This window comes from Neolamprologus brichardi, chromosome 3 (genome assembly GCF_056152115.1).
Source record: "Neolamprologus brichardi isolate AB-2024 chromosome 3, ASM5615211v1, whole genome shotgun sequence".
Classification (NCBI taxonomy): domain Eukaryota; kingdom Metazoa; phylum Chordata; class Actinopteri; order Cichliformes; family Cichlidae; genus Neolamprologus; species Neolamprologus brichardi.
In genome coordinates, this window is record NC_142106.1 from 7,963,327 (window position 1) to 8,035,415 (window position 72,089).

Below are 72,089 nucleotides of genomic sequence, written 5' to 3' on the forward strand. Positions count from 1 at the left end.
AGAAATCAGAGCTACCTCATCAGATCCAAGTGGGACATCAGCTGACACTCTTTACAGGAGATTCCATCTGAACTCTGTGGAGCCTGATCTCAAGGTTTTTAAGTCTGACCCTGAAACCAGAAGAGGATCTTTCTCTCTCTTCAGATTCATTGTGATCCAGTGATTTCAGTCCTGTATGATCAGGCTGATGTTTGCACAGAGCAGATAATGAAGTGAATGTTTTTGCACATTGGTAACAGTGAAACAGTTTATTTACAGTGTGGGATCGTTTGTGTTCAGAGTATGAACTGAGATTCCTGAAGCTCTTGTCACACTGGTCACAGATGAAGTTCACTTCCATGTGCGTACATTCATGTTTGTTACCATGACCTGATTGTGAGCAGCTTTTGTCACAGTGTCTGCACTTGTATGGTGTCTCTCCTGCAGTGGTGAAGGATGACCCACACTAGTCACAGATGTGCTTTTTCACCCCACTGTGGAAGAGTTCGTGTATTTTTAATGTACTTGGTGTGTGGAAGCCTCTCCCACATTCCTTACAGTAGTTCATCAAAAAATAAGTCTGTTTAGATTAGAATAGATAGATTGTATATATATATATATATATATACATATATATATATATATATATATATATATATATACATATATATATATATATACATATATATACATATATATATATATATACATATATATATATACACATATATATATATATATATACACATATATATATATATATATATATATATACATATATATATATATATATACATATATACATATATATATATACATATATATATATATATATATATATGTGTGTGTGTGTGTGTGTGTGTGTGTGCACCTAGCCACACTTTTTGTGTGGCTAGGTGCACACACACACACACACACTCTAAACTTCTTAGACTCAGAACAAAAGCTGTCCAGCTCTTTTTACAAATCTTGCTGGAATACGTCAGGTTACAGCTGCAGTCAAAGCAAGATGGAAATAATTGAACAAACAAGCAAACGCTCAAGCAAACAGTCTCTCACTCTTGCAACATGTTCACAATAAACTGTGAAGACACTTTGCCGATTTCACGGATTTTTGATGGTAGCGACCTTTTGGAGACTTTTACTTCCAGGTGAAGAATCAGACGTCTTTATTTGCGCTGGAAGAAAATAAAATACAGATGAATCTGCAGACGGTCCCATTAAGTCCTATTCTAAAGGCTGATTGCCCTCCCCCACGCTTGTACCCGTGGCGTCATGTCCTGGGGGTGGGGGTTGGCTGTTCTCCTTCCCTGCACCCTTTGTTCATATTCAAAGACTATTTTTCTGTATGTATTCTTACCCCATAGCAACCGCCAGATTATAATGTTGCAGACAATCACAAACTCTACAGTCTGTCTAACTCCAGTGTATATCAAGCAGTCTATTATTCTCAACAGAGATAAACTCAACATAAACTGAACCCACATTAAAGTTAGCTCGGTGCTTACCTTTAGACGAGCCCACAAACCGAGAGAAACTCCGTGATGAAGCTGGAACTCTTTCCAAACACAGGAAACAGATCAGGGAGCAGAGACCCACGTGGTTCACGCTGATCTCAGCTACGATCCAGGAGACAAGGGTGTGCAGATCGATGCAGACATCGATCCAAACGTTGGTAGTGGTATATGTTCCTGTAAGTTCACTACTTTACTCCCGTTTCATGAAAAAGCAGCTCTCTCTGCTCGACTCCACTCCTGCACACCCACTTTCTCCGCCCCCTTTTCCTGGCTTTGTGGCGATTTGTTACTGTGCGGTCACGTGACTCAGCTGCACGACGTAACCACGTGGGGTTTAATTTCTAAATTCGCGCCTATCTCCTTTTCCTAAACTCTTTTCCTTGGCCTCCATGAAAACGTCGTCGTGGGAAGGAGATTTGCTAAGGACTCAGGGAAAGAGAGGAGCGGTGCTGAGAATTGGAACAGCCTTAGGTTCTGCAGCCTTAAATTACGCAGCCTTAACGGTCCACAAGGGCCCCGTACTTTCAGACCGCTAAGGCCGGAAGTGCGAGGCTTGTGAAATGGGACGGTCTAGCCTCCGTCGCGCTGCCCAGGTTGCCTAGCAACCATGATACCAACGTTTCATACAGCTTTGTTTGACAGAAATGAAGAAAAACATATTTCGTTCATTTGTTTGTTTGTTTTTACACGAGCTTTGTGTGATTGATAAGTATCTGAGGCTGAGACCACAGGACTGTAAAACATGATTGTTGGGCTTCATTTCTGTACCGAACAGTCATTTAAGATTAGCTAGTGAATAACAATTAGCTAATGTTGTTCATGAGACTAAAGTCAGTGTAAATATAATATGGCCAATATTATAGTTATTATATTAATCATTATTAGTTATTACAGCAGTGAACTTGAACTCTAAAATCAAATCACTTTTATTTTAATACTGAACTTCAGTAAAGATTCAAGTTTCAGTTATTTATATTTCCCATCACCTTAAATCTTCACTCAAAGACAAGAATATTTTACAGTGTATAAATGCGTATAGATGTATCATATATAAGAGACAAATATTGTTCATTTAATTTGTTGACATTACTAAATTTGGCTCAATGCTTACATATATGTGTGAAAACAAAATGTACGAGATGTGATAACTGTTTCTGATAAAATGAAGAGTAGACTGATATATTAAATATTCCTTTATTGGGTGAGAAAATCAGACCATGTCATAACTGTTTTAAGTCATACAGAATAGATAGATTGTTCATTTGTTTTTTTGTTTCTACATGAGCTTTATGTGATTTGATAAGTATCTGAGGCTGAGACCACAGGACTGTAAAACATGATTGTTGGGCTTCATTTCTATACTGAACAGTCATTTTAAGATTAGCTAGTAAATAACAATTAGCTAATGTTGTTCATGAGACTAAAGTCAGTGTAAATATGAGATGGCCAATATTATAGTTATTATATTAATCATTATTAGTTATTACAGCAGTGAACTTGAACTCTCAAAGCAATTCACTTTTATTGTCACATCACATGTGCAGGTACACTGGTACAGCACATGTGATGTGAACTCTGTGTCAAATACTGAGCTTCAGTAAAGATTCAAGTTGCAGTTGGCATTACTAAATTTGGCTCAATGCTTACATATATGTGGAAAAAGGAAAATATACGAGCTGTGAAAACAGTTTCTGATAGAATGAAGAGTACACTGATATATTAAATATTCCTTTATTGGGTGAAAAAATCAGACCATGTCATAACTGCTTTAAGTCACACAGAATAGATATCAGAGCCTTAAACAGGCTGACTTCTGCTAAATGGGTCAAACTGGGCAGAAAGTCTACAAACACATAACATCCTTATAGAATATGATGTAACACTATAGATCAACTTAGCTCAGAATATATAAAGCATATAAACAATTACAGCAATATGATGCAACAAACACAGCAGTGCTACTAATCCAAAATACTCAAAGCTTCATAGAACTGAAACAAACATTTATTTTTAGCTCCATTCTGCTGCTGATACATACTTTAGGTTTCTGAATATTAAACTTGTTGCTGCCTTTCACAGTGTGTAACTTGAAGGCCCTGAGTACTTTCTCCCACACTGAAAACACTGGGAGGATAACATTATTTGAAAATTACCTAATAAGACTGATTCAGGACAGACAATTAGTTATGTTAAACTTTCCTAGCAGTCCTTCACAAACAGGGAACAGTCTGTCTATTCTCTCCATCTGTCAGCTGCTGCTGGCTCTTCCTCCTCCTCCTCTTCCTCACACACTGCTGAGTTTGTCCTGGTGGATCATCAGGGGTGCAAAGCCTCACAGATGATGTGCAGCAGTGGGTCCCTCAGTCTGTCCTCACTATGGACACTTGCAGTTGTCACACATGGAAATCAAATGTGTGATAAGCTGCAGGATTCAAACACAAGTGTAACTTATAAATACATGTTCATACTTTTATTCCACAATCAGAGAGAAAGAAAAAGAGAGAGAGTGCAGGACAGACAGACAGGTGACAGTCTCAGGTGTATACACTGCTACAAAACAGCACAAGAGAAGGAGGATTTAGTGTTTGTGTTATTACGAGTGCTAAACAAGAAGAGTTCCCAGATGGTACAGTGGACACATGTGTGACTCCTGTGATTAAAGCATCTTTCTTTCAGCTTAACGAGTGAACCGTCAGCTCGTTCAAACACATGTTAATGTCCGTTTGGCTCGTGCCAATAGAAAATTGTACTTAGTAGTAGGGATGGGTATCGTTTAGGTTTTATCCGATACCGGTGCCAAACCGGTACTTTTGAAACGGTGCCGGTGCTTAAAAGGTGCTCAAACCGGTGCTTAAAGAATGGAGAACAAAAAATTGGTCCAAAAACCTCTCATGTTCAGCTGTTTTTTTTTTGTAAAAAGATAACAATGTTAGCCTTTTCTGCAGCTATGGGGCATATATGGTATCATTTTTGGCTGGAAGCAGTGCTTAAACAATGGAAAAAACACAAACTTTGTCCAAAAACCTCTCATGTTTAACTGTTTTCCACTTTTTCTTTGGTCATTTTAGCCTTTTTGGCCAGGGTGAAGGGAGTATCTGCCATCAAACAAGAAGACAGCCGCGTGTAGCTATGATGATGTTTGCTAGTTCACCTTACCTGCATTAATGTAATAACGTGGTTAGCCTACTCAACGTAAATTACACACGAACAACATTAAGCTACTCACGCAGAGAAGAACGGCTGCTGCTGCCATCATCATCCGTCATCATTTCTGCTACACTGGCAGGGCTAGGGGCCAGGACTGTACTCTTTGGGTTTTTCGGGGATGTTGCAAATTCCAGGTCTGATAACAGGCACCAAACCTGCAGTAGATGTGCTCGCAGCAAGCTATCAAATACGGCGCATTTCTCGGCTTTTAAATAAAACGCTATGCGTCATCGGATTTGAGGTGTTACCTCCTTTGACAGTATCACAGTATCAGCTTAAAGCACTTGTTGCAGGCTGCTGAGTTTGCATATTTTGCTGTGAAGTACAGCCAGCCTTTTGACCGCTTCGCCTCGGGCACTTTTAATCTGTAGCTCTGCTCTAAAAGAACGTACGTACCTGGACCCGCCTACTATCCTCGGAAATGTAAAATGATTGGCTAGAATCTAAAGTGTATCACAGCTCAGGAATGCCATCATGGCACCGGATACCGGTACCCATCCCTACTTAGTAGTCAGTATAATATTTTAATGATATAAGTTTGCATGTGGTAGAACACTGCATGTTGACCTTTTGATGACTTACTTATTCTGAGAACCCCTGGTGCAATAAATGAGGTAACACTGTATATACTTTCTCTATGATTATTGTATTCAACCTGTTAACATTTAATATTGTCTTGATAGAACCAACTGATTCTGCAGCAGAGCATCCCCTGTTGCTTCTCCTTGCTCCCCAGTCCCTGAGCTCCTGCTGCTGCACCCACAGGTATGCAATTGTAGCATCAGATGTACAGCACGCACTGATAGCTTTTTACTCGGTGGGATTCCCTTGTGATCACCTTTACTAAATATCTACAACTAATCTGATTATATTCTGTTTTTTTTTGGTTTTTTTTGGTGGGGGGGGGGGGGGGGGGGGGGGGGTTCAATGTTGAAATTAAAATCTAGTAGCAGCCTTCTCATTTCTTTGTGTTTTGTGCTGTGTTTTACAGGCCCACAGAGGAGGACAGCTCCGAGGCAGATGAGGGACGGGTCCCAGGACGGTGGTGGAGCTGGCCATCCTGGTGTCCCTGAAGAGGCCACGCCAGTCTCCAAATGAGCATTTCCTCCTCAGCCTTGTTCCTGCTCTGGAGAGCATCTGGGTCCTTTTTATTCCTGTCTCTCTGTAAATACTTATATTTTATATATTTATGTTTATGTTTAATGTTTTTCTGTTGGAGAATTTTAATATTATTTCAAATAAATTTTTATAATGACTAATGTCTCAGTTCTACTACACAGCAAATGTTGGCACACGACTTGACAAATGTAGAATTTATTTCATATTATACTAATGACAAAATATACTAATACAGTGGGATGCAAAAGTTTGGGCAACATTGTTAATAGCCATTAATTTCCTGTATAAATCGTTGGTTGTTACAATAAAAAATGTCAGTTAAATATATCATGCAGGAGACACACACACAGTGATACTTGAGAGAGTATCAGCATCTGAAGGACAGACAGATCACTGATGGAGACGTGTCTTTGATTCGGAAGGATGTGACCACTGCTGATAGTGGAACATATAGGTGTCATGTCATCCAGAGAGGCAGACAACATATGAAGCTCATCAGCATCATCTACCTCAGAGTTGGTCCTCCAAGTGAGTGAGGAGTTCATTGTGTTTAGGATCTTTGGTGCTTTTCAAAAAGTCGTGTTCAAATTTATGGGGGACTCCACCATCTTTATGTTAGTTGCTTGCTACTGTAGCATTATTTATTATATATTATACATTCAGAGGAACAAATGTCAGAAAGCCACTGGTTGTGATCTTAGCCAGCTCCTTATTAACACTTTTCTGTTCTACAGGGGTCATTTGTTTTAGAATAATTTTTTGTCTTTTGGTTTTACTTGCAGAAGGCCATGGTATAGCTCCTTTTTTATTCAAGACAGCGGATGCTGCAGCAGAGGTACCTGACTCACCACAGGACACTCTTCCAGACACAGGTACATCTAAACAGCTCTTTCATTCGTTCAACTATTTGAACATTACTCTGTTAGCTTCCCCAGTGTATCACTTAGGCTACGTTTACACGGCAGGCGAGAGCGCATCAAACCCGACTTTTTTGACCTTATGCGACCCATATCCGATCATGGTATGACAGTGTAAAAACAGCACAAATCCAATATTTTCAAATCCGATCTGGGTCACTTTCATATGTGGTACTGAATCCGATACATATCTGATGTTTTAGAAAGCGACTGCTGTTTGAATGGTCATGTGGCATTAAATCCATCTTTTACGTCACTGACACAAGACAGACGCCAATTATCAGCGCCGGAGAAGCGCCCGAGAAGACATCGTGAATGCTTCCTGGCCATCCAGCGAAACTTTTGGGAAGACAACGTGAACATTTTAATTTTACTGTATAATCTGCAGATTCTGACAGAAATCTGCAACTATCGTTTGAAGCACCGCTCCTCTAAAACAGCAATAAGAATAATTATTAGGTTATCTACATTATTATGTAAATAACAAAATAACTTAAAGCAAAAATTGGGAAACGTAAAGTCTTTCTATTAAGTGCCATCAGTCAAACAATACTGTTTGCTCTGGGTCTAAACAGAGCGCGTTGTGTGTGACGTCTTCTTTTGTGCATGCGGGCCGCTTTGAGGGTTCACACTAGATCACCTGGATCACCTGTTGAGAAAGAAAAAAGAAAACAAGCAGAAGAAAACGAGAGTAATAGAATAAACAGCATCACAATGATATATGGGAATATAACAGTAAATACTAAATATTAAACATTTTTGTGCAGCACGTAAGATCGACAGCACACAGTGTGCTTTGAGGTAGGAGCCAAAAAGGGTGTAGTTTGTGTGTGTGATCACCTGTGTGTACACCTGTGAGCATGGACGTGCTTGTTTTTTAAAAGGTTCCTTCATGTAATGATCTGCTAGAGGGTGTGGGGGGGCCACTGCCCGGTCCTCCAGGGCATGAAGCAGGTATGGAGGAGATCAAAACTCCAGACATCCAGAGGCCCCCAGAACACAAGAGACCAAGGAAGACCAACAGAGGGGCAGTCGCACCACTGTCCCAGAAAGAGCTGAGGAGAGTCCCAGATGAGGGGTCACTCAGTAGCCGTGGAGCAGAAGCCAGGGGGGGTTGCAGTGACGTGCCCGTGAGCTCCGCCGACAGCCAGCTGTGCCTGAGTGACCGAGCCCCAGGCCGAGAGGCCGCGGGCACCCCACCTCCGAAGTGGCCCGAGCGAGCCCCAGGCTCCAGGCCCCGATAAGCAGCAGCCAAGGAGTGAGCCGGTGTGTACCTGGACGCCCATCCCCGGACACAAAGAACCACCAACGCACCGATGTCTGAGGAAGTCCGCCCCTGGCAGGGGAAGTGGTGGGGGGAGATAGGCCTCCAAACCTTGGAGGGCCTGAGATGTCCCCAGAGAGGTGGCGTCTGATACCCAACCTGACATATAGACACAGACATACAGGCACACACAGATAAAAACATCCATTCCCACCCTCATGATCTCATATGCACTTACTCCACACTCAACCAACGTGGAGACAGACATAAAGAGACGCTGTACACACAATCACACTCCCCAAGCGTACTCTACGAACCGGCTTTAGGTACCCTTGCCCCTGGAGGGGGGAACTGCACCCAGACCCAGGTGGTGTTACCCTTTTCCCTGCGGTAGGAAGAAGCAGACCGCCCCGACTCCGCAGCAGCAGGGAGGCCCCACATTTCAGACCCCAGTCGGACGGCCAACTCCTCCTCCTAGCCCCCTCGCTCCAGCAGACCGCAGAGAACGGGGGTGAGAGAAGAGTCGAAACCTCCCTCCACCCGCTCATTGTAGTGTTGATGTATGTGTGTTCTAAGGTGCATTTAAAACCCAGGAGGGCATGGAGCTACCTGCCAGAGAGCAGCAGGTAAGCACATAGCCCCTCCTGCTAGCCCTCAATGTCTACGTGTATTTAAAATTGAGAGGTGGGCAACGACGCAAGGGGTGAGGTGTACACCCTGATGGTAATTTGGAGGCAGAGGCAGCCAGAAGGGGACCGGGGGGGGGGGGGGGGGGGGGGGGGGTTACCTCCTCTGCACCCTGGTGACACACCCCTACTCCAAGGCCCTGCATGTGTGGGTGGTTGTGGTGGAGCGGGAAGAGGGAGGCAGCTGGAGATGGGGAGGGAAGGAAGGGAGGGGCAAGTGGCCCCTCCCTGGGGCCAGCTCCCCCACTGACCCCAGTAGGCACCCCCATACTCCGCGACCCGTCAAGGAAAGGGGGCCCAGGCCCATCCGAACCGGGGCCCAGTGCAGCAGCGCCACCCGGCCCCACAGAGCCCGGGAAAGTCCACCCAACCCCACCACAGAGAAAACTGCACCCACCCCATCATCCACTCATCTTCCAGACTACATAAGACAATAGACGCCCAGGCTGAGATCTTCCTCCACCTCTCCTGTATTTCCCCCTCCTGCAGAGAGAGTTCTTGAAGAGAGGAAAGCTCCTGCAAGATGTGACAACCTCCCCCACCAGTTGAAGAGCCCCCCAGGTGGCTCGACGCACCGGTGGCACCCTGCGCCAGGGCCGGGCCCCCATACACCCACCCGCCCACAACCCCGGCAACACACCAACCAGGACCCAAGCCCCCGAGGCCCGGCCAGGGCCCCACGCCAGAGTCGGAGTGCCCTCAGAACCTCACGCCCGTCCCGGACCCACCAAGGGGCTGCCAGGCTACCAGGTCAGTAACCCACGTCCATCAGCACAGACCCTCCCCTAGCCCCGCTGCACGCAGCCACGAGGAAACCGTCACCTAAGAGCCAACAGAGCCCCCCCTAATTGGCCATGACCGCTACCCCGGGTTGAGCCCCCCAAGGAAGATGCTCCTGGGGACCCCCCCGACGCCCTAAGCCTATCCCTACCCCCACACCAATCACAACAGTGAAGGCGAGACCAAACTATGACCCCCCACCCCCACTAGGTGATGGAGCTGATCAAAGGAGCCCAGAGCAATTGATCTGATGTGGTGGCAGAGGCTGTTCAAGACTAATGTAATCTAATAGATAATTTCTATATTTGTTAGAATTAAGATTATTTTTATTTTTCCAGTTCATGAGGACTGTTTTCTTGGCTATGCGTAGGGCAGTGAAAACCATATGGGCTATATTCTTTTCTGAAGTGACATTATCTAAGCTGCCCAACAAACACACTAAGGGGGAAGTTGGAATGTTACATTTCAGACACTTTGATAAGTCTTCACATATCTCGCGCCAAAACTTCTGAACTGGTGGACAGAACCAAACAGCGTGGATATAATTGTCCGGTGAATTGGTTTGGCAGTGTGAGCAGTTTTTGGTAGACGTAAAGCCCATCTTGAACATTCGATAACCTATATAGTGCACTCTATGTAGTATTTTGTATTGAATTAATTGAAGACTGGGATTTCTGATTAGATTAAAGGTTTTTAAGCAAATATGAGACCAGAAGTTTTGGTCTAAGTTAACTGATAAATCTGCTTCCCATTTTGCAGATATTGATTCATCTGTTTTAGAAAGCATTCTGTATATTTTGGATAGTAATTTGGGGGTTTTAAGAGTAAGAAATGTAACCACACTTGGTGGTGTTTGTAGTTCAACTTGACCCGGTTTAAATTTCTTTTTTATTATGGATTTAATTTGTTGATATTCTAAAAATCTTTTCTTGTTGATCCCATATTGTGTAACTAGTCTGTCAAATGAAATAAATTCTGTTCCTTCTAGTATATGTTCTACATATTTGATTCCTTTACCACTCCAATCTGAAAAGTTTATCATATTATTGTTTTGTAATATGTCAGGGTTGTTCCATATAGGTGTGCGTTTGCATGGGATTAATGAAGACTCTGTCAACTTCAGAAACTCCCACCATGCTGCCAGAGAAGAGCTGATGTTGACGCTTTTGAAGCATTCATGTTGTTGGATGAAATAACCTGACTCTCAACATCAGCAAAACTAGAGAAATGATAGTGGACTACCGGAAACAACCAGTCAGAGAACACCAGCCCATCCACATCAACGGTGTCAAGGTCGAAAGGGTCAGCAGCTTCAAGTTCCTTGGAGTCAACATCACAGAGGACTTCTCCTGGTCCCTTCACACAGACACTGCTATCAGGAAAGCTCGCCAGTGGCTTTATTTCCTGAGGAGGCTGAGGAAGTTTGGCATGAACGCCAACATCACCTCAAATTTTTACAGGTGTGCAATTGAGAGCTTGCTGATGAGCTGCATCACAGTTTGGTACGGAAACTGCTCTGCCAGCAGCCGTAAATCACTACAGAGGGTCGTGAAGGCAGCAGAGCACATCACTGGCACGAGGCTTCCTGCCATTCAGGACATTTATCTGCAACGGTGCCTCCGTAAAGCACACAGCATCATCAAGGACCACAGCCACCCAGCACATCAGCTGTTCTCCTTGTTACCATCTGGCAGACGTTACAGGAGTCTGTCTGCTCGAACTACAAGACTTAAAAACAGTTATTACCACCAAGCCATACGACACCTCAACCACAACACTTAAACACACACAACACAGTCCACAGGACGCACTCAGAAGCTACCCTGCAGCTTCACAAGTACTCTGTTTAATCTGCACTGGTCACTCCACTTTATTGTTATTGATATTTATATTTAAAAGTGCAATACTGTGATTTTTCGCTGCTCATTCCTGTGCAATATCCCATCTGCCCTCCCGTCATATTTCTTTTCAAGATTTTCTTATTTAATCACTAGTGTACATATATTTATATTTATAGATACATATATATTTAGTCCTCTTTTCTCTTTTACCATGTCTCTCTAATATTTTGCTCCTTACTATTTTTCTATTTTTTTTATTATTTTGTTTATTTTATTATATTTTATTATATTTTCTTCTACTGCATCATGCTGCTGAGTGACTGCTGCTCGTCAAACAAATTTCATTGCAATGTTGACCCTGTGCTAACTTGCATATGACAAATAAAACTGAAACTGAAACTGAACTGAAACTCTGCTCAGCTTTGTTGTTATTCAGCCTCTGCATGTTTACCTCTGCAGGTGAGTTTTAGCTGTCAGGAGATAAATGACATTTCAATGACAGATAAAGAGAAAGAAATAGAGTAGAATTATTTCATATTCATTCCGTTTGTCTGTGTGTGTGCAGGCAACATGAGGCTGCACACATTAATTTTGTAATAAGTGATATTATTGAAAATTCTTTGTGTGTAAGTACAGTTTAGTGCTGTCTGATCATCACTCTGATTGGCTGCTGTAGAAGTTAACAGTGTTACTTTGATCTTTAACCTCTCTGCGCTGTGTTGTTTCCTCTTTCAGATCACAAAAGCATCACAGCTGAGTCTGGACAGGACGTCACTCTGACATGTCAAGCTCAAGCCCACATCGTCATAGTTATAGAGTGGAGCAGAGCTGACCTGGAAGATGAAGAACTTGTCCTTTTATATCAGCATGGACGACTTGTTCCAGATTACCAGCATCCATCTTTTGAGAACCGGGTAGATCTGAAGGACAGACAGATAGCTGATGAAGATGTGTCTTTGATTCTGAAGAATGTGAGACAAGATGATGCTGGAACATATGAGTGCCGTGTCATCAAGAGAGCTGGAAAACCTTTGAATGTGTGCATACAGTGATTATGGCTGCACCTGTAATAAAAATGTTAATCTGATGCCAGTAGCTGTAATAAACAGTTTAATGCAATGTTAATGATAAAGTTATATTATTAATGCAGTAAAATAATTCCTTTATTCCCACAGTTAGTAGTGTTTGATTTAATGTTTTCATAAAAGCCTATTTCTTATGCGTATACTAGTGCACAGACATGTGGTTTAAAGCCTAGACAAAAAAATCCTCCTCATCAACACTTTTTTGTTTGTCAGGGGACATTTGTTTTGGAATAAATGTTGTTCTTTTGATTTGACTTGCAGCAGGCCGTAGCTTATTCAACACAGTGGATGGTGCAGCAGAGATACCTGACTCAAAACAGGACACTCTTCCAGGGCCAGTGAATGTCACCTCTCCTCCAGCTACAGGTAGATATGAGCAGCACTTAGATGTATTTTTTGATTTTGCTCTGACAAATATTAACATTTTAGAAATTCATTCTGCTGTTCCATTTTTGATCATTTCTATCACCTTTTCCTAATGTGCCTGCATTTAATTCCAGATCCTTGTCTCTGTGTCGCTCTGTGTACCTGGCCTGTACCACCACAGTCGCTGTCTTCACAGTTTCTGCCCTCCACCTTTCTTTCACACAATGTTGTGATCATAGTCCTAGATCTTTGCATGTGATTAGCTACATTAAAATGAAGGCCAAATGAAGATGACATCAAGTCATTGTGAGCTGAGATTCTAGGTTTATCCAATTGTCACAAGAAGTCACCAGCAGGGACAGTACCCTTACTTGTTGAGAGTCCAAATCAGAAGAAGATGTTTCTGACTCTGGAGGTGTGAAACATGACTGACCTTAGGTACCGACCAGAGTGCACGGGTCACATGGGTGGTGGGCGGGTTGCAAGGGGTCACCCACGATGACAGTGGTTTTCCTGAGAATGGAGGACATGGCAATGGCCTCCATGGGTGGCAGAGGGCAGCCAATGTTTTTTTAGTGGGGTTATTTACCCTCTGTGCCGCCTTTCTGTTCTCAGTTGTGGCCCCTGCGTACCTAATAGCCAGGCAGTAGGAGAGTACGCTCTCCACTGAAGCACAGTAAAAGACCAGCAGCAGCTTCTGGTCTGGGTTATTCTTTCTTAGGACAAGGAGGAAATGCAATTGCTGCTGGGCCTTCTTTACCAGCATGTTGGTGTTGTGGGCCCAGGTGAGATTGACAGAGATGTGGCTGCTGGACTCATGGACTGTTTGGGGCCAGTTGATGAGGTAATATTTAAATCAGGATCAGGATTAAGGTGGTCCAGTTTGGTGGTAAAAATGTCTGGGATTATGGTGTTGAACGCTGAGCTGTAGTCCACGAAGACCATCCTCACGTAGCTTTTCCTGTGAGGGCTATAGGTCGGTAGCCATGACCAGGGTGCTTGGAGGGGATTGTTTATTCCTGAGAGGGATGTAGGCAGGGATGAGGAGCAGAGAGATTCTGTCAGATTGTCCTAGGTCATGGAGGGGTGTCAGTCTGTAGGCCTGCTTGATATCTTCACATGGTCCAGTGTCCTTACCCCTCTGGTAGGACATGTAACATATTGGTGGAATTTGGGGAGTACAATTTTCACACATGCCTTATTAAAGTCACCAACAATGATATGGACGCCCTGGTTGCTCTCTGCTGTGGTCGCACCTTTCCTTACAGGAATATTTGGTGTGATCCTGGTAGTGTAATGTCCAGCTTGGTAACTCCACCTAGGCATTGGGTATGTTTGGATGGAGCCAAGATTCAGTTACAATTCAGTTTCAGTAGATAACACTCCCAGACAAAACAGTTACAGTAAATTTCTGATCAACTATAAAAATATTTTTTATGATGTTGTTGTGTATTATGTTGTTTCTTGTCTAAAAAAGTGCTATATTAATAAGTTTTAGTTACTTACTTACTTCACTCATCACCTACTTGACAGCTGACACCCTACATATGTTTCTAACCTTCAGGTCAGCCAGGAGATTTTATTTGTATCCCACTGTAACTTTACTGTATAAAGAGCTAACGTCTACAAAATGTCATGAGTAGTTAGTCATTACAAGAAGTGTTTGTGAACTAAAAATCAAGAATGTGGGATACTGTTTGTCCGTGATTTGGAGAGCCCAGTGTGTGCTCCCGATGAAGGGAAAACCAATTCTGCAGGGGAGACCTACCTTGGAACTTGTGCAGGTGAAGCCAAAGGGAAGATATGCTTCACCATATTTTCTAGTCTTTGGCTTGGAATGAAGTTGGTTTGGAAACATATTCAGCTATACTTCATTTCCTGCTTTGCGTTTGTGTAGGCGCCCCGTGCTAGCAGTGTCCAAGCGTTGTTGTTTTTTTCCCCCTTTGGGACGGTCTGCTCTAATAATAGATTTTTTATCCCGAATTACATTTTTAAATCATTGATTAGAATGTAAAAAGTAACGTAAAGCTAAATTCTCCACAAACATCATCTTAATTTCACCCTCAATTCATACATTAATCGTGCAAACTAAAATACATAAATACACAGAATAAGTTTTAGGTTGTTAAAATATTTAAATTTATCTTTTTTTTTGTAATGATGATTCTCATGGCAAATGTCACACTTGATATTTCCATGTGAGTCTTTGGATGTGGCTTTACTGTATTCTTGATGCCCGGAGCACTTTACACCCACTCAAGGAAGCAGTTGCAATTCCACCGGGCGTGCCACAGCGTGTTTCAGACGTAGGGCACAGGAATGCTTTAAAGAGTCCTGTCAGCTTTCAACTAAAACAGCACATGCTCTGCCTTTGAATCACTCCTGGGTTTATTGTTTGCCACTGAAAACTTCATCAAAGATGCACAGGGTATTTTTCCAGCAGTTCAGTCAATCACTGGGGATCAATTTCTATGAACGCTGGAAGCAAACTGAAATACATTCATTTCTTTGTCAAAACTCCACACATCTGTTGCAAAATCAAACTCAATGAAAAAAAAAATACGACGTTGAGTTTTCCAAAACTCGTTTTTAAATCTGACAGGGGGGACTAAATTCTTGTTTTTACAATATTGAAAAACTAAATGTTGTCCAGTGTTCTTGAGTGGGCTCTTCTGGCATGAAAACATAACAAGCATCAGTTCTTCCCAAGAAATATTTACACGTACAATAATGAGAGCAGATACAAATTCATTCCTCAGGGAGATTCAGTTCCCAGTAGCAGAACATTGACAGTGTTAAGTCAAATTGTTGAATGTGTCATTGTGTTTCTTAAATTTGTGAAGTCTTAGTTCAAACTATAGTGATATACTGACCACCTCTCTAGCCACTCTGTGCTGGGGGAGGTTTTATTGCAGATACATCCTATCTGAAAGATCTGTTTCTTGTGTTGTAAGCTTCCTGCTTTTATGATCCTTTTGGTGAGCAGGAGGTCAAACAAACGCACCCCCACCACACACACACACACACACACACACACATAGTGCCTTGTCTTTGTAACCAAGGGGGGTTTTACGGTGGGAGGTGCTTGTGCTGTGATGTGTACTGTAACTGTCATGTCAATAAAATGCTACTAGGACAGCTGCTCTTTGAAGGATTTGGGATGGAGACAGGTAATGAGCATTATGCTCCTCGTTAGCGAGTTAAAGACCGGTTGAAGATATTCTGTTATGTCTAGTGTTCTTCATGAGGAATAAGTCTCTAAACTAGCGGGGCATGTGGAAACACAGACCCAACAGACAGAAATGTGCATAGTAAAGAAATTAGAATATAAAAACGGGAAAAAGAGAAAATTGCTGTAAATTCACAGTAACTGCCATCTCCTTACAAATGTTTATTGGATTAACCACTCTTATACAGACTGTATATAACAACCAACTCTAAAATATTTGTTTGCAGAGTAAAGACACAGACAGAATATGCTTACAGGATGTGATGTGACAACACTAATGAAATATTGATGTGTCATTTTTGTTCAAGACGTTTTTCTTATGTGCAAAAATATTAAAATCATGATGAACAGGGGTGGTGATTCCTATGACTTTGTGTATATAATTTGGATTTTTTTTTTACAAATGTGGTCCAAAATAGATACATGATATCATTTCATTCATTTTAAAGTTTTATTTGCATGATGCACAAACAGACACAACTGAAAGGTACAAATGTGTTGTGCATGAAACGAATTCAAATGTGGTGCAAATGTGTGTCACAAGTTGATCTGGCTGTAGGCTGTGGCACTTGGCCAGAGGTGCTGCTGGTTGATTCGAGTCCATGTTAGTGCACACAAAGTAAACTGCACACTTTGGTTGTGAAGCAAAAACGCTGGAATTGGAGTAATAAAACGTGTGAGGGGAGCGATAACGGCGACAAGATTCTCCCGATTGTTTACTCTTGCGGTCCTGTGAACAACACCAGTGTGGGGTTAATTGTTGGCTGTTTTCGCGATCGCGTCGCGCATGAGAATATCACCAGGTAAACCCGCGACATTTTTAAACATTTTGTTGTTCAACAGCAGCAAGACTGACAGAGTGTGTTTGACATAACCTCACAAGTGTCACAGATGACACATTTGGCGTTTGTTTTTGCTGGTTTGTCGGTAGCAGGTCCTGTAACGCAAGTCTGCCACACATCTGTTCAACCAATGCCAGTTAATCTAAACACCAGTTAATCTGGAACACCGGTCCAAGTCTGACCGCTGCAATCCAAGCCTGACGTCTTCGTTTAGTAATATCAGATACGTGAGATCCCTCCCGTTGCCTCCAGAAGGGGGAAATGATGAAAAGTGAAGATATGCGTAGCCTATTTTAGAGTTTAGAAATGTATTAGGATGTAGAATTATTGTAGAGACACTGACACTGCCCTCGATGTAATAAAGGCCTGAGTGTGTCATAAACCTAGGAGTAGATTTATACGAGACCCTCCCCCAGTTTGAACTGTGAAAGTGAGACAAAGAGAGGTTAATGTTGAGTGGAAATTCCTCAGGGCATGCCTGGGTGGGAGTCTCAAAGTTTGTAACTAAATATCTTTGGTTTGGAAGGGAGATGGACTTTTATGACCCTCAGGAAGGCACGTACATAGAGATATACGCACATAGTGCTTTAACTGTTACGCACACACATTTACATGCACACTCACTCACGTGCACTCACATAGACATACGGGTACGCGCATACACAGGCACTCACGTGCTTGTGCACATAGACACGGACACAGAGTTTGCAGCACACCGTGGGGGTTTTATGATGGGGTCACTTCTATAAAGCTGGCAGTAACTAACAAAGGAATGAAGATTTTGCAGAAGGACACCGGCCTGGCAAGTCTTCCCTTCTAGAAGAATGCATGCTTAAATGAGGATAAATAAAGATTAATAAAGATGAATGAAGATGGATAAAAATGAATAAAGTTTTTGTGAAAATGACTACTGAGTCCGGTGCATCTCTGGAGGCCCAAGAAATAAAGAAGAACCGGGGTAAAACTGATTTCCCAACAAAAGAGAGCCCATTTTCCAGCTTCTTGCCATCCCTATCGTGTGATCTAATGTTGCAACAGACACAGCACGTACGAACCATAGCTGACACTTCCGTGTGCTTTGTTTGGCCTACTGTCATGGTGGGAGGGGGCGTGGCCAATCACACACTTTGTTCCAAAAAGTCAGATTGGCTGCTTTGGTCTCCAATCAGCTCGAAATGACGAAATGCAATATCCCAGAATCCATTTCGTCCAAAACTCAAACGAGGAAGTGGCGGAGGAACACAGAGTGGTGGGGTTTGAAATATTACTCTTTCTGGGTCACAAATAACCGATCATCAATCACTTGGTCATAAGAAAATCAAACCTGTTTGAAATCCTGTCTGCCGTAACATCGTAAGAGTGTCACCGCAGCCTCTCACACTGCGCAAACACAAAAATGAATGTGAAAAGACGGAGTAGCAGTGCAGCGTGTGATCTGGACACAAGCAATGGAGGCACAACTTGTAGAACTTAAGCAAGCTCCTCCGAGCCTTTTTGATGTGGCCTCACAAAATTATCATGACCACAACAACCATGAAAATAGTTGGATTTACATTGCTGCTCAATCACAGCTGCCTGATCAATGTTTTCCATTAGCAATTTAGCAAAGTTGATGGTGGTGGTGTGCCCATCTGTGTGATTGAAAGACAGAGAGGGAGAGAAAGGGAGAGCGAGCGACAGATTTTCTGTTATAACCTTCATTTTAAGGACACACAAGCTGTGTCCCAAAACGTCGGCTGCATCCTTCAAAGACCAAGAAGGCCGGAAGTGCGAGGCTGTGAAATGGGACGGTCTAGCCTTCAGATTTGTGTCACCGCTGTGTTGGTGGAGTTTAATAAACTCAGCCGTCTGCTCCTTGCTATCTAAAATACAACAGGACACTGGCGTAAATTCTCGACCGTCTCGCACTTCTGTTTAATCAGTTTTCTGTTTAACATTTATTCAGCTGTGTGAATCCTGTCCTGCAGGAACCCACCCAATGGATTAATGAAGTTTTATTTAATCTAATAATCTAATAACTTTGATCTCAGCCAAACCGATTTACTCTGGAACAAATAAAACACCAAAAAAGGCAAACAATTATGTCTATGAAGGTTGTCAGTCATGCAGGTCATCGTAGACTAAGGAGCTTGGAAAGAAAAGCGTCTGGACTTCTTTGAGCTGCTCGAAGATGTTTCACCTCTCATCCGAGAAGCTTCTTCCGTTCTAAGGGTCAATTGGTGGGGAGTCCCAGATATAAACCTAGTGGGAGTTTCCCCCCAAAGAGGGACAAAAGGACCCCCTGATGATCCTCTACCTAATCACATGGAAGTATATGCTCTCTGCACTGGTATGTCATCTTTTAGGTTTATCACCATTTTCTGATCCGGATTACAACCAATATCGTTCCCATCCCACGCAACGACCCTGCACTCATCAAACAACATTCTCTGGACAATCTCTTTTTGTTCCTCCTCCAAATGATCAAGATTCACTGGCGGATACCACGACATTGGGAGAGGTCCAGCTGACTCCACCGTTATCTCGCGAACTGTTATTCCAGGTGGGCACTCGTTTGGGGCCTCGACCTCCACAATACGTTCAACCGGCTGTAAGGTGCCCAGGGCCGTCTTCCTTGTCAAGGTGATATCATGTTTGGTGTCATTACTCAGAGCAATGGTGATGTACGGCTTAGCTGGATTCTGTATTTCAACTAACCCTGTCAAGACATCGAACCGCTTTAGGGCCTGGTTACCCTCATCAGCCTCAAACAGCACTAAACAATCAAGCGGATTCATGGTTGATGGAACCCGGCACTTTAACCAGGTGACCTGTTCAGCAGGGATAATCACATCCCTTTCAACTGTCCTCAAGCAGCCTTGTGTAATGGTTGGCTCTACTGTCTGGATTAAGCTTACGACCACCTCACCTTTCTCAGGGGGAAGACAGATGGCATTACACAGCAAGGTAACAAGAGTAGGTATCAACTGCTCTAGTTGCTCCTCAGTGATCTGTTCCAAGACATTGAAACCGATCAATGGTTTGTCCATAGGCAAGGTACTGACGAGGAACGGAGTACTGACGGAGAGGCTGGGGTCTTCACCCCACGGTAAGTTGATCATGATGGGTACCCAGCCATCAAATGATGTGGTTTCCCTGTTGACTCATATGATTGTTGGGTTTTTCTCTGTATCTATGAAGCGCCTTGAGGCAACTTTTGTTGTGATTTGGCGCTATATAAATAAAATTGAATTGAATTGAAATTGACTGCGCAAACTTTCAACTCATCAATTTCCTCGAAGATTTCAGGCAGAGGTCGCATGACTAAGTCAGGCAAGTATCAGTCTTTCCAATGTTTACTTATGATGCAAACTTGAGCACATGTGTCAAGTAGTGCTTTCACTGCTAAGCCATTCAAATTGCAATGTATGAGAGCTTTCTTACCGATTAGCTTAGCAACTGCCCCACGTTTAGTGTGGGGTGCCATAACACCAGACGTAGCGAGTGCCTCACCCTGCTGCTGGTTAACTACTTCTGATGTGACTGGCGAGGGGAGACTTGGTTTGCTACTGTTAAGGTTAGATTGGGTCCCATATGAAGAGGACCCACTGCTTCAACCCTGTCATGCGGTAGAGAAACTGCTGTGGTGTCTCACTCTCATCTTTTCTGGCACACATTATTTCTTGAAAGAGTTCTGTACTATTTTTCTCTCTCAGGTGGGCCTGGAGGAACCCCTTCAGTTCAAGTACAGTCAAATCGTCTTTATTGATTAACATATCTTTAAAAGTTCCAGGATTTAATATCCTGAGTGCTCCACGAACTATCTCTGCATCAGGGAAGCCTTCTCTAATCCCCTCATCCATCTGTTTGTAAATGTTGTTGCAGCTAATTGTAACCGAGGACAAGGTATGACTAAACGGGGCAAAGAAATAAATTGATCATTTATTTATTACATCAATTAGACATACAAAATCCCAGTTATTTCCAGACAGGACTTACAACACATCCTGCTGATATCCCAGCTGCACATGAGACTTACCACACAAACAGTGCAAAAATAACACACCACCGCAACCCGTCACACCCCGCTTAGCGACACTGCAATCGTGGCACGCACTGCAAACAATTTGGGTCTCAGCGCAGCTGGGAATCAGCGCTATGCATGACCTGCGATCTGGGAGATAAAGGGAAGTGGCACAGACAATTAAACATAAAACAAAAAGGGAGGTTAGTCCGCCCTTACACAACTCACTCTCAATCAATAACCGCCTTTATGGCTGGACGGACTAACCTAAAACAAAATTACAAATCAATCAAAAGAACAAAAAAAAGGACAGCACAGCTGAAAAACAAACAACATTATCAATTAAAATATTACCCAATAAAATATAAATTTTATGAAACCATTCAAAATCATGAAGCTAAAACAATCACTCAATATACCTACAATATTGATCAGTTTCCCTGCGCGCAGTCGATCTAGGGCTTGATAAATTCTTCTATTAAGATTCGTGGTCACCCACTCGCACCCGAGTGAATTCATTGCTTCTGGTTTTTTCCACAGAAGAGCGCTGACTTCACCCTACACACCCACTACCTTTTCACAGCTCTTTAGCTAATCACCTGGCAGAGAGCAACAAACTGCCAGGTGACACTTGTTACATAATGTAGGGTGTACTCTAAATTCTATTCTCTGGAGATAAGAGAGATCTCTCAGAGAGATTATCCCCTAAAGAGTGGGCTGGGCCCTTGGCTGCCCGGGTGGGTTGGGTTGAAGTGGGTCGCTCTGTGTTAGGTTAGCTTGAACTGGCAAACCTGTTGGCTGTCAAGGTGACTGTTCAGTGGGGACCATTACATTTTGTCTAAGTCTTTTACCAAGCTACTCATAGCTATTTAACATCTCCTGCAGCTCAGCGTTAGTGATATCAGGGATGGAGCTGGCTAGGCCAGTCTGACTACTTGTACCTGCAGCCCCAACTGCAAGGTGGCCACGATCCTGGACGAGCCCCCAAGATTTGTTACTGGTCCCAAGGATGAAGACCATGATGACAAATATGTTTCCTGTAAAAGCAGGTGAAGAGCGGAGTAAGGAAACACAATGAGTCTCTGTTTTCCTCCAGAACGTGTCTGAGTCTGATTTATTTCACACAAACAAATGCTATATAAACACTACCATAAGCTTTCAATATACTATTCAGCTGGTTCCTCATTCACATCAATTACATTTACTTATTTCACATCCTCAGTGAAATGTACTCTCTTTACTGGTTCATTTTCTCTAATTAACATCTTCTTTCATAACAGTTACATTCCTTACTCATATCAATGAACACATCACATTGTCTTCTACAGTGTCTTACTGGCTAAACAGTTATATTCAATACCAGCATCGGTAAATATATCACATTTGTTCCCTTCAGTAATTTACTGGCAAAATCACTATTTAGTGCATATTGAAACCCAGCTTGTTTAATTAACCTGCCATGCATCTGTTAGCTACACAGAGTTGCTCAGAGTGCTTGTGTTACACTAGCTAATCTACTCAGTCACTATTAACATTCACATCTCACAGAACTGATTTGAGTGGAGCATTACAAAAAGTTTGCAAAGAGTATAGAAGCGCACTGACTCTGCTTCACGAGCGCTCCACCTAACGGGCGGGGCTCACGATGTGGCCGCGTGGGACATTCATCTGGTTTCTCCCCTGTTTATGGTAAATGGTAATGTTTACATATAAATAACTCTGGTGGACCTCCTTAAACTCTCCCATTCACATTAACGTGGTTAACCATTGTAACAATAAACAACATTTTCGGTACGAGCACCATTTACCGACCTGTAAAAGCAGGTGAAGAGCAGAGTAAGGAAGGCACGCTGCGTCTCTGTTTTCCTTCAGAACGTGTCTGAGGAGGCAGTGAAAGGTGGGCTGCACCCCAAAACCCTGGAGCAACCACCAGTGTTCCGCCCTCACGGCTTTCTAACATAATATGACTCCCTTTTACAAGGATTTCGATTCTTTTAAAGAAACTGAATATAAATACATATAGTAATAAAAAATGTCCATTAAATACAAATGTTTTACACAAAATGATATTAATGTGGCCATTCCCTCACAGGGGTACCACAACAACATCATTCAGGTAGGAAACAGCATATGCAATTTGAGGAAGCAGCTACCGCTCCATGAGGTGCTTCAAATAAGCCAAAGGTAAGTGTGACGAATTGGTACGAACCATACAGAGTGGAGAAGGCCGTTTTTGTCTTTGGACTCTGCAGACAAGGGGATCTGCCAGTAAGCGTTGGTTAAATCCAGCATCATAAAAAAAGACAAGCAGTGATTAACCAGTCCAGGTCAACCCAGGCATTGGACAAGCATCAAACCATGAGACCATGTTCACTTTGTGATAATCATTACCAATGTTCCCTCTAAGCTGCGCGTGTGCACAATTGTGCACTGCTGGCACGGTCTCTGTGCAGAAAAAATCTGTGTTGCACACAAAATAAAATTCTAACCTGAAGTGAAATTAAAGTAAATACGTTAACAATTCTGTTTTGCAGTGTTAGTCAGTGACTGGCTGCTCCAGTATGGGATTAGAACAAAGCCACCTTATCCCATAGTCCAGCTAATCACGCGATTCACATTCGTATATGCGCAGCTAATCAACATCGTTGACAGGCTATGACAGTGCCCTTATGTGCCAAGACCTGTGTTTTAGCTAGCAAAGTGGCGTGGCTGATGTGGAGGGAAGCCACGTTAATGACAACATGTACAACCATTGGAGATGTGAGCAGGACAGACGGAACAAGTGACGGAAAAAGTGTGGACTTTATACCAGTTTTTAAATTGTGTTGATAGACCACAAAAAAAACAGAGTTGTGATAAAAAAAAATGCAATGTTTGGTTTTCTTACAGAATACTATTGTTGTTTATATTTACTGGGGGAAGAAATGGTAAAAACTGCATTTTATAAAGAAAACGCTCTAAAGCACTCTCCACCTGTGAGCAAAGACAAAACCAAAACACCCCCACCCTTTCCCATTGGTCAAAAAATGTACCATGTTGTTAAGAAACGGAAGTTGTTAAGAAGAGGAAATTTTAGGAGTGACGGCAGTGTTTTGAGATGTGAGAGATTTGTGACGTTTAGCGCCAATCTTGTGTAGTTAGTGTGTAGTCAATAGTTTTGTTGTGTGTGTCAGACCAATGAGGCGACTGCTAAATGTTACAGGAGTGATACATCTCCTGTTGTCAGGCCTGCAGGTATCAGGCTTTTGATGTTCTCCTTTATCTCATAGTGGTTAGAAATTATTTTTTGGAGATTTGATGCAGAACACCTGATTGTTCTGTAAATAGTTTGAAACATTTGTTTAAAAAAATGCCTTACCAGCGTTAACAAGTACAACTACTAAACACTGCTGTGTCCTAAGGGAACAAAGATTAAAATGTAACAGGGATAACATTTTAGAGAATTAAAATCCCTCAAAGCAAAAACATAAACTTGATATACATATCTATACATGCAGCTTCCTAAATGTAACATTAAGGATTATTCACTGCAGCTCCAGAAATCAGAGTTACCTCATCAGATCCAAGTGTGGCATCAGCTGACACTCTTTACAGGAGATTCCATCTGAACTCTGTGGAGCCTGATCTCGAGGTTTTTAAGTCCAACCCTGAAACCAGAAGAGGATCTTTCTCTCTCTTCTGATTCATTGTGATCCAGTGATTTCAGTCCTGCATGATCAGGCTGATGTTTGCACAGAGCAGATAATGAAGTGAAGGTTTTTGCACATTGGTAACAGTGAAACAGTTTATTTACAGCGTGGGATCGTTTGTGTTCGGAGTATAAACTGAGATTCCTGAAGCTCTTGTCACACTGGTCACAACTGAAGTTCACTTCCATGTGTGTACGTTCATGTTTGTTACGATGACCTGATTGTGAGAAGCTTTTGTCACAGTGTCTGCACTTGTATGGTGTCTCTCCTCCAGTGGTGAAGGATAACCCATACTGGTCACAGATGTGCTTTTTGACCCCACTGTGGAAGAGTTCATGTATTTTTAATGTACTTGGTGTGTGGAAGGCTCTCCCACATTCTTTGCAGTAGTTCATTTTGGCTCCAGTGTGTCTACGTTGATGTGGTTTTAGGTCTTGTTGATTATTGGAAGTTTTTCCACAAAGGTCACAGAGAAACTTTCCCACCACCACAGTGACGACAGGGCTGAAAACTGGATCCATGTGCGTCGCTCCACTTCTAAACAAAGACATTGTAAGTCAGGGAATTCCTTCAACATTTTTATCCTGAACGTCACCTGAAATAAAGAGCATCTCTGCCAATGTCCAATTACATTTTACTGTTGACATTATAACACTCGAGTTACTGAGCGAAAATGAGTCTTCATTTTTCCAAACAGTTCATTCAGTATAACTCCATAGGTTTACTGATCAGACTTGTTCCAAACACTCAGGTTACAATTACAAGATAAAACATAAACACATCCTCACAGTAACTGCACTTGTAGAGTTACTTTCTGGAGTGGATCTGTTGGTGTTTTTTCAGGTGATGTGGAGATTTAAAAGTCTTCTCACACAGGTCACATTTGTAAGGTCTCTGCTCAGAGTGGATAAACATGTGTTCTTGTAACTTTCCATCTGTTGTAAACAGTTTCCCACACTGATCACAGCAGTAAACATCATTTCCAGTGTGAATCCGTAGGTGAATATTTCGGTAGTGTTTGTCACTGAACCTTTTTCCACAAAAGTCGCAGCTGTACGCCTTAATTCCAGAGTGGGTAACTAGATGTTTCTGTAAGTTGCTATTTTGAGCAAACGTCTTACCACACAACTAACAGCTGTGTGCATTAACTCCACTGTGGATGAGTTGGTGTCTTTTTAAGGATCCAGCCTGGGTAAAAGACTTTCCACACAACTCACAGCTGTAAGGTTTAACTCCACTGTGGATGAGTTGGTGTTTTTTTAAGTATCCAGCTTCAGTAAAAGACTTTCCACACAAGTCACACCTGTAAGGTTTAACTCCACTGTGGATGAGTTGGTGTTTTTTTAAGCTTCCAGCCTCGGTAAAAGATTTTCCACACAATTTACAGCTATATGATTTAACTCCACTGTGGATGAGTTGGTGTTTTTTTAAGTGTCCAGCCTGGGTAAAATACTTTCCACACAAGTCACAGCTGTAAGGTTTAACTCCACTGTGGATGATTTGGTGTGTTTTTAAGTGTCCAGACTGGCTAAAATCCTTCCCACACTCATCACAGCTGTAAGGTTTAACTCCACTGTGGTTGATTTGGTGTGTTTTTAAGCTTCCAGCATGGGTAAAAGACTTTCCACACAAGTCACAGCTATATGATTTAACTCCACTGTGGATGAGTTGGTGTGTTTTTAAGTGTCCAGACTGGGTAAAATACTTTCCACACAAGTCACAGCTGTATGCTTTAACTCCACTGTGGATGATTTGGTGTGTGTTTAAGTGTCCAGACTGGGTAAAATACTTCCCACACTCATCACAGCTGTAAGGTTTAACTCCACTGTGGATGAGTTGGTGTGTTTTTAAGCTTATGGCCTGGGTAAAAGACTTTCCACACTCATCACAGCTGTAAGGTTTAACTCCACTGTGGATGAGTTGGTGAGTTTTTAAGTGTCCAGTCCGGGTAAAATCCTTCCCACACTCATCACAGCTGTATGTTCTCTCTCCCTTTCTTCTGTGAGGTTTGTCGGCCTCCTGAGAGTGCTGACTTCTCGCTCCATGTTGGTCCTGCAGTGACAGAGATACAAACAGAGGCAGTGAGTGAAATGTAGTCGTGGAACAAACTGAAACTCCCTCCATTAGTGGAATCAAACATGTCAAAAAAACACATTGTCAGAGATCACGTGACCCGTCGGCAGGAATGCCAGCATAGTTTTTAGCTCTGCACACATTCCCACTGTTTATCACTATCCTGTCATATAAATTAGTTATCTCGACGCCGATCCCACTATGGACACCTCTCCAACCAGAGAATCACGGAAAAGAGAGGTTGCTCAGTCTCCGTTAAAGAAGAAGTTTAAAGATTTCTCCTTCACTAAGGAAGACCTCGACGAGGCTATTGCTAACGGTGTAAAGCTAGCACTTCAGGAACAACAAAAGTCCCTCGATTCAGTGGTTGCCTCGGCAGTCAGGGAAGCTATGGACTCTATCTTGATTCCTGCTCTGCACAACCTACGCACAGACCTTCAAAAGACCAATGAAGTGGTAAATACTGTTAGCGGGGAAATCGAGGGGGTAGCTGTAATGGCTAAATGCACTCAAGACCGAGTGGACTCAGTGCAAGCCGCCGCACGTGAGGACAGACAATCGGTTATCTATCTAAAGAAACAACTCGACCTACTCACAACAAAGCTTACAGATCTGGAGGACAGGGGTTGCAGGAATAACATCAGGCTTGTTGGCTTACCTGAAATGCTGGAGGGCTCGGATACAGTTGGCTACATTAAGGCTAATCTCCCCAAGTGGATTCCGTCGTTGGAGGGGCGCGACATCGACATCGAACGAGTGCATCGGGTGTACGGCGGCCGCAATACTAATACCAAGAAGCCTCGTACCCTAATCTTCAGATTATTACGGTGGCAGTACAGATCAGCAATTCTCAAAGGGGCACGCAAAGCATATCCAGTGAAGCATGCCACCAACACCACTCTTCTTTTCTTTCCTGACTTCAGTCCGACTACAACAGCAAAGAGGAAGAGTTTCTCTCCTGTCATGAAGAAGGCTACGGCTATGGGCCTGGAACCATTCCTCATTTACCCCGCTGTGATGAAGATAGAGCAGGGTGGTAAGAAGATGGCATTCGAATCCCCTCAACTGACAGAAGATTTCATTAACTCCCTGCCGCGAAAGCTGAATCCTGCAACGCCGCAGTTTGTTGATATAGCCCCCGCTTTTCCTCCCGATCTAAACAGCGTGGCCAACAACGCTGATAATCAGCATGCAGGAGAAGGCAACTTAGTGGACATGAATGACTGAACGCCAGTTAGTTGACCTGTTTTAGTTGCAGCAGGCCTCAACTAGGTTGACGGCAGGATCACTTTCATGGGTTAAGGTTGGTTACATTTACTTTAGCGACTTGCTTCGCCCCTACCGGGGTACTTTTTATTTATTTATTTATTTTTGTATTTTATCTATTTTATTTTTTATTTATTATTTATTTTACCTTTCTTTGAGCTTATCATGGTCAAACATTTGCTGGCTGTTGTTACTGTACATATGTAAGATACGTTTGTATTATTTTATTTAATTATTTATTCAAATTTTTGTATTTATATTTTATATTCATATTTTTTATTTTTATTTTTTTTCGCTTTATAAGATAATTTCACTCAGTCGGGAAGGTGTAGGATATACTTACCCACTTAATTTTCATTGACTATGTGTGCACGTCTGACCCTCAAGTTTTTTGTGTTGAAGTGGAAGGACCGGTCACGAATCAATCAGAAGTTTGTGTTTTAGCAGACCTATGGAGAGAGCTCTGTGCGGTCTGCACCAGTTTTTGTATATAGTTTTTTCCTCCCCTGTCCCCTCCCTTGTAGACATATCTCTATGCAAAGTTAAAATTCCAGTAGCACTGGTGAAACATTGCAGTACTTGGCAGGGGTATGGTGGCATTATATTTTACTACACATTAACGTTCCTCTCTTGCTATCTTCACATTGGGACCATTCTTGGACACTTCCCGTACCGATGGCACCATTGATTATTCTGTCACTTAACGTTAATGGTCTTAACTCCGCTATTAAGCGGACACGTGTCCTTGAGTACCTATACCGTAAAAAGGCTGACATTGCTTTAATCCAAGAAACACATCTGAAACAAGGTGATGTGGCACGTTTTCAAAACAAACACTACAAACTAATAGCTTCGTCCTCTGCCCCAAACAAAATCAAGGGTGTCTGTATCTTGCTGAAGAGAAAATTCGACCTTACTACCAGGTATAGCTCGAGTGATGAAAACGGCCGGCTGGCACTTGTAACTGGCAGTATCTTAAACCATAAACTGGTATTCGTATCTGTATACTTTCCAAATGAGCCAGACAGGGACTTTTTTACTTATATTGCCAATACACTATTAGAATACAATGATTATTCCATAGTGTTGGGTGGAGACTTCAATGCCGTCGTCAACCCCGTTTTAGATAAATCTTATCCAGATGCAGTAGTTAATCTCTCATCTTCTCTGTTGAATACACTTATAAAAGATCTTAATCTCATCGACCTTTGGCGGATGCAGAATTTCAACATTAGGGATTATACATTCTTTTCTAATAGACATAAGACATTCTCTAGGATAGATTACGTTTTTGTTAGTCCTTCCTTACTTTCAGGTGATACATCTATTTCTATTCAGCCAATCTTGATAATGGATCATTCAGCTTTGTTATGCTCTGTCGATCTGCCCAATTCAAAGAATAGGGCCCCCAGGTGGCGCTTTAATACGTCCCTATTAACTAACTCTACCTTTCTCAGCCTGCTTAAGCTCCAGCTGAAGGATTTTTTAGATATCAACGCTAATGAGGATATCGACCCACAAGTCTTATGGGAGACTACAAAATGTTTCATTCGTGGCTTTTCCATCTCATTCTCCTCCATGCTGGCAAAAACAAAACTTGCTCAGGTGTCCAAGTTAGAAAATCAGATGGAATCTTTACAGAATCTGCAAAAACTTAGCCGGTCGGACGATCAGTCCACACTCCTAGCTTCACTAAAAGAAGAATATGATGCAATGACCTTGTCCAAAGCAGAGTTCATCTTGCATAGAACTAGACAGAAGTACTATTTTGAATCAGAGCGTCCTAGTCGTTTGTTCTCACTTATGCTTAAAGAATGTGAAACAAGGGCACATATTCCAGCTATAACAGCTGCAAACGGTAAAATTACGACAAATCCTCAGTCCATTAACAGCACTTTCTCGTCATTTTTTGTAAATCTGCATAAATCAGATATCAATTTTGAGGATACTACCTGTAATAGCTTTCTCGAAAATCTGGATCTACCTCATATTCCACAAGCAGATCAGGATGAGCTAGAGGCCCCATTAACTCTAGATGAGCTGCATAGAGCGCTGAAAGACCTTAACAAAGGTAAATCACCTGGACTGGATGGCCTTCCGCCAGAACTATTTGTAGAACTTTGGGATATAATTTTGCAATCCGGAACGGGTCTTTCCATAGAGACCAGAAAACAGCACTTATTACCCTTCTCTTAAAAAAGGGAAAGGACCCTCTTGAGTGCTCTAGTTTCAGATCGATATCTCTGCTCACAACTGATCTCAAAGTATTTGCAAAAGCTCTCGCATTGCGCTTGGAAAGAGTTATCCATGTTTTAGTCAATGCAGACCAGACAGGATTTATCCGAGGGCGGCTTGCATCTGATAACATAAGACGGCTGTTGCACATCATAGATGCCGCTAACAGCTATCAAAATCCATGTGCAGTATTTTCACTTGATGCAGAAAAAGCCTTTGATAGGCTAGAGTGGGATTATATGTGGATGGTATTAAAACGCTTTGGGTTTAAGCAAAAATTTGTTGCTATGATTAAAACACTATATCACTCGCCTCTTGCTAGTGTCTTAACAGGGGACCTGGTCTCTCCCCCTTTCATGCTGCAGCGTGGAACGAGGCAGGGTTGCCCTCTCTCCTCTTCTGTTCTGCCTCTCTCTAGAGCCCTTAGCACAAGCCATTAGACAGTCCACAATTTCTCCCATAAGAATTGGTGGTCAAAATCATATCATATCTCTGTATGCTGATGATATTATTCTGTTTTTAGACAACTATGAGACGTCCATCCATCCATTAATTAAAAACTTTGACCATTTCAGCTCTCTATCTGGCTACAAAATAAACTGGTCGAAATCTGCCTTGATGCCTTTGAACGTTAAAGCTACGAAAATTTCCTTATCCGGTTGTGTTCAGATCAAAAGCACCTTTACTTATCTGGGCATTTCAATTCATAATAGTATTCCAAAGATAATCAAGGACAATTTTACTACTATGCTAAATAAGATTAAATCCGACTTTCAAAGATGGGACAATTTAAAAACTTAGCTTCAGGGTAGAATCAGCACAATAAAGATGAACATACTGCCACGGCTTAATTTCCTTTTTTTTATGGTGCCACTGTCTCCTCCTCTAACTTACTTTAAAGACATACACTCTGCGGTATCTAAATTTATTTGGAATGGCAAAAGGCCTAGGATACGTTTGTCAACATTGCAGCTGCCCAAATTGTTTGGTGGCCTGGCAGTACCAAACTTCGAGTTTTATTACTGGTCATTCCAAATCAGGGCGCTTAGTACGTGGGTCAACCCAGAGGCTACTACTGCATGGAAAATGATCGAATCCGCCAAGGCAGCACCGCATAGACTACAAGATCTTCTGTTTGCTAATGTTCCTGCCAATACGCTCTACAACAACAACAAATTTGGACCTATTATTGCCAACTCTATACAGGTATGGAGGAAAATAGAAAGACGGCTAGGTGCTCCAGTTAAATTTTGTAAAAACTCACCACTCTGGCATAATTTAAAGTTACTATGTGGCAGCCGACCATTTGTTCAACCCTCTTGGTTCTCACTCGGGATAAACCTTTTTGATGATCTATTCAACACCCAAGGCCTTCGCTCATTTCAGGACTTAAGGACACGTTTTTCTCTTCCTGCATCTTCTTACTTTGTGTATCTGCAGCTCAGATCAGCTTTAAAAGCATATGGTGTCCCCTGGGACTCTCCTCTTCCCTCTCATCCAATGTTGGACTGGATCTTGCCTAACTCTGGCTGACCCTCTGTTTACAAAATCTACAACAACCTAGCCGAACATGGTATAAAGTCCCTGCCCATTGAATCTATTTGGGTCAGGGAACTGGGAGAACTACAGGTTAATATAGACTGGGATACTGTGTGTTCTAATCTGAGTTTGACTTCTAAGAACCTGGCGCATCAATTAATTCATTTCAAAACCATACACAGAACATACATTACACCCTATAGGAGGTTCCAGGTGAAACTACAGGCTACGTATCACTGTCACATCTGCAATGATTCATCACCTGGCACGTTTTTGCACATGTTTTGGGACTGTCCTGTTGTATCCAATTTTTGGGTCTTTGTGAACTCCGTGTTATCTGAGGTACTGGAAGTGTTTTATGTTCCCAATCCTGGTCTTTGTCTCCTTAATGATACCTCTGAAATCTCCTTGAAACAAATACAATGCAAAATGTTGTTCGCTGGATTCAAATCCGCAAAGAAGACTATTACAAAGCAATGGTTCAGTCCTGACATTTGTATGGAATCATTCTGGAGACGATGTCTTATCCGTGTTATTGGTTTTGAACATACCACAGCAAAATTAAATAAAGCTCGACCCACGACTGTTGAAGCGTGGAAAATCTTCTCGTCCAGTGTTATCTCCTGGAAGAGGCAATAATTGGTTTTAACTTTGTGTTTTTGTGTTTTTTCTTTGCTGTCCCTATGCCTTGTGACTAATGTTTGCTTTGCTACTGCAGTTTACAGTTGTGCTGTATATGTCTGTACCCCCCCCCCCCCAACCCCGTTTTGAATCAATAAAATGTTGATCACAAAAAAAAAAAAACACATTGTAGGTGTGTTACCACCACCTTCTGGTGACAGTATCACATTACAATGATGTGCTACAATGAGGGTTGTAGTGAAAATTACATTATTGAAAAAATATTGATCAGCGGAGAAAATCTTTTATGCATAAGAAATTGCAAGTTCAACTGATGATATTATTGTTTCAATGTGTGTAGAGAAAATATGATCTTTGTATTTTCTTCTAACTTCTGTGGTTTTTGGTTGTGAATGTAGATTCTGTATATATGGAGGAGCCCAGGATGGAAAAAGATAATGCTGCTGTTAACATGTTTTTAAAAACCAACCAGCTGTGCACACAGTTTCAATAACAGTGTAACTGTGATATTTTTCTCACCTTTGGTGTTGAAGTCATTGTTTCCTCTCTAGTGGCTGAGCTGAGTCCAAAACTGTTCCTCTGCTGCTCCACCAGACTCCTGTTACTCAGCTGGGACACACACACACAATATATATATATATATATATATATATATATATATATATATATATATACACACATATATACATACACACACACACACAGCCACACGAAAAGTCCGGTCACTTCTTAGACTCAGAACAAAAGCTGTCCAACTTTTACAAATCTTGCTGGAATACGTCAGGTTACAGCTGCAGTCAAAGCAAGATGGAAATAATTCAACAAGCCAGCAAACGCCAGTATGCTGAACTAATGATTAGTTGGTGTTTTTCTGCAAACAGTCTCTCACTCTTTCAACATGTTCACAATAAACTGTGAACACACTTCGCCGACTTCACGGATTTTTGATGGTAGCGATCTATGGCGTTATTTTTATTCTGAGCGCACGTAAAAAAAAAATTGCAGGTGCAAGTGTTGCATTTTGAGGAGAAATTTATTTTGAGCGTACAAAAGCTTAATTTGAGTGAACAAAATTCATTGCTGCGTGCAAAAAACGTATTTCAGTGTTTGCGCTTATCCATATACACACACAATAGCACCCCCTCTCGCTCAGTTTTTTCATTTGCGCTTGCTCGCAATGTGTTGCTTGCACTCACAACATTCTCTGCTTTGTACGTGTAAACAACCACGGCAGACCCGGGTGAAAATTCATGCTTTGCAGCATACTTTATTGGCATTTCCACGGTTGCTGTTCACAATGCTCCCAGAGCTGCAGCTCTCCCGCTGCCCGCTCAACATTATCACCACAACAACAACCCCAACCACAGGACCCAGTACAATATTTAATTCGGCGGGGCGTGATTGCGGATGCCGTACAGGTGCGCCCGCCTCCTCTGCGCAGCACCGCAGGCCACGCCCCGCCACAGTACGCTCAACTCTCTTTACACCGTTATAAGTGTGCCACAAAACCAACCAATCACAGACTTGGTTTCAAAAATTCTGATTGGCTCTTACGGTCTCCAATCAGCTCGCTAGCTACTGCCTTCCGGAAACACTGTCCGAAATTGAGCTAAATCCAGCTAAACTCTATCAAACACCAATTTGCGGATAATATCTTTAATTATTTTATTTTAAAATATATTATTTTTTAAGACTATTGTTGGTGTAGTATAATGTAGTGGCATCATACAACCATGCCAACTGAATCATTTTTCCAAATTATATTTGAGTAGCTCTCTTTTATGTCATCGAATACTGAACAGCAGCACGAAAACAGCATGTCCCGGCCACATGTAAGTAATATAAAATCATTTTGTACATTATTATTCGCTTGATAACTGACGTTAGCTAATTTGCAAACTATGCAAACTTGAAAAATGATGTACCTCATGTAGTTTGTTTTATGGGTTGTTTATTTTTGTCTGAGATACATCATTTCATTGTATTTTTCTAACTACTTGTCCATGTTCTTTGCTGCTTTTAACAGGACATACTGAGACAGCAAATGATGCATAGACTCCTCTCTAAACTGGAAGCTGCTTTAAACCAACAACCACTAAATCTGGATTATTTGGAGTTCTTGACTCGTCATGAGCTTGTTCTGTTTGAATCTTTCTCTCAGCAAATAGGCGGTCTGTCAGAGATTACAGAGGCTCTACAAAACGTTCATCATCTGGTTCAGTGTGAAATTAACATCAGCTCTGTGGCCATTATTGAACTGGAAACAGAAGTTGGTCTGGGACCTGGCCACCCCAAAATCGTACTAGAGAGAGAAAAACTCAAGAACTTGTTGGACATTCAGCTGCCAGTCAGCTGCATTGCTAAATGTCTTGGTGTTTCAAGAAGAACAATCTACAGGAGGATGCAAGAATTTGACTTGTCTGTGAGAGGAACATACAGCACAATGAATGACCAAGAGCTGGACAACATCATATCGGCTATCAAAAGTCAGATGCCAAATGCTGGCTATCGAATGGTTCAAGGACATTTGGTTTCTATGGGTCTCCGTGTTCAGTGGTGGAGAATGATGGCCTCCATGCATCGAGTTGATGCTGTAGGGATCTTCAAACGGATCACAGAACTAGGCTGTGTTGTGCGAAGAAGCTACTCGGTGCGAGGCCCTCTCTCCCTGGTCCACATAGACATAAATCACAAGCTAATAAGGTAAAATACCCACTTATATAGCTCTAACACAAGTTGGGCAGAAAGATGCACGTTATACTTTAAATCTGCTTTAATCAACCTTATCTGATAGGTCTTTCAGTGTATTTATAATATTTTAAAAAGCACTTGATAGAGTAATATTAAGTAAAAGGATTACAGGATGTGTAACAAAACCAGTAATATTGTTAATTGTAAATTTTCTTGAGCAATTATTTACACTTTGTATATCGATATTTTCCATGATAACAAGCCTATCAACACATAATATGGTAAGTGCTCCAGAAAACTTAAAAAAATCATGACAAGAGAACTAAAATATTTAGTCTCATTGAACTTATAAACATATAAAAATGTTGGTATTATTTTCAGCACACCTGACAAGTGTCCAGTTTAAGTCAGTGGCAAGTGTGCATACTGAAAAATGTATTTTCAATGTCTTACATGTTCTGCAAATCAAGCCTTAGTGAGATTGTTTTCCCTCTGAAACAGGTACAATGTTGTGATCTTTGGTGGAGTGGATGGCTATTCAAGGAAGGTAAAATTTTAACTGTTATGTAGAATATTTGGTAGTTTTGAAATGAGAGCTTTATTAGGTTATTTTTTATGAGCATCAATTATTCAGCAAGCCAACATAGTGGACGATTTGCAAATTTTTTTTAAATTCATAATCAGTTCTTTACAAAAAAAGGTTCAACTAATTTTCATTTTTTGATAAGTACTACCAATATTGATGTATAGACTACTCAAGCTTTGAATTATGGTTATGAACATAGAACCATACAATATTCCTTGAACACTTATTATAAAACTGCATTATTAACTGAAAAACTATACATGATCTGAAACCAGATCTGTAATTTTCCATTTGTTTTTACTGCATGTCCTGTACTTGGATGCAGCAACTAACAACAGGGCAAAAACTGCATTCTCATTTTTCCTGAGATCAGCCCAGCTTCACGGCTTGCCATCAAGGTTTTAAGCCCTGATTAAATTTATATGCTAGCAACAAGTTTCATTAAAGAAAACTTTAAAAATTCCTTAAAAATGTATTTTTTATCATAGGGTTAGGGCAGATCAAGGAGTAGAAAACCTGGACATTGCACATTTCATGTTTGCCACAAGAGGAACAGGGAGAGCAAGTTTCATGTCTGGAAAGAGTGTCCATAATCACAGGTTAGTCTTTTGATGTTTTTTATATTATTATTCACTGCATGGATAGAATGTTGTAGCAGTTGATATTGATTTGAAGCATGAAATACCTGAAATCCAAATTCAAATGTATTTACAGAGTAGAACGACTTTGGCGTGATGTCTGGATTGCAGTCACTAGCAAGTACCATGATATTCTTCACTCACTCGAGGAGGATGGCCTGCTTGACATTTCAGATGTCATTCATCTCTTTGGTGTCCACTACACTGCATCTTTGTCCCTCGACTCCGAGCAAATCTTGTCACCTTTGTTGGAGGATGGAATAATCATCCCCTCAGGACAGAAGGTGGTTTCACTCCTGAACAGCTCTGGTGTATGGGACATCTACAAGAGCTGGATGAGGGCGAGAGACTTGAGGTACCAGATCATAATCTGATTTTCTTTTTTATTTATTTAAATGTTGAATTTCAAAATTTTAGTTAGCAGTTAACTCTGCTCTTCTAAAATTAACAAATTAAACACTTGTAGCACATCTGGGAGATGCTTCTGGTGATTTTATACATTCTTGCTTATCAATTACCACTAATCTAAATTACAGTAAGAAGACAAAACAAAACAAAGGCATTCTTTTTAAATTGTTGTATTTAATGGAAAAAACGCTTACACAAAATAACATTCCTCCCAAAAGTACCTATTCTGACCATTGTATATGACCATTATATATGTTTGTGGATTTGAAGGAGCTTCAGGATCCAGGCATTGACTGGGAGAGTGCTGTACTGCAAGAAGAATCTAACAGCACAGTTGTGGTTCCTAAAGTTGAATGCCCACTGGATGAGGAAACCTTGGAGGGACTTCAGAGAACAATTAATCCCTTGGAACATTCTGAGTCACACGGTCGTGACCTGTACATACAATTCTTGCTACAGGTGTCAAACCAACAGTGGCACTTAACATGGATGTAAAAGTCAACATTCTTTTAAGTTCTCAAACACTGGATTTATTTGCTAAAACATTCAGATTACAAGTAGACAAGCAAACAAAGCACTTGCTTATTATCTATCAATGTAGGACCCTACACAAAGTTTTGAAGTCTTGTCATTTTCATGAAACAGCTACAAACATCTTAACAGCTAATGTTTAGAAACATTTTTACTCATTTAGTTCCAAATTACAAGACAACAATGTGTTAAACTCTGTGGAATCCACCACCATATTTAACTACTGCACTCATTATGGTTTTAAACACTGTGTAAGTGTCCAGATGTTGCACTGGAAAGGTCACAGTACAAGTGCATGCACTCACAACTGGGTAACAAATGGAGTGATCTCCCAGCCGTTCCTTACATTCGTGGTCAAACTTGCATGTTATTTTGAAATTTCTCTTTTCATCAGGAAGGATGGGAACATGGGACTGGCCGGTCATCCACTGGAGCACATGGTGGACAGCAAAAGACTCTGATTTTTCACCACATGCACCACCTGTGTTTCCATCTGTGATGTTTGAAAATGTTTCTGAAGTCTTTTCTAAATAAAAAGCAATCTGGATTACAATGTTTTAAATTAACAACTAAGAATACTTTCTAGTGCCCTGCATGTTAAAGCAAAAATATTTAACAGATGCATATGGTATATATACAATACTATAGGTATATACAGCTAATACTATATAGTACCTGATACTTCAATCTCCTGTAAGAAATCTTGCAAAAAATTTATGATCTTCCTCTCAGTTCTCTCCCTAGATGTCCCCTTTTCACTGAAACGTGGTTGGCAGCTCATCATAATGAAATCAGCGTCTGGCTGTAAATAAGGAAATAAAGTAGATTATATTATAGATATATTGTTCATTCAAAACTAATAAATAAATACAGGATAACTACAGTACAGATAAGTGAAGTGTCTTTGGATCAGACTGAAGCTGCTATGTTAATACTTACTTTGAGGATTTTCCCAGGAACAAACAAACTGTGGCAAGCTTCAGGATTTACAGCCATCAGGTTCACAAGACCATACAGTTCCATGCTCTTTCTGAGCTGCTGTAGCATTGGAATCAGTCTTGTTGTAGAGTGTAAGACAATGGCACTTAAAAAAAACAAACAAAAAAAACCAAAATGAAAAACTAGTTGGGGATGGGGGGATGGGTTAATGATCTCTCTGATTTTTTTCTCCCTTACCGGATCATGCTTTCCTTACTATCCATCTTTATCTGATTTGTGTATCCACAGCTGACAATTTCATCAGCCCACATCATCAGAGACTGTATGTCTGCTGCATCTTCAACCTGGAAATGTATAATGTGAAAGAGGAACTACAGAAAGTTAAAAGTGTTTAAAAACACCATACTCATAATATATCATGTGCCAGAGCTAAACCAGGTGCTCACTTTGCGGATGAGCAGGGAAGATTCCACATCTGCAACATCCTCCTTAGACAGACAGCTGAAATCAACCTCTCCTGAGCAGAGGAAATTGTAGCACCATTCTTTGAAAAAGGCAGGAGATGGGCCTCCTTGGGCGAGGCTGACTGCAATTATTTCACCAACAGTTCTGTGTAGACAAATGATTATAATTCATTTTCAGGTAACATTTACAAAAATATCGGATGCGTATTAAATCTAATACACAAAGCTCGTATGTAACCAGAGGTACTATGTAAAAAGTGGATTTGCCACCTCTTGACACAGCTTTCAGTGTTTTGACAGAATATCCTTCTGTTTCAGGTGGAATTACAGTGAGCTTTCGTCGACCACTGCCACCTTTATTGACAGAAAGATAGCATAAACAATCAAGCAGCAAAAGTATCAACTACATAATCATAATGCAGTATGAGCACGCAAGAATGCCAAAAACAACAAACCTGTTGCTTTATGCAAGAGCCATCCTCCACAAAGATATTCCATTTTTGGAAAGGTTTCTTCCAGAAGTCTAGAAATCTTAGTTAAAAACACAGTTAAGCAGAATGGAACACTAAATGGACTGTGGCATATGATTCAGGCTAAATGCATCAGTAGTAATATACCTGTACTTTTTTTTGCCCCCACCCCCACCCCTACCCTTCTTGTAAAAAAAATAAACTGATTGGTAATGCGTCTGAGAAAAGCTCCTGCTGTGACCTTCCTTCTGTGAGGGCACACACACTCACACTCACACACACACACTCACACACACTCACTCACTCACACACACACACACACACACACAAACACACACACACACACACACACAGAGCGAGAGAGAGAGAGGGGGGAGATCATTAATACAAAGGAGCAGCAGACCCTCAGAGTGTGGATACAATTTGTTTTCTGCTGTAGAGGTAGGGGTACACTTCATGCACTTATCAACATGCAGTTTAGAGGCTTGCATTAGAGGGCTTTGGTGCTTGGGCCTCTTTTATTTAGCACGGTTATACCATTGTGAATTTAGCTATCATATGTTTGACATGTAACTAAAAATTTGAAAATATATTTTTTTAAATCAGTAACTTTGCAAATTTAGAGGAATTGTTTTCGGACAACATATGTGTCACATTTTAAACAGGGTTTGAATAATCAGCGCTGACATACAGACACACATTTATGCTCTGGGTATAACAGACATGCTTACCTTGTGAAAGGCCCTCGGATTTCTTGGAGCAGAGAAACACGCTGTATTGTTGCTTTTCTCTATTGTATAAGCAGCGCCCGACTGTCAGAAACGCTCTGTGCGGGTAGCAAAGTCGGCTCCAACGCACATTCAGGTGAAAAAATAAAAAGTTAAAACAATATACCTTGCAGCAGTTGTGAAGTGCTGAGGAAAATACTCTGTGTCTGATGCGGTGTTTTTATATAGGTGGACTTGGTTTCAGTTGGGCTCTGAGATGCAGATATAAAGAGCAGGTTGTAAAGAGAAAGGTGGAAAAACTATGGTGGTTCGGTTAGTCAGTAGGTGTAATTGTCTGCCTGTCGAGATAAAGGTGTAAGAAAATGTGAAAAACCTTTGGAGGTTCAGTTGGACATGGTTTCAGTTGACCTCTGACATGATAAGATAAGATAATGGAACTGTTTGTAATTAAAAAATGTGGAAACTATGGAACTATAGTTGGGATGTGTGCTGGGATGCTCTTGATAAGGGAGCCTCTTTTATTGTTTCATGACTTCTTTTGCTGACTGTTGGGGGCCTAACTGTAACCTTCTCTGTCTAACTGTTGCAGAGTGTGACTAGGTGTGAATATGTGGTTTTAGAAGTATCACAAGAAAAGTTTATTTCTAAAGAAATACCTATTGTTGTTTGTGGTACTCTATTTAAAACTATTAGCCTCTGTGTCTTTTCGGAGCGCTAAAGAAAAAAGTAAAATGCCCCTAAAGTAGTTAAATCATCTATGTGTAATCATCGAGTCTTACTGTTGCAGTGTGTTTGTGACTAGTAGATAATCATAGGGCTAGTTGCATTAAAGGCACATTGGGGGTTGATACAGTGCTAGTGTGGGTATATGTGAATATGTGCTTTTAGAAGTATCACAGTTTATTTCTAAAAGAATACATGTTGTTTGTTGTGCTCTGTTTGAAACTATTAACCTCTGTGTGTTTCAGAGCACTAAAGAAAAAGCAAAATGCTCCTAACTAGTTAAAATACCCCTAAACTAGTTAAATTAAATCATCTATGTCTAAATAAAAGAGCTCACTGACTGATGGGGGCCTAACTGCAACCCCCTCTGTCTAACTGTTACAGAGTGTGGCTAGGTATGAATATGTGTTTTTAGAAGTATCACAGTTTATTTCTAAAGGGATACCTGTTGTTTGTGGTATTCTGTTTAAAAACTATTAGCTTGTGAAACTATTAGAAAAGTGAAATCTTCCTAAACTAGCTAAATTAAATGCTGTGTGGGAATACACGGTTTTTAGAAGCATCACTGTTTATTTCTAAAGGGGTACCTGTTATTTGTGGTGCTCTATTTAAAAACTATTAGCCTGTGAAACTATTAGAAAAGTGAAATCTTCCTAAACTAGCTAAATTAAATGCTGTGTGGGAATACACGGTTTTTAGAAGCATCACTGTTTATTTCTAAAGGGGTACCTGTTATTTGCGGCACTCTGTTTGAAACTAGTTGCTCCTAAATAGCACTAAAGAAAAAGCAAAATGCTCCTAACTAGTTAAAATACCCCTAAACTGGTTAAATTAAATTATCTATGTCTAAATAACAGAGCTCTGAGACCTATACAATCCTTTAAAAAGAGTTTAATTAAAACACATAATGGTTTCATTAAATAAAACGCTATTAAACACATGTAAACTCATATGACCCCTGAACCCACATGCACGTGCAAAAAGTCCGTTCTCGCGCACGTGCACACGCACATGAACGCGGAGGGGGATAGGGGAGGGGGGAAAGAGGAAGTGGGGATGTGGGGGGAAAAGGGGAAGTGGGGGTGTGGGGGGCAAAAAAAAGTACAGGTATATTACTACTTGCGTCTGCCAATGACTGATTTTAATACTGACTATACAAACTTACCTCTGCATGGTCACCATCTTCTGGAAGAGACACTGTTTGTCTCCCCATGCCAGCTTATGGAGTTCAAGCTCCTCAGCTGGCAAAGGTGTGTAGGATGTGTTTTTTGACAGCAAATAAAAACTGAGGCCTGTGGTCTTACTGCCTGCCTTAACAAGCTGCTTAGTAGATGTTAAACATCTCTTTTTACCACGCCTCAAGTTTGATTTGAAATATCCTGGAAATGATCTGTGGGGTGAAAATGCATGAGTTTAAAAAATGCAGTGTTGCATAACATAAGGGTTATTGTTTAATAAAGTTATTAAATATGACATCAGCCCTTAATAGCACATTTTAATTTAAAAATCAATGTTGATAAATCCACAAACCAAATAACTTTAACAGAAAAGAAAAAAAGTTTAAAAAAAAACACACACACACAAAAAAAGCAAAAACCTTGTCATCTCTTGCTCCCTGAAGGATTTGTGGATATGTTGTTAAGCAGCAAAGACACCAGATTTCTTACTGCTGACTCAACTGCACCATTACCCTAAAAAACATTATTAGGATACACTGCCTCAGTAAGACAACTACGCTGGTAATTACCCATAAGGCTAGCTTAAACTCTACAGCTGCATCTGTAACTACAATTTTACAGCATATTAAACAGAAAGGACAGCAAATTACTAAATTCACAAAAAAAAAAAATTAAACTCACCTGATAGTGTGGTGTAGTATTATTGGAGCCATTGTTTGATTCTGCCATCTCTTCTTTGCTGCAGAGTAAATCAAAAATCCCTCTATCTGCAAGAAGCGAGGCTGAGTGGACAGTGTTTCCGGTGTCCGGAAGGCAGTAGCTAGCGAGCTGATTGGAGACCGTAAGAGCCAATCAGAATTTTTGAAACCAAGTCTGTGATTGGTTGGTTTTGTGGCACACTTATAACGGTGTACAGAGAGTTGAGCATACGAAGCAGAGAATGTTGTGAGCGCAAGCAACACATTGCGAGCAAGCGCAAATGAAAAAACTGAGCGAGAGGGGGTGCTATTGTGTGTGTATATGGATAAGCGCAAACACTGAAATACGTATTTTGCACGCAGCAATGAATTTTGTTCACTCAAATTCTATGGAACGCCAGGACTGCCATAATGAATTAACTAAATACACCGTTAAATAATTAATTAAATGTGGCAATAATTAATTACATAAATATTTACAACACATGTAATTAATTAATTCTTGACATATTTAATTAATTCTTGACATATTTAATTAATTAATGACACATTTAATTAATTATTGACACATTTAATTAATTATTTATTTATTTCACATTTTAATTAATTATTGCCACATTTAAATAATTATTTAATGGTGTATTTAATTAATTCAAAGAGGTAATTGCAAAGAGGCTGTATCTTGACAAACCGACCAGACACATGAAGATTAAACCACTACATTCTTGGCTAAAAAAATATTAAAATGGTATTTGGTGACACACAAACAGGGTTTTTCAAAGTTCAGTTCTGTTAGTTTCCACATGCTGGTTGTTGTGTGCTAAAAACAATGGCCACCAGGCCAAAGCAATGGTTTTGACTTGATCAGCGTTAGCCCCGCCCCCTGAGTTTGATGGTTGAGGCTGACAGATAAAATAATTTCATGGTGAGACCTGAAGGAGTCATCTGTGCCAAAATGAATTAATTAAATACACCATTAAATAATTATTTAAATGTGGCAATAATTAATTAAAATGTGAAATAAATAAATAATTAAATGTGGCAATAATTAATTAATTACATGTGTCATAAATATTTATGTAATTAATTATTTCCGATTTTAATTAATTAATGCCACATTTAATTAATTATTTAATGGTGTATTTAATTAATTCATTATGGCAGTCCTGGCGTTCCATAAAATTCAGCTTTTGTACGCTCAAAATAAATTTCTCCTCAAAATGCAACACTTGCACCTGCAATTTTTTTTTACGTGCGCTCAAATTTTTTTTACGTGCGAATAGTGTAGAATAGTGGCACAAAAATAACGCCATAGCGATCAGGCATTATCGCCATAGCGATCAGGCGTTATAAAGACGTCTGATTCCAAAATCAGAACTCTTTATTTGCGCTGGAAGAAAATAAAATACACAAGCATCTGGAGATCATCCTTTGAAGTCCTATTCCAAAAAGGCTGATTGCCCTCCCCCTTGAACCACATTGAACCTGTGGCTTCATGTCCTGGGGGTGGTGGTTGGCTATTCTCCTGCCCTGCAGCCCTTCCTTTTGTTCATATTGCAAGGAGTGCTTAACTCCAATGTATACCAAGCAATCTATTATTTCTCAACAGAGCTAAACTCAACATAAACTGAACCCACATTAAAGTTAGCTCCGTGCTTACCTTTAGATGCAGACATCGATCCAAAACGTTGGTAGTGGTATATGTTCCTGTATGTTCACCGTTTCATGAAAAAGCAGCTCTCTCTGCTCGACTCCTCTCCTGCACACACACTTTCTCCGCCCCCTTTCCTGGCTCTGTGGTGACTTGTTACTGTGTGGTCACGTGACTCAGCTGCACAACGTAACCACGTGGGGTGTTATTTCAAAATTAGTGCCTATCTCCTTTTCCTAAACTCTTTTCCTTGGCCTCGATGAAATCGTGGGAAGGACAATTGCTAAGGACTCAGGGAACGAGAGGATCGGTGCTGAGAATTGTAACAGCCTTAGGCTGTATCCCAATTCAGGTTCTGCAGCCTTAACGGTCCACAAGGGCAGTAAGGCCGTAAGTGCGAGGCTTGTGAAATGGGATGGTCTAGCCTCCGTCGCGCTGCCCAGGTTGCCTAGCAACTATGATACTAACCGCTGGAAACGTTTCATACAGCTTTGTTTGACAGAAATGAAGGAGAACATATATGGTTCATTTGTTTGTTTGTTTCTACATGAGCTTTGTGTGATTTAATAAGTATCTGAGGCTGAGAACACAGGAATGTAAAACATGGTCTTCATGTATTTGAGATTGTTCTCCTGAGGAAAGACAATAAAGACAAAGCACAAATATAAATATCACACACGTAACTTATTGCAGTTGTATAATATTGTTATATTATTTAATAACATTACTGCATGCTATATCATCATGGCATTTGATGGCTCACCTGGTCTTGCTCCACAATCGGTGTTCCCCTTATTCTCATGCAAAGCTCTGTAGTGCCTAAGCATGGATGAGGTGTTGTTGTTTTATTAACACAGCTCCCTGGTACATAGCAAACACTTCACCTTGTAGAAAAGTAAAGCCACTTAACATAAATTGTATTGCACCATCAGTATTATGAAAATACATCTTCTGTGGAAATTTACATACCTTGTTGGGAGATATAAGATCAAAATGTTCCCACACAGGGGAGGACATCCTCCTCTTCTTAGCTGGCTCCATTCTCTCCTGAATTTTTCTCCTCACTCTCCTAAACCTCCGAACTGTCTCCAAACTCTCACTAACCGCAACCCATCAAACACCCACATTTTGAATGAAGTCTGAGGAGTTTACATCGCTGTCATAGCTCGCGGCAAAGTTCGAACCACTTCCTGAACCAGTCAAGTGGTACAGCTGGGCAGCGAGGCTTTGGACGTCATCATTTTCAGCTCCTCCCATAAATGACGCAAGCCTCGTTACGCGCATCGCCGAAACGCCCCCTCCATTACTCGATACAAGCTTTGAAGCCTCGATACAGAACGTCACATCACTATTCACCGCGTCTCTCTGCGTAACAGTGGTGTCAGGAGTGGGATCTGTGAATGAGGGAGAGACCACGCTTAATGAGGGGTGTAGGACGTGGAAGAAACCGTGGGACAAGGAAAAGCCCCCTTGCTGACATGGAAGAAAGAGAAGGTGGACATACAATAGAGCCAGGTCCACTACCTGAAGGAACAATGGCTGATGAGGATGATGGGGCGATTGCCTACTGGTGGTGGTCAGAGGGCCCTGTGGCACCAGTGTCTGGCAGCCTCGCCTCTGTCAGTGCGCCCCAGGGTGGCTGTGGCTGTAACGTAGCTTGCCATCACCAGTGTGTGAATGTGTGTGGGAATGGGTGGATGACTGGATGTGTAAAGCGCTTTGGGTTCCTTAGGGACTAGTAAAGCGCTATACAAATACAAGCCATTTACCATTTAGAACCAGTAGTACGACCTAAGCAGACTGCAGTTTGTGTCGTGAGTAAAGAACTTTCTGAAACGGATATCTTTTATGAAATTAGAGAATTTATGTGGCATTTCAAAAGAACAGAAGCAATACTGTTTTAACAGATAAAACAACTGAGTGACAATATACCAAGGCTGCAACATGATGTACATTCTGAACTTCAGCCTTCTGTCCAGAGTGACATTTCTACAGCAGCTGTTTTCCCAAAGCAAGAGGCTGGGCAACTGCCTCCACTATCAGGTGTGCAGCCACCTCACGGAGCCACTGAGCACCAAGCTGAGCTGCCTCCTCCATCTCAACCACTGCATGCACAGCCTCAAATGCATGTTGTTCAACCTGCTCCAGTGCAGAGAGCAGAAATACACCGTTGGGGTGAGCCAAGAATACCTGACTTCAGGGAAGGTGAGGATCCTGAAAGTTTCTTTGTATGATTTGAACGCATAGCTAAAACGTGGGGATGTCCACACGTTTAATGGGCAGCTAGAGTGGTCACGTTATTGACTGGAAAAGCCCTTGAAGCTTATGCTGGCATGGATGAAGAACAGTCTGACTCTTATGATGCCATTAAAGCTGCAGTGTTATCCAAGTTTAATGTAACAGAGGAGACCTACAGATACCGGTTCCGGAGAACCAGTGTACCAGTGGGAAAGAGTGTGCGTTAAACCTACAATTGGATAAAGGGACTCTATAAGCGATGGATGCGTCCAGTGGCGGTCCTAGCCTGTTTGGCGCCCTGGGCAAACACCCCCTCTGGCGCCCCCCCCCCCCCCCCCCTCACACACACACACACACACACACACACATGAAGAGAGAGACAGAGTATGCATTGTATGCAAACGTTGTATGCAAACGTTGTATGCAAACGGCTACTAAACAGACATCATAATTCGTCATACAATGAGAACAGGACAAATCAACAATTGACACTGACTAATTAATATTATATTATTGTATATATTGTTTGGAGTTTAGTCTGTTACTGTTACTATTTTTACCATTTCTTCTTGGAGGAACTGTAACCCACATAATTTCCTTAGGGATTAAGAAAGTATTCTGATTCTTAATGTTTTAGGATCATGACCTGCCATTATCCAATGACACATCTGCTTACCTGTATCTTTTGCTCGTTTCTCCTTGTAGGAGTCATAATTAAATGTATTGAATTTTAAGGATCACTGGGTTTTCATTTGTTTGGTTGCTATGGTGATGTGTAATGGGAGTCACGTGGGTGCTAGCGGCGACATTAAGAGGGCGTTGTCAGTCTGTCTTCCACTGGTTTGATTTTGACAGAGCAGGGCTGTGTAGCTGTAGTTTTTGTTGACCGCAGCACAACGAGTTTCCCCTTGTTGCATTAGAGCCTGTGATGTTTTAAGAGTTTGAATCGCGAGCCGATCACATTGCTCTGTAGACTTTTCAAGCACTTTAATAAACAAGCAAGCAATTCCACCTCTGGCATTATTGCGTAAAGTTGACAGGCAAATAGGCAGGCTCAGTCCCCGGCCTCTAGCGACTGTGGAAGTCGCTACGCTCCTCCTCTTCTTTTCTCTTTTTTTAGAGTTTAAAAACGGGTTGTGTGTGAGACTTTAGATCAACAAAATATAAAATATACATTTTCAATTGTTATTGATCCCTTTACCCCTAGTCCTAAAGTGTATATTTATTTTCTTACTCTTCTTATATATATTGTTTGTTTACTTGCACTGCTGTAACTGGAGCCTCGTCGTCTCGTCTCTCTATATACTGGACTGTATGTAGCGGAGATGACAATAAAGTTTACTTTGACTTCAGCAGCAAGCTGGCGCACCGAGCGCTCTCGCGCTCACTTTTCGCGTATAGAATTTTGAAAAAACATCGGTGCAAATTATAAGTCTGTATCATGATGTCTGGTGTTTTCGTGTTTGTTGGTTTGTTTGTAATTTGTTTTATTTTGCGAGTTGGTCATTTTTGCTGCTCCAGCCAGCCAGAGCATCCCCCGCCGCCCCGCCCTCTCCTCCCTGTGCCGCAAGCAGCAGGCGCACCTTGCAAACGGAGGGCGCCCTTACTCCCAGCAAATGGGCGATAGAAAACCAATGCCATTCCCAATATGCGCGGGCATGATGTCGGGGCAGCATGAGAACGAGCCGTGATGCCGCCCCCATCATGATGCCGCCCCGGGCAACCGCCCGTGTCGCCCGTATCTAAAACCGCTACTGGATGCGTCCTGACAGTAGGAGCAAAGGAGAGATTGGCAAAACCATTATTTTGGAACAGTTTCTTCGCGTGCTGCAGCCAGACGTCCGCACATGGGTGAAGGAGAACAACCTAAAAACAGGAGAGGAAGCTGCAGATCTGGCTGAACGTTACCTAGTTGCCCATTGTGAAACTTCTAAGTCAAAGATGACTGTGGGGAGACCAAGGTTTGTGGAGGTAAAACCTCCAGGTGTTACAGTTTAGAGGAGGACTCAAGTGCGGGACTCAAAAGAAAGATTTATTTACAATTCACCAGGTGTATATACAAGAAGGTGCAGGGGAGTGCTATATACAGCTGAGTGAGGGAAAGGGGTCTCCAGGGAAGTCCAGGGGAAAAGCATGCGTACTTCAGATCATCCACACACACAATCACAGGTTCACACTCCAACACTGCCGCTCGGGAATCACACGGGGGGGAAATCCAGGGAGCTCTGTAGACAGGGAGACAGGGTTAATTCAATTCAATTCAATTCAATTCAATTTTATTTATATAGAGCCAAATCACAACAAAAGTCGCCTCAAGGCGCTTCATAGATACAGAGAAAAACCCAACAATGACATGGGAAGGAAAAACTCCCTTTTAACAGGAAGAAACCTCCGGCAGAACCAGGCTCAGGGAGGGGCGGCCATCTGCTGCGACCGGTTGGGGTGAGAGAAGGAAGACAGGATAAAGACATGCTGTGGAAGAGAGACAGAGGTTAATAACAGGTATGACTCAATGCAGAGAGGTCTATTAACACATACTGTAGTGAGTGAGAAAGGTGACTGGAAAAGAAAAACTCAATGCATCATGGGAATCCCCCGGCAGCCTACGTCTATTGCAGCATAACTAAGTGAGGATTCGGGGTCACCTGATCCAGCCCTAACTATATGCTTTAGCAAAAAGGAACGTTTTAAGCCTAATCTTAAAAGTAGAGATAGTGTCTGTCTCCCGAATCCAAACTGGAACCTGGTTCCACAGAAGAGGGGCCTAAAAACTGAAGGCTCTCCCTCCCATTCTACTTTTAAATACTCTAGGAACTACAAGTAGGCCTCCAGTGCGACAGCGATATGCTCTAATAGGGTGATAAGGTACTACAAGGTCATTAAGATAAGATAGGGCCTGATTATTTAAGACCTTGTATGTGAGGAGCAGGATTTTGAAATCAATTCTGGATTCAACAGGAAGCCAATGAAGGGAAGCCAAAACGGGAGAAGTATGCTCTCTCGTTCTAGTCCCTGTCAGTACTCTTGCTGCAGCATTTTGGATTAGCTGAAGGCTTTTCAGCAAGTTTTTTGGACATCCTGATAATAATGAATTGCAGTAGTCCAGCCTGGAAGTAATAAATGCATGAACTAGTTTTTCAGCGTCACTAAGAGACAGGACATTTCTAACGTTAGAGATGTTGCGCAAATGGAAGAAAGCAGTCTTACATATTTGTTTAATATGTGCGTTGAAGGACATATCCTGGTCAAAAATGACTCCAAGGTTCCACACAGCGTTACTGGAGGCCAAGGTAATGCCATCCAGAGTAAGAGTCTGGTTAGATACCATATTTCTAAGATTTTCAGGGCCGAGTGCAATAACCTCAGTTTTGGAGAGAGCACTCTCCATTTACATGTACAAATTGGAGTCTATTAGATAGATATGATACAAACCACTGCAGTGCAGTACCTGTAATACCTACAGCATGTTCTAATCGCTCTAATAGGATATTATGGTCAACAGTATTGAACGCTGCACTAAGGTCTAGCAGGACAAGCACAGAGATGAGTCCACTGTCAGAGGCTATAAGAAGATGATTTGTAACCTTCACTAAAGCTGTTTCTGTGCTGTGATGAGCTCTGAAACCTGACTGAAACTCTTCAAATAAACCATTCCTCTGCAGATGATCTGTTAGCTGTTTGACAACTACTCTTTCAAGGATTTTTGATATGAAAGGAAGGTTGGAGATTGGCCTATGATTAGCTAAGACTGCTGGGTCTAGAGATGGCTTTTTGAGTAAAGGTTTAACTACAGCCACCTTGAAGGCCTGTGGTACATAGCCGATTATTAGAGATAGGTTGATCATATTTAAGATCGAAGAATTAATCAATGGCAGGACTTCTTTGAGCAGTTTTGTAGGAATGGGGTCTAAAAGACACATTGATTGTTTGGAGGAAGTAATTATTGAAGTTAACTCAGAAAGATATATTGGAGAAAAAGAGTCTAACTTAACATCAATGGTACTAAAAGTAGCTGTAGATAATATTACATCTGTGGGATTATTATTGGTAATTTTTTCTCTAATGATAAAAATTTTATTTGTGAAGAAGTTCATGAAGTCATTACTAGTTGGGAATGGTTGGCTGAAAAGAGCTCTGACTTTTTGTCAGCCTGGCTACAGTGCTGAATAGAAACCTGGGGTTGTCTTATTTTCTTCAATCAGTTAGTAAGATGTTCTGGCTTTGCGGAGGGCTTTCTTATAAAGCAGCAAACTATTTCTCCAGGATAAATGATGATCCTATAAATTTGTGACACGCCATTTCCTCTCCAGCTTACGAGTCATCTGCTTTAGGCTAGGTGTTTGAGAATTATACCACGGGGTCAGGTACTTCTGATTTGAGACTTTAGTTTTCACTGGAGCTACAGTATCCAGAGTCGTACGTAGTGAGGAGGTAAAATTATTAACAAGATAATCGACCTCTGTTGGGGTAGGGTTCAGATAGCTGCTCTGCTCTATGTTGGTACAGGTCATTGACGATGATAACAGTGGGTGGATTATATTCTTAAACTTAGTTACAGCGCTTTCAGAAAGACATCTACTTTGATAAAGTCTACTCTCCACTGCTGTGTAATCAATTATTGTAAATGTAAATGTTATCAGGAAATGATCAGACAGGAGAGGGTTTTCAGGAAACACTGTTAAATGTTCAGTTTCTATGCCATATGTTATGTTAAAACAAGATCTAGAGTGTGATTAAAGTGGTGGGTGGGTTCTTTTACTTTTTGAGAGAAGCCAATTGAGTCTAACAACAGATTAAATGCCATGTTGAGGCTGTCATTTTTAGCATCTACATGGATGTTAAAATCACCCACAATAATCATTTTATCTGAGCTCAGAACTAAATTAGATATAAAGTCTGAGAAATCAGACAGAAACTCTGTGTAAGGCCCAGGTGGACGACAGATGATAACAAGTAAGACTGGTTTCTGAGTTTCACAGCTGGGGTGGACAAGGTTAAGCATCAGGCTTTCAAATGAATTAAAAGTCTGTCTTGGTCTTTCGTTAATTAATAGGCTGGTGTGAAAAATTGGTGCCACACCGGCCCCTCGGCCTGTACTTCGAGATTTCTGGTTAGAATGACTCGGGGGTGTTGATTCATTTAAACGAACATAATCATCCTGCTGCAGCCAGGTTTCTGTAAGGCAGAGTAAATCAATTTGTTGATCAATTATTAAGTCATGTACTAATAGAGACTTGAAGGAGAGAGACCTAATATTTAATAATCCACATTTCACTGTTTTACTCTTTGGTTCAGATGTGTATACTATATTGTTCTTTCTTTGTGAGTTTTTATGTTTCAGTTGTTTATTGCTGGTTTTCAGTTTGTTTTTTGTCTTTTTGGGAGCTGACACAGTCTCAATGGAGATGGGTGTTATGTATGAACCAAGAGTATTGTGTGCTATGCAAGCCATCGCCAGTAGGGGGCACCACGCCCAGTTATGGTGTGTGTTACTTCTGTGTTTTCCAATAAAGAAGAAGTCAACTTGTAAGCAACGATTGTATGTACAGTGTGACTATATGAGCTCCAATAGTGTACTGACACCGCAGTGGGAATATAACAATGGGCTTTTGGGGGGGGGGGGGGGGGGGGGGGGGTAGCAGGAGGAGAGAAGCTGCAGAGAGGCGTGTAAAACTGCAACTCTTCTTCCTGCTCCCTGGTCTTTCTGGTCTGGATAGTCATATTTTGGGGGGGTTAATAAATTTGTCCATATTTCTAGAAATGAGAACTGCTACATCCAAAGTGGGATGGATGCCGTCTCTCCTAACAAGACCAGGTTTCCTCCAGAAGGTTTGCCAATTATCTATGAAGCCCACATTGTTTCTGGGACACCACTCAGACAGCCAGCAATTTAAGGAGAACATGCGGCTAAACATGTCACTCCTGATCTGATTGGGGAGGGGACCAGAGAAAACTACAGAGTCCGACATTGTTTTGGCAAAGTTGCACACCGATTCAACATTGATTTTAGTTAAGCACGATGCACAAAGGAAAACACTCTTAACTTGACTTGCTGTAGCTTGCTGCTGATTTTGGTGTCTCTCACAGCACCAACTATGTAGAGATGATTCAGGCCACTGGTAAAAACTACTAATGTGGAAAACTAATGTGGAAAACAACTAATATCATGTCATACATGGTATTGACATGATATTAGTTAAAAGTATTATAGAATATATAGTGCAACCTTTCGCATACATTTGTAATCTGTCCTTTCAAACTGGTGTATTTCCCTCACAAATGAAAATAGCAAAAGTTATTCCAATCCATAAAAACGGAGAGAGAAGTCAGTTTACCAATTATAGGCCAATATCACTGCTCCCACAGTTCTCAAAAATTTTAGAAAAGTTATTTGTTAATAGACTTGATAAATATATTGAGAAGCATAATCTCCTAAGTGATAACCAATATGGCTTTAGAGTGAAAAGGTCCACTTCGATGGCAGTGATGGAACTTGTAGAAGGGATATCTAATGCTATAGATAATAAGGAATATACTGTTGGTGTTTTTATAGACTTAAAAAAGGCGTTTGATACGATTGATCATTCTATATTAATGAATAAACTAGAGAGATATGGCATAAGAGGGTTAGCATACAAGTGGATGAAAAGTTACCTGGATGACAGATATCAATATGTCGAATTCAATAATGTAAAATCTAAGCAGTTGAAGGTAACTTGTGGTGTTCCTCAGGGCTCTGTGCTGGGCCCTAAATTATTTATATTATACATAAATGACATATGTAGCATTTCCAAACTGTTAAAATGTGTATTGTTTGCTGATGATACCACTCTGTATTGCTCAGGTAAAAACCTAGAACAGCTTCTGACTACAGCGGAAAAGGAGTTAAATATATTAAAAAAACTGGTTTGATGTAAATAAGTTATCATTAAATATAAAGAAAACAAAATTGATTATTTTTGGCACTAGACAAATGAAAAATGTATCTAAAATCAGGGTTAATGGAATTGAAATTGAAAGAGTGTACGAAAATAAATTTCTTGGAGTGATAATTGATGATAAGCTGAGTTGGAAGTCTCATATAAACCATGTGAAAACAAAAATGTCAAAAACCATTGCTATTCTCTATAAAACAAAGCATGTCCTGAACAAAAAATCATTATACACACTCTATTGTACTCTGTTGCTTCCATATATGACTTACTGTCTGGAGATATGGGGTAATGCATATAAAACGAACACTCTTCCTATTTTCAAGTTGCAAAAAAGAGCTATAAGAATTATAAACCAATCAAACTATATAGAACCAACTAACATTTTGTTTATTAATCTGAATACCCTGAAATTTTATGATTTAGTTGAATATAAAATGGCACAGATAATGTATAAAGCACAAAATAACTTGCTTTGCCCCAGTACTCAGAAGCTGTTCAAAGTCAGAGAGAGTCAATATGACTTAAGGGGAACAGATTTCTTTAAAAAAAACAAGATAAGGACAAATATAAAGCAGAGATGTGTTTCTGTTAGAGGAGTTAACCTGTGGAATAGTTATGACAGTGATTTAAAAAGGTGTAGTTCATTTTCCTTGTTTAAAAATATGTTTAAAAATAGAGTATTAGAAAAATATATATATCAAGAATGAAAAGAGCAAAGAAAAACAAAAACAAAAAACAAAAAAACCTCTTGATTCTTTTGCTTTGATGTAGTTACTTACTAAGGTGGAAAGTTTTTTGTTTTTTTGTTTTTTTCTTGTTTGTTTGTTTGTTTTTTTGTTTTTGCTTTGTTTTATTATTTGCTTCGAGCCCTGTGTACAGGAGCTGCATGCTAAAAGATCTTTTGTTAAAAGGGTTGGCGTAATAAGCAAATGCTTCAGCCAATACCTTTTGATTAGCCTTGTCTCATGCTTTCTTGCTTTGTGGTAGATCTTTGTTCTGTCTTCACTGAGATATTTGAATGCTAATCAATAAAAATCAATCAATCAATCAATCAATCAAACATGCTGCACATTGGTTACAAAAAGATCAATAAGAGAAGATTTGTCTGGAGGTTTGTAATTAAAGTGTTGGCTTTAAATTATTAGTGTAAAATTTAACAACAAGCAGTGCACCTTAAAACCAACAGATGCAGGAAAAAAAAGTCAGTCCCAATAAAAATCACCTACCGGAGTGATTTCATTAAAATGCAGATTAGATAAAAGTTGAACAAGGGAAGGTAATGTGCTGGGGGAAGCAGATGGTGACTAATAGGAGCCAACAACTGTAAAAGACTTTTCTAAACAAATTAATACTTAAGGCCAAAATCTCATTTTACAGCTTTTCATTTTTAAGCTTGTTACAGCTTTGTTTGTTCCCTCTGCCAATCTATGTGAATTTGTATACTGTAACGTTCGCAAGAACCAGACGTTTGGATCTCAGTTTGTCCGTTTATTTGGTAACACAGGCAAACGGGCCGTTAACTCCGGGGAGAGTGCCCTCGTACAACACCTCACTTCAGCCCCGCACAGTCACACAACAACAAGGACCCCCCTCCCCTTCCTGCACACATTAACTCCCTTTTTCCTGCAGCACAACCAAACATGTATCTTAAAGAAATAACAACAGTGTGCAGAGATAACATGTCACTGTAAAATAACATTTAACCATCGTTACAATACTGTAATATCACTGTATTACGTAGTGGCTAAGTAGGGGGCTGACTGTTTACTAAGTGCATCAGTGTAAATAGGTAATCTCTTGTGTTGGAGTGCCCTCTTGTGGCGCCTTCTGGGTAGTGCTTAGTAAATGTGATCCCTGTAAGAAGTGGTATCAGACTGATTTGTAGTGGAGGAATTTGTTGCCAGTTTTCTTAATCTTTAATCTGGATTCATGTTGTAATGTATACCCCATTCTTAATCATAGAAACCACACCATATCACCTCTTCACATCCTCCTACTGTATGCCATACCTCCCTGTACCATCCATCTGACCACCAATAAATTCCACCTGTGGTAATCTAATCCCTGGATGTCAGCCTCTCCTTCTGACCGAGGATAGTTACTATTGCAGCACCACCCAGCATTAAACTGACGTACACCATTCTGTACAGGCCTAGTGGATGCAGAGTGGGGGTCTCAGTGCTTGTAATCTGTTAACTCTGTTTTGTATGTTTTCTTTTGTGTTATGACTACTCAGTCTGGTGCCGTCTCTGGATGCCCGAGGAATAAAAAGAACCGGGGTGAAACTGTTTCGTAACATAAGCCATGCCTTGATCAAGGATGCTGAACCAGGAGTATCCCCCTACAGTGTCAAGCAGGTCATGTATCCGGGGTAGTGGGTGTCAGTCTGGAACCATTTTCTGGTTCAATAGACTATAGTCTATGCAAAGGAGTGAACCGTCTTTCTTTCGCATGCACCTGATGGGAGCAGCATAAGAGGACTTGGATCTTACTATCAGAGCGAACTTTCTCTGTGAAACTCTGTGAAAGTTTGTATCCTCTGCTGCTTCTCTCCAATGTGGGGTCCCACAGGGTTCAGTTTTAGGCCTGCTTCTTTTCTTCCTATATCTCTTACCCCTTGGGTCTATTTTCAGGGATCATGGGATTTCTTTCCACTGTTATGCTGATGACTCCCAGATTTATTTCCCACTTAAAAAGATAAATGGCTTCTCAGTAGACCCTCTGCTCAGATGCCTTGATGAAAGAAGGGCCTGGATGGCTTTGAACTTTTTACATTTTAATACGCAGAAAACACAAGTGATGGTTTTTGGTGGCGATTCTGAGGCCACTACTTATTTGTTTTAAAGAGATTTAAAAAACAAATAAGAGACCACTCGGAGCTACTACAACCATATACACCTGCCCGTTCCTTTAGGTCCGCCAATCAGCAGGTTCTTAAGGTACCGAAAACTAAGTGAAAATTTAAAGGTGATCGTGCTTTTGCTGTAGCTGCTCCAAAGTTGTGGAATGATCTGCCCTTGCACATTAGACAGGTCTTTTCTCTTTCTGAGTTTAAAAGTCTTCTTAAAACATATTTATTTGCTGAAGCCTTTGGCACTGATTAAAGGGCTTGACTCAATTTGTTTTAAAATGTTTTCATTTATTTTAGTTATTTATTTTATTTTATCTTATTTTTAATTTAATTTACTTTACTTATGCTATTTGCATGTACAACACTTTGTAAACTCTGGTTTTATGTTAAAGTGCTTTATAAATAAAGGTGGTATGGTATGGTATTCATCCCTTCATCAGGAGGACTTGCACGTACTCTTTAACCTCACGTAGCAGCAGCTTAGGTATGGAAGTATATGCTCTCTGCACTGATATGTCATCCTTTAGGTTTATCACCATTTTCAGATCAGGATTACAACCAATACCGTTCCCATCCCACGCAAAGTCCCTGTACTCATCAAACAACATTCTCTGGACAATCTCTTTTTGTTCCTCCTCCAAATGATCATGATTCACTGGTGGATACCACGACATTGGGAGAGGTCCAGCTGACTCCACCGTTATCTCGCGAACTGTTATTCCAGGTGGGCACTCGTTTGAGGCCTTGACCTCCACAATATGTTCAACCGGCTGTAAGGTGCCCAGGGCCGTCTTCCTTGTCAAGGTGATATCATGTTCGGTGTCATTGCTCAGAGCAATGGTGATGTACGGCTTAGGATTCTGTATTTCAACTAACCCCGTCAAGACATCGAACTGCTCTAGGGCCTGGTTACCCTCATCAGCCTCAAACAGCACTAAACAATCAATCGAAACCCGGCACTTTAACCAGGTGACCTGTTCAGCAGGGATAATCACATCCCCTTCTACTGTCCTCAAGCACCCTTGTGTAATGTTTGGCTAGACTGTCTGGATTAAGGTTTCGACCACCTCACCTTTCTCAGGGGGAAGACAGATGGCATTACACAGCAAGGTAACAAGAGTAGGTATCACCTGCTCTAGTTGCCCCTCAATGATCTGTTCCAAGACACTGAAACCGATCAATGGTTTGTCCATAGGCAAGGTACTGACGAGGACTGGAGTACTAATGGAGAGGGTGGGGTCTTTACCCCCCGGTAAGTTGATCATGATGGGTACCCAGCCATCAAATGATGTGGTTTCCCCATTGACTGCGCAAACTTTCAACTCATCAATTTCCTCGATGATTTCAGACAGAGGTCGCATGACGTGATCGGGTTGCGTTTAGTGGTTGAGAGGAGGCGGCAAAACACTTAGCAGGGTAGCCAAAAGAATACACACTCACACTGGCATTGGGAATTCCACAGTGTGTTCTTTAATATACCTTCTCTTCATCAACCATATAAGCCCAGTTGAACGGCTGCAGCTTAACAAACATAGCGCGCAGTGTTCGTACAACCCATAACGTTGCAAACAAAGGTGTCTGGAGAGGTAAAACATAAAATCCGTCCCTCCTCATGCACTAGCGTGCAAGCACATGTCCACACAATCACAGAGAGGGTCAGTGGCGCATATGGATGACAACATTAACCCTCGACTTGGGTTGTCTTAAAGAGACACCACACCATTGTGACTGTTACATATCCCCCCCAGGTTAAACAAAGGCTGTCCTCAGCCGGACCCAGGTGACCCTCCTCCCGCTACCCCCTTTCACTACACATAGCTACTTTAGGTAGTAAGCAGGTTGTGGAGGAATTGTTATACACCCTTACAGCATTGGTACAGTCCAGACTTAACCAGCCTCCATACATGGTCAGCGGGATAAGAAGTTGAAACCAAAACAGGGAAATGTACAGTGCAATATCGACAAACTGGCATACATGACAGTGTCCCACATGGTGAATGTCCATTTAAATAAATGCCAAAGAAAGAAAATAAACTTAGGATAGCCAGGACCATGACAGAATGAAATTCCCTTTTTCTTTCATTGTGTTTCTTCTTTTTCCTCAAAATCAGCAACAGTAAGCATAATATGTGAAAACAGTACCAGAAAGTACTGTAGAAAACTTAAACAACAGTCATGTTAAACAGTAACCAACACAAAATACATAAGAAAAAATGCAAATTCAGGAACTATGGCAAAGCTGTATCGAACCCACGCCCAGGAAACGCAGGTCCACGCACATCCAATGGAGCCACGACGAAGAGGCCAAACAGAGAACGGCACCACAGTCCACAAACCACGGTGGAGCGTCTCCAGTCGTTGCCATGGAAATGCACTGCCACGACCCTTTGATCCTCCCGACGTCCGCCTCCAGGCCAGCCTGGTCCGGCCCTTAAAGAGACACCACACCATTGTCACTGTTACATACTGTTAAGGTTAGGTTGGGTCCCATGTGAAGTTGTCAAGAAGAGGAAATTTTAGGAGTGACGGCAGTGTTTTGAGATGTGAGAGATTTGCGACGTTTAATGCAAATCTTGTGTAGTTAGTGTGTAGTGTAGTCAATAATTTTGTTGTGTGTGTCAGAACAATGACGTGACTGCTAAATGTTACAGAAGTGATACATCTCCTGTTGTCAGGCCTGGAGGTATCGGGCTTTTGATGTTCTCCTTTATCTCATAGTGGACAGAAATTATTTTTTGGAGAGGCACAAATAATTTGTGTGGCATCAGATTTGATGCAGAACACCTGATTGTTTTGTAAATTGTTTGAAATGTTTGTTTAAAAAAATGCCGTAGCAGCATTTTTAGGTAAACAGCTGCAAAAATCTTTGTTGTTTGCAATACTCAGTAACTTTTTTTGAAGAAGTAACTATATAATTAATTGCTCAGCATTGATTTTTATATATTGTATTTTGCAGAGAGAGACTTACAAAGTTTCAAAGTGGTGCTCCATGAGAGTTCTGTAGACGAGCAGGGGGGAGAACGCAACTGCAAACCCCTGTTGCAATGCAGGAACATCTGCTTTATTGAAATGTGTGAGATGTTAACCACAATGACTCTTAAACACACTCTCTGAAAACTTCATGCCAACAGCACGTTTTTAAGAAAAATCAAACATATTATCCTTGAAGATCATTTTAGAGTTTTTAAGGAGCTGCAGGATCCTTGTTCAGTGTGGGTGGAGAACAGCCAAGTCTCTTCCTCTGATAAACCTCCACAAGTACCACTGAAAACAGTTAAATTACTTTGAATCTTAAATCATGGCTCAAACTACTTGTTCTGAGACCATTTCTTTATTTTTCACACCAAACTGTTTAATAAGATAAACTCTACACAGACTTCATCAAATATAACTAACACTTTAACATTATCAGGATTTCATAATACAAACTTCAAATCAACAAGAAAACAGCTGCAAACATGTGGATCAAAATTCATTAAAAAAACAACATGTGGACTTCAAGGACTAAATACACTAAAGTGAAAGGAGGAGCCAAAAATAGAGGTTTAACAGAATTTGAATTAAGTAAAAGTAGTCACCTGTGATCTTTAAAATGGTTCTGATGTGTGCTGCTGTTTTTAATTTTCAACATTTCTTTGCTGCCAATGTGAAGAAGATTGTGTTCTTTGCCTAATTGAATAAAGGTTACACTGACTTACTGCTTCATCTTCTGGTACAAACTGGTATTACATGGAAGTACAGCTCAAAATCAGTTTTGCTTGAGTTTCTTTTTTTCTGGACATAAAGTCACAGCAGGTGTTTTTTCAAAGCTGGTGGACAGATTTAGTTAATTTTGGAAGTTTTAAGAGAAACTGCTGTGAAATCATTTGCAATTTTGGGAGAAAAGGTTCAAGAGAAGATTTTACAACAGCAAAAGATTAAATATGAATGAAGAATTGAAATTTAACTGAGGTAACACATTAAATGTATACATTAAAAAAAAGAAGTTAATTTTGGAAACACTAAGAAAGTTCAAATGAAAGAAATTGAAATATATATCCATATCTGCAATTTTGATACATTATTAGTTTGGTAAAAAAGACATTCCTATAACTTTAGTAATACAGTAACACATAAAATGAATACAACTACTAAACACTACTGTGTCCTAAGGAAACAAAGAATAAAATGTAACAGAGATAAAATTTTAGAGAATTAAAATCCCTCAAAGGAAAAAACATAAACTTGATATACAGACCTATACATGCAGCTTCCTAAATGTAACATTCAGGATTATTCACTGTGTACGTTCATGTTTGTTATGATGACCTGATTGTGAGAAGCTTTTGTCACAGTGTCTGCACTTGTATGATGTCTCTTCTATGTGGATTCCCTTATGCTTTTTCTTTAAGCTCACGTGCAGTGGTGAAGGATGACCCATACTGGTCACAGATGTGCTTTTTGACCCCACTGTGGAAGAGTTCATGTATTTTTAATGTACTTGGTGTGTGGAAGCCTCTCCCACATTCTTTGCAGTAGTTCATTTTGTCTCCAGTGTGTCTACGTTGATGTGGTTTTAGGTCCCGTTGATGATTGGAAGTTTTTCCACAAAGATCACAGAGAAACTCTTTCCCACCACCACAGTGACGACAGGGTTGAGAAATGGATCCATGTGCGTCGCTCCACTTCTAAACAATTCCTTCAATGTTTTTATCCTGAACGTCGCCTGAAATAAAAAAGCATCTCTGCCAACGTCCAATTACATTTTACTGTTTACATTACAACACTCAGCTTACTGGGTGAAAACGAGTCTTCATTTTTCCAAACAGTTCATTCAGTATAACTCCATAAGTTTACTGATCAGACTTCTTCCAAACAATCACGTTAAAATTACAAGATAAAAATAAATACATCCTCACAGTAACTTCACTTGTAGAGTTACTTTCTGGTGTGGATCTGTTGGTGTTTTTTCAGCTGATGTGGAGCGTTAAAAGTCTTCTCACACAGGTCACATTGATAAGGTCTCTCCTCAGTGTGGCTAAACATGTGTTGTTGTAACTTTCCATCTGTTGTAAACAGTTTCCCACACTGATCACAGCAGTAAACATCAATTGCAGTGTGAATCCGTAGGTGAATATTTCGGTACTGTTTGTCACTGAACCTTTTTCCACAAAAGTTGCAGCTGTACGCCTTAATTCCAGACTGGGTAACTAGATGCTTCTGTAAGTCGCTATTTTGAGCAAACGTCTTAGCACACAACTCAGAGCTGTGTGCTTTAAGTCCACTGTGGATGAGTTGGTGTGTTTTTAAGGATACAGCCTGGGTAAAAGACTTTCCACACAAGTCACAGTTATACGATTTAACTCCACTGTGGATGAGTTGGTGTTTTTTTAAGCCTGTACGATGGGTATAAGACTTTCCACACAAGTGACAGTTGTACGCTTTAAATCCACTGTGGAAGAGTTGGTGTCTTTTTAAGACTCCAGCTTGGGTAAAAGACTTTCCACACTCTTCACAGCTGTAAGGTTTAAATCCACTGTGGATGAGTTGGTGTTTTTTTAAGTTTCCAGCCTCGGTAAAAGACTTTCCACACTCTTCACAGCTGTAAGGTTTAACTCCACTGTGGATGAGTTGGTGTGTTTTTAAGTTTCCAGCCTGGGTAAAAGACTTTCCACACTCATTACAGCTGTAAGGTTTAAATCCACTGTGGATGAGTGTGTGTTTTTTTAAGCCTCCAGCCTCGGTAAAAGACTTTCCACACAATTTACAGCTGTAAGGTTTAACTCCACTGTGGATGAGTTGGTGTTTTTTTAAGCCTGTATGATGGGCATAAGACTTTCCACACAAGTGACAGTTGTAGGCTTTAAATCCACTGTGGAAGAGTTGGTGTCTTTTTAAGACTCCAGCTTGGGTAAAAGACTTTCCACACTCTTCACAGCTGTAAGGTTTAAATCCACTGTGGATGAGTTGGTGTTTTTTTAAGTTTCCAGCCTCGGTAAAAGACTTTCCACACTCTTCACAGCTGTAAGGTTTAACTCTACTGTGGATGAGTTGGTGTGTTTTTAAGTTTCCAGCCTGGGTAAAAGACTTTCCACACTCATTACAGCTGTAAGGTTTAAATCCACTGTGGATGAGTGTGTGTTTTTTTAAGCCTCCAGCCTCGGTAAAAGACTTTCCACACAATTTACAGCTGTAAGGTTTAACTCCACTGTGGATGAGTTGGTGTTTTTTTAAGCCTCCAGCCTCGGTAAAAGACTTTCCACACAATTTACAGCTGTAAGGTTTAACTCCACTGTGGATGAGTTGGTGTCTTTTTAAGCTTCCAGCCCGGTTAAAAGACTTTCCACACAAGTCACAGCTGTAAGGTTTAAATCCACTGTGGATGAGTTGGTGTTTTTTTAAGTTTCCAGTCTCGGTAAAAGACTTTCCACACAAGTCACAGCTGTAAGGTTTAACTCCACTGTGGATGAGTTGGTGTGTTTTTAAGCTTCCAGCAAGGGTAAAAGACTTTCCACACAATTTACAGCTGTAAGGTTTTACTCCACTGTGGATGAGTTTGTGTTTTTTTAAGTGTCCAGCCTCGGTAAAAGACTTTCCACACAATTTACAGCTGTAAGGTTTAACTCCACTGTGGATGAGTTGGTGTTTTTTTAAGTTTCCAGCCAGGGTAAAATACTTTCCACACAACTCACAGGTGTAAGGTTTAAATCCACTGTGGATGAGTTGGTGATTTTTTAAGTTTCCAGACTGGGTAAAATACTTTCCACACAAGTCACAGCTGTAAGGTTTAACTCCACTGTGGATGAGTTGGTGTGTTTTTAGGCTTTGAGCCTGGGTAAAAGACTTCCCACACAAGTCACAGCTGTACGCTTTAACTCCACTGTGGATGAGTTGGTGAGTTTTTAAGTGTCCAGTCCGGGTAAAAGCCTTCCCACACAAATCACAGCTGTAGGTTTTCTCTCCCTTTCTTCTGTGAGGTTTGTCGGCCTCCTGAGAGCGCTGACTTCTCGCTCCATGTTGGTCCTGCAGTGACAGAGATACAAACAGAGGCAGTGAGTGAAATGCAGTCGTGGAACAAACTGAAACTGCCTCCATTGGTGGAATCAAACATGTCAAAAAACAAACAAACACACACATTGTAGGTGTGTTACCACCACCTTCTGGTGATAGTATCACATAACAATGATGTGCTACAATAAGAGTTGTAATGAAAATTGCATTATTGAAGAAATATTGATCAGTGGAGAAAATCTTTTACGCATAAGAAATTGCAAGTTCAACTGATGATATTGTTGTTTCAATGTGCATACCAGCTTCCTGCATACCGGCAGGAAGTTGAGCGGCTGGTACTCCAGTGCAGTCAGCACAATCTGGAGCTGAACACTCTTAAAACTGTAGAGATGACAGTGGACTTCGGGAGACATCCCTCAACTCTGCTCCCCCTCACCATATCAGACAGCCCTGTGTCGACTGTGAAGACCTTCAAGTTCCTGGGTACCACCATCTCCCAGGACCTGAAGTGGGAGACCAACACCAACTCCATCCTCAAAAAGACCCAGTAGAGGATGTACTTCCTGAGACAACTGGGGAAGTACAGTCTTCCACAGGAGCTGCTGATCCAGTTCTACACTGCGGTCATTGAGTCTGTCCTGTGCTCTTCCATCACAGTCTGATATGGAGCAGCCACTAAACAGTAGTGATGTGCGATACCACTGATTTTCTTTCCGATCCGATACCAAGTAATATTCAGGGTGGTATCGACGATACTGATCCGATACCGATACTTTGTACAAAAACTTATTTTATTTATTGTATCTCAAATTATAGCATCATAATGATTACAGGACATCAGATTTCTTGTTCTTATCACTTAATAATGCAGAGTTCATCATATAGAAATACAAAATCTGAAGTTGTGCTATTTGAACACCTTGCCTGCCTGCAGCACTAAAGGACTCCGTGAGAGACTCTGTCTCGCTGCTGTCCCTCTCCTCCTCTTCAGTTTGCCTCAACATACACTCGTCATATTCTGTGATATAATTTACTCTGAGGTGTTTGACAAGGTTAGTGATGTTGCCACAACCATACATGCCAAGACTCCCGATTTTTCCGGGAGAATAAATTTTAGTGCCCCTCCCGAAAATCACCATTCTCCCGAATTTCTCCCAATTTTCCACCCGGACAACAAAATTGAAAAACCACGTTGTAGAATTCATAGCGCGGCCCAGCCAATTCCAGTTTCCAACAATGGCGGCAGCTACTTAGTTTTAATATTAGTCTTATTTCTCTTTCTGGGTCGCAAAAAAAACTTTTAACATGTTTTCAGGTGAGAATGTAGCTGTGTAAACTTCAAATATCTGAGCCGACACATCGTCTTCAAACCCTGCGGTCTTTCATTTCTCGGGTTAAACATGATATATAAGTCACATTGATAACTTAAAAATGTTATTGTTTGGCTTTTTCAGTGTTTTATTTGTTCGTGAGTAAATTGGTTTGGCTGAGATTAAAGTTATTAGATTAGATTAAATTAAATTTAACTTTATTAAGCCCTCGGGAGGGTTCCTCCGGGGTTTTCACACAGCTGAATAAACGTCAAACAGAAAACTGATTAAACAGAAGTGTGAGACGGTCGAGAGTTTACGTCAGTGCCCGGTTATATTTTAGATAGCAAGGAGCAGACGGCAGAGTTTCACTCCACCGAGGGAGCTCGTGACGTACTACCCGGCTTTCTTTAGACCGCAAAGGCTGGGTCCAGGTGGAAGCAGCCTCTGAATTAACGTATTTTATCCGATAAATACACCTTGTAAAATTTATTCATCCCCTCCCCAACAGCCCTCTTGAATGTCTCCCTAGTATGGCCACAACACCACACTCTTGGAGCACTTTTCTGCCACATGTATCGCAAACCACGTCTCAGCTGTTTGTGGAGGTAAAATACGTCTGCACATGACTCCAATTACGCTCAGCTATTGTTGTGAGTGCGCACGCCAAGGGGCTGCGAGACATTTATACAGCCGTATTTCGCACATGACTCGCTGCCCGTGCCCTCCCAGGCTAAACCTCCGCTGTCGACATTATTGGAACCTGAGATCGCTGCGGCGGGTTTCTGGACCTCCTGAACCCCGAGCGCCAACTCCAGCTCCCGCTAGGATTGGCCTGGTGAACGCCAGATCACTTTTAAACAAAACTTTTATTCTTCGGGACTTCTTCAGTTCCCGTGGTCTGGATTTTCTGTGTGTGACTGAGACGTGGCTGAGTGTTGGTGAGTCCAGTGCTCTATCTGAATTTTTACCTGCGGATTGTTGCTATTTTAACTCGCCACGGACATCAGGCAGAGGTGGAGGCACAGTGACTGTTTACAAAAAGGATTTTAAATGTAAGCAGTGTTTTCTACAGTCTTCGTTCTCCAGCTTTGGACTTACCTCGTTTGAGGTGAGTCGTACAAACCCGATTTTCTGCGCTGTCATCTATTGCCTCCCCGAAATACAATAAGAACTTCATAAACGACTTTTCTGATTTTTTTAGCTGGGATTATGCCCAACTATGAGAGTGTTCTTATTGTTGGAGATTTTAATATACACGTATGTTGTCCTGATAAGCCACTGGTAAAGGACTTTTTAAGCCTTATTGACTCTTTTAGCCTGGTACAGTCCGTGCCTGGCCCTACTCATGAGCACGGACACACACTGGACCTTGTTCTGTCATATGGTCTGCCTGTCACTAACTTGGAGATTTGTGACTGTGCACTCTCAGATCATATGCCTGTGTTATTCAACGTTGGTTTGACATATACCGCAGTTAAATCTGGCGCTGCTACTCGGTGCTGTCGGGTTATTAACCCTGCCACTGCCGCGCAGTTTTCTGCTGCTTTTAATCAGCTCGGCGGCCCTTCTGACTTTGTTTCCTCTGATACAGAAGAGCTAAAATTCCTGGTTTTATTCTTGCTGTCAAAAAATCATGGACTCTGTGGCTCCTTTAAAAACCAGGCAGCCTAAGGCTAAACCTAAGCCTTGGTTTAATGAGAGCAGTCGTGCTGCCTTTAGTCTCCAAGGTTTTAGAGAAAATTGTTTTTAGTCAACTGAAAGATTTTATAGATGATAATGGCATCGTTGAGGTTTTTCAATCAGGTTTTAAAACCCTTCACAGCACAGAATCTGCATTATTAAGGGTTTTTAATGACATCCTTCTGGCATGTGATTCTGGTAACCATGTTGTTCTTGTCTTGCTTGACCTAACTGCTGCCCTTGACACCGTAGACCACAATATTCTAATTTCTCGATTACATGATGTAGTGGGTATTGGTGGAACTGCACTCAATTGGTTTAGGTCTTATTTGTCAGATAGAACTTTCTCTGTCAGCCTTCTCGGTTACGAATCGTCTTCTGTTCCTCTGTCATGCGGCATCCCACAGGGCTCAATTTGAGGGCCACTGCTCTTTTCACTGTATCTATTGCCTCTGGGTTCTATCCTTAGAAGGCATGGGATCTCATTTCATTGTTATGCCGATGACTGCCAAATTTATTTGCCACTAAAACACAAGGATGGCATCTCCATAAAACCTCTCTTGACATGTCTAGATGAAATTAAAGCTTGGTTGGCTCTAAACTTTTTAAATTTTAATGAAAAGAGAACAGAAGTGTTGGTGTTTGGACCCAGTGGTCCCTGTGAGTCCTCCTCTGTTGTTTTAGGATCCCTGGAAGTCTATTTTAAACCTGTTGTTACTGACCTTGGTTTTAAGTTGGACAGTGATTTTAAATTGGACAACCAAATCAGAGCAGTGGTGAAGTCCAGTTTTTATCATTTAAGGCAACTGGCAAGAGTAAAATCTTTTCTTTCGAGGCAGCATCTTGAAACAGTGATCCATGCTTTTATTTCTTCCCGCCTGGACTACTGTAACTCACTTTATGTGGGGGTCAGTCAGTCATTGCTTTCACGTCTGCAGCTGGTTCAAAATGCGGCTGCACGACTCCTAACAGGAACTCGCTGCCTGTGTCTTTTAGAGTTAATTTTAAACTTCTTATGTTTGTTTTTAAATGCCTCCACAGTCTTGCCCTGCCTTACCTCTCTGAGCTTCTTCATCCCCACACACCCTGTCGGTCTCTAAGGTCAGCTGACCTGCTGCTCCTGGAGGTACCGAGATCCAGGAGGAAGCTCAGAGGGGACAGGGCCTTCTCTATTGTCAAAGGAGCTTGCAAAGAAAAGCGTCTGGACTTCTTTAAGTTACTTGAAGACGTTTCACCTCTCATCCGAGAGGCTTCTTCAGTTCTAAGGTCAAATGGTGGAGAGTCCCAGATATAAACCTGGTGGGAGTGTCCCCCCACAGAGGGACAAAAGGACCCCCTGATGATCCTCTAATCGCCTAAACCAAGGTGTGGAACTGGGTGTTGGTCCCAATCAGCCAGAGTTTCAGGTGAGTTCATTGTGAAAACCTGGCCCCACCTTATCATGCGAATTCCTGAGGTCAGATGGCCCAGGGTGTGAGTGGGCGTTAAGGCGTCTGGGAAGGGATCTCAAAACTGGATTATAGATGGCAGAGAGTTGGTGTCGTAAACCACCGCCTCTGTTCAAAGATGGTCGCTCACAGTGGACATAGATGGCTTCTTTCACTCCTCTTTCAAACCATCTGTCCTCTCTGTCCAAAATGTGAACATTGGCATCCTCGAAAGAGTGTCCTTTATCCTTAAGATGCAGATGGACAGCTGAATCTTGTCCTGTGGAGGTGGCTCTTCTGTGTTGTGCCATGCGCTTGTGAAGTGGCTGCTTGGTCTCTCCAATGTAGAGGTCTGGGCATTCCTCGCTGCACTGTACGGCATACACCTTCTCTATTGTGGCTCCAAAATTATGGAATAATTTGCCCATGCACGTTAGAGAGGCCCCTTCACTGTCCACTTTTAAATCACGTCTTAAAACCCACTTTTATTCCTTGGCTTTTAACCTCAGCGAGACTTAGTTTCTCTTTTGATTGAAGTAGTTATTTAATGAGTTCACTCTTCTTTTATTTGGTTTTTACTTACATCATATGTAATTTTATTTTACAGTTCCAATGTACAGCACTTTGTGTCAGCTGTGGTTGTTTTAAAGTGCTTTATAAATAAAGTTGATGATGATGATGATGATGATGAAAGGCGGAAGAGGAAGTAGTTCCTTTGAATGTAGACAATCCGAATGTTATAGTTTATTTCCACTGTGTTCCTGTTAATGATAAACTACAAATTTACTCTAAATTACTAAAATATCGATATTTTAATGTGAGAATCGATTCTAGAACATAAATGATTGGTATCGGAGGAATCGATAATTCAGGATCGATCCGCACATCACTACTAAACAGGACAGGAGCAGACTGCAGCGGACTGTACGGGCAGCAGAAAGGATCATCGGCGCCCCCCTCCCCACCATCCAGGATCTGTACCTCTCAAGAACCAGGAAACGGGCAGGGAAAATCATCACAGACCCCTCACACCCTGGACACAGACTTTTTGATCTGCTGCCCTCTGGCAGACGGTACAGAAGCCTGCAGACCAGGACCACCCGACATAGGAACAGTTTCTTTCCCCTCGCCATCTCCCTTCTTAACAGTTGACCTGTCACACTGCTCCCACTGCCAGACTGCAACTGCACCTCATGTACATTCTGTAGTACTCATTCCACCTCATTTCATTTCTGTATTTTATGTATATAAGTTTAGATTAGTTATTTATAGTTGGTTTACACAGCTTTGTGTATGTATGTGTATGTATGTGTAATGTGTGTATATAGTGTGTGTGTGTGTGTGTGTGTGATTTACATTGCTGTGCTTGAGAGCCACCATCTACCGGAACCAAATTCCCTGTATGTGTCTGCACATATATCTGGCCAATAAACACGATTCTGATTCTGATGTGTGCTGATAAAATATAATCTTTGTATTTTCTTGTAACTTCTGTGGTTTCTGATTTTGAATGTAGATTCTGTATATATGGTTGAGCCCAGGATGCAAAAGATAAAGCTGCTGTTAACAGGTTTTTAAAAACCAACGAGCTGCACACACAGTTTTAATAACAGTTTAACTGTGATGTTTTTCTCACCTTTTGTGTTGAAGTCATTTTTTCCTCTATAGTGGCTGAGCTGAGTCCAAATGGCTGAAATTGTTCCTCTGTTGTACCACCACTCTTCTCCTCCTGTTACTCAGCTGGGATACACACACAAAAAATATACAAAAACATATATATTTGTGTATATATATATATATATATATAGCGTATCAATATTGAACCGTTCGATACAGTGCTTTCGGTTCGGTACGCATATGTATCAACAATACAACATTTTTAATTTATTTTATCAACTTTCCCTCTGACGGTGCTGTCTGTGTTGAGCACTCAGTGGATCTGCGCTTGACAGTGCAGCCTAGGCGGAGTAGTCGAACACAGATTCACTGAGTGCAGCACAAGCTAGCAAGACAGAAGTTAAGCTCTCCTTGCAACATGGCAAATTGAACCTCCCCACCCTCATTCAGATCTGGCGTTTGGAACTATTTTGGTTTTCATGTGACGTATGACCCTGAAGGTAAGCGCCTCATGGACTAAAGTAAAACAGTATGTTGGATGTGCCAGCAATGCTCAATTACATGGGTGGGAACTAGTGTGTTAGGCAGTTAGCTCATTAACGTGTTTGATCCGAGGTAGCTCGTTAACGGAGATTTGCCGTGTTGTGGCGTTAACGTCATTTCAACGAGATTAACGCTGACAGCACTAGTGGGAACACAACGAATGTGACTGCACATTTACTCTGACATCATCCTAGTGCAAAGACAAGTGGAAGCAGTCAAAAACAACAAGCACGCATGCTACAAATTTTACCCGAGTCATTTAGACAGCCGTTAGCACATGATTCTCCTTATGTGGACCTGATATGTTTAATATGCTGCTGAGAGTATAGCCCAGAAGAAGCGTATAGTATAGCTTTTATTTTGGAAAGAGCCATTTCTTTGTAATAAACTCTTTTCCAAAGATGAGTGATTCCTCAATCAGATACAGGGCTCACAAAATCGCTAGCCCAACGTCCCGGGGCTTTTTTCCAGTCGGGCTGCCAAATACTATCCCTGCCCTGCCCGTCGGCCTATCGTAGGAAGGAAAAATCTATGTCAATGCTTTTGCATTCTTTCGGAAATGTAGCTGGGTAATTATGTCATTGGCATCGGTGAGCCACTGTCAATATGTGACATATTGAAATCGCGTTTCTTTCTAAGCTTCTTAGACTCAGAACAAAAGCTATCCAGCTTTGTGTTCATCAAAGCTCTTTTTACAAATCTTGCTGGAATACGTCAGGTTACAGCTGTAGTCAAAGCAAGATGGAAATAATTGAACAAGCAAGCAAACGCTCAGCTTCTCCCAGCATGCTGAGCTAATGATTAGTTGGTGTTTTTCTGCAAACAGTCTCTCACTCTTTCAACGTGTTCACAATAAACTGTGAACACACTTCGCCGATTTCACGGATTTTTGATGGTAGCGACCTTTTGGAGACTTTTACTTCCAGGTGAAGAATCAGACGTCTTTATTTGCGCTGGAAGAAAATAAAATACAGATGAATCTGCAGACGATCCTATTAAGTCCTATTCTAAAGGCTGAGTTCCCTCCCCCACGCTTGTACCCGTGGCTTCATGTCCTGGGGGTTGGTTGTTCTCCTTCCCTGCACCCTTTGTTCATATTCCAAGACTATTTTTCTTTATGTGTTCTTTCCCCCTAGCAACCGCCATATTATAATGTTGCAAACAATCACAAACTGTACAGTCTGTCTAACTCCAGTGTATACCAAGCAGTCTATTATTCTCAACAGAGCTAAACTCAGCATAAACTGAACCCACATTAAAGTTAGCTCGATGCTTACCTTTAGATGAGCCCACAAACCGAGAGCAACTCCGTGATGAAGCTGGAAGTCTTAAGAAACAGATCAGGGAGCAGAGACCCACGCAGACATCGATCCAAACGTTGGTAGTGGTATATGTTCCTGTAAGTTCACTACTTTACTCCCGTTTCATGAAAAAGCAGCTCTCTCCGCTCGACTCCTCTCCTGCACACACACTTTCTCCGCCCCCTTTTCCTGGCTTGTTACGGTGCGGTCACGTGACTCAGCTGCACAACTAACCACGTGGGGTGTAATTTCAAAGTTAGCGCCTATCTAATTTTCCTAAACTCTTTTCATTGGCCTCGATGAAAACGTCATCGTGGGAAGTAGAATTGATAAGGTCTCAGGGAAATAGAGGAGCGGTGCTGAGAATTGGGATACAGCCTTAGGCCGCGTACTCAAAGACCGCTAAGGCCGGAAGTGCGAGGCTTGTAGGCTTGTGAAATGGGACGGTCTGGCCTCCGTCGCGCTGCCCAGGTTGCCTAGCAACCATGATACCAACCGCTGGAAACGTGTCATACAGCTTTGTTTGACAGAAATGAATTAAAACATATTTCGTTCATTTGTTTGTTTGTTTCTAAATGAGCTTTGTGTGATTGATAAGTATCTGAGGCTGAGACCACAGGACTGTAAAACATGATTGTTGGGCTTCAGTCATTTTAAGATTAGCTAGTGAATAACAATTAGCTAATGTTGTTCATGAGACTAAAGTCAGTGTAAATATAATATGGCCAATATTATAGTTATTATATTAATCATTATTAGTTATTACAGCAGTGAACTTGAACTCTCAAATCAATTCACTTTTATTTTAATACTGAACTTCAGTAAAGATTCAAGTTTTAGTTATTTATATTGACTCCTGTGATTAAAGCATCTTTCTTTCAGCTTAACGAGTGAACCGTCAGCTCGTTCAAACACACGTTAAAGTCCGTTTGGCTCGACACCACCGAACAGAGGCAGCAATATAACATAGCTAACATTAACAGTGCAGTGAATCCTGCTTGTGCCGTGATATTCAGGACTGCAAACCAAGCAGCATCACTGACTTTCAGCTTGTTGTGTTTGTGAATATATGACTGACTTTAATTATCCATAAAATCATCACATTCTCTGTAAGATTAAAGTCAACTATTGAGCGGTGTATATTTTAAAGAAAAGGCTTTGAAACCAAGTACAAACATCACTAATGTCACATAACTTGCTGACATGTGGC

The 72,089-nt window shown here is 41.3% G+C and overlaps 4 protein-coding genes across 4 annotated transcripts; 1 reads left to right on the top strand and 3 right to left on the bottom strand.

Moving 5' to 3' along the window:
• Positions 1–25,331: 25,331 nt before the first annotated feature.
• On the bottom strand, positions 25,332–32,816 carry LOC148103348 (uncharacterized). Its single transcript, XM_087839106.1, has 3 exons — positions 32,799–32,816; positions 26,050–26,576; positions 25,332–25,623 (listed from the first exon to the last, which is right to left on the bottom strand). Exons 1-3 carry the CDS (start codon positions 32,814–32,816, stop codon positions 25,332–25,334), a joined length of 837 nt encoding a protein of 278 aa, XP_087695232.1.
• Positions 32,817–34,323: 1,507 nt separating this feature from the next.
• On the top strand, positions 34,324–37,097 carry LOC148103349 (uncharacterized). The gene is made up of 5 exons (XM_087838095.1): positions 34,324–34,982; positions 35,472–35,517; positions 35,863–35,944; positions 36,509–36,549; positions 36,873–37,097. The coding sequence occupies exons 1-5, from the start codon at positions 34,324–34,326 to the stop codon at positions 37,095–37,097; spliced, it is 1,053 nt and encodes a 350-aa protein (XP_087694221.1).
• A 224-nt stretch (positions 37,098–37,321) lies between these two features.
• LOC148103350 (G2/M phase-specific E3 ubiquitin-protein ligase-like) lies at positions 37,322–41,639 on the bottom strand. The gene is made up of 6 exons (XM_087838096.1): positions 41,623–41,639; positions 38,519–38,681; positions 38,310–38,416; positions 38,073–38,217; positions 37,809–37,935; positions 37,322–37,659 (listed from the first exon to the last, which is right to left on the bottom strand). The coding sequence occupies exons 1-6, from the start codon at positions 41,637–41,639 to the stop codon at positions 37,322–37,324; spliced, it is 897 nt and encodes a 298-aa protein (XP_087694222.1).
• Positions 41,640–60,452: 18,813 nt separating this feature from the next.
• On the bottom strand, positions 60,453–71,050 carry LOC148103351 (uncharacterized). Its single transcript, XM_087832214.1, has 3 exons — positions 70,856–71,050; positions 69,055–69,158; positions 60,453–63,010 (listed from the first exon to the last, which is right to left on the bottom strand). The coding sequence occupies exons 2-3, from the start codon at positions 69,070–69,072 to the stop codon at positions 60,926–60,928; spliced, it is 2,103 nt and encodes a 700-aa protein (XP_087688340.1). The 5' UTR covers positions 69,073–69,158; positions 70,856–71,050; the 3' UTR covers positions 60,453–60,925.
• Between the last annotated feature and the right edge of the window lie 1,039 nt (positions 71,051–72,089).

Coding starts and splice junctions, on each gene's coding strand:
- LOC148103348 (XM_087839106.1), bottom strand. Junction 25,624..26,049: donor TGTGGGAAGGATTTTAGCCA/GTCTGGACACTT, acceptor TGCTCAAAATAG/CAACTTACAGAAACATCTAG.
- LOC148103350 (XM_087838096.1), bottom strand. Junction 38,417..38,518: donor CTTCCCTGCTCATCCGCAAA/GTGAGCACCTGG, acceptor ATACATTTCCAG/GTTGAAGATGCAGCAGACAT. Junction 37,660..37,808: donor ACAGGAGATTGAAGTATCAG/GTACTATATAGT, acceptor CTTTTTATTTAG/AAAAGACTTCAGAAACATTT.
- LOC148103349 (XM_087838095.1), top strand. CDS start 34,324: ATGATGCATAGACTCCTCTCTAAACTGGAAGCTGCTTTAAACCAACAA. Junction 34,983..35,471: donor ATAAATCACAAGCTAATAAG/GTAAAATACCCA, acceptor CCTCTGAAACAG/GTACAATGTTGTGATCTTTG. Junction 36,550..36,872: donor ATGAGGGCGAGAGACTTGAG/GTACCAGATCAT, acceptor GTGGATTTGAAG/GAGCTTCAGGATCCAGGCAT.